This window comes from Perca flavescens, chromosome 8, assembly GCF_004354835.1.
Source record: "Perca flavescens isolate YP-PL-M2 chromosome 8, PFLA_1.0, whole genome shotgun sequence".
NCBI classification, from domain to species: Eukaryota; Metazoa; Chordata; class Actinopteri; order Perciformes; family Percidae; genus Perca; species Perca flavescens.
In genome coordinates this window covers 35,805,452-35,877,540 of record NC_041338.1, presented here as the reverse complement: position 1 = coordinate 35,877,540, position 72,089 = coordinate 35,805,452, and the positions used below count along the sequence as shown (strand labels likewise).

Genomic DNA, 72,089 nt, shown 5'->3' with positions numbered 1-72,089 from the left:
TTCCTTGGAGATGTATAGTCTCCTCCCAGTCTGCATTCAGAATATGCGTCTCAATCTGGGTGTTTAACCGCAGGCTTATGGTCAGCTCTGTGCGTTGCTATGGTTGCTGTACACAAATCAACAGGCCAACAGTTTGCAGGGCTGGAGACCCGATAAGAAGGAGAAACACAGCTACTTATAAACATTATCAGAGACTTGGATATCAACAGGGTTTTGGATATGCTCACACATCGCTACACCGACCTTTTCAAGAAGGTGGTTGAAAGGAATGAAAGAGAGACGCTGTGATCGCACGGTCCAACAAGTCCTCCACCGCTGGTAAACATGAAATGTTTTACACGGCTACATGTAAATGGGAATATTAGTGAAATACTTGCTTTCATTAGCCCCGTAAACAGCTTAGTCGGAATATCATCTTTTTCAGAATTAGGGCAAAAAACTGGAATATTACGTGCATGTAAACGTACTGATTGACATTGTGGGACTTTGGGTTCAGCGTTCTCAACCTGGCAACCCTGTAAACTTTGAGTCTGGAGAGGAGGGGCCAGCTCTCTCCAGTATTCTGAATTTGGACTGAAGTAACCATTTTAAACGCTGGCTGTCAGTATTACTAGGGCTTGGCGATAAAACGATAACGATATGTATCGTGATAGACACATAATCAATATCAATAGAAAATGCCGTCGATAAAACGTTCGATAACTTGTTTTTCTTCATCAGAAGAAACCAGAGGTTGTGAATCAAGTTTGGTTGCATGAACAAAGGCCCTCACTCTCTGGTAACCTAGCAACGTGGGGAGTGACACTCTAACAGCCAATCATGTATCAGTATCATGTTTGGTTGCGCCACATCGCCGTCTCGTGTTCTTCAATAACAGAACCGGCGTGGAGTGGAAAGTGAGTGCCGCAGCGAGCGAGGAAATCGTTGATAAAACAGGAAAAGTCAGTATGGCAATTTTGGGGATTTTATAAGTCTGACCGTAGTCAGACCAACACTGGTAATACCACAAACTTGTTTTACCACTTTAGCCGCGCTCACACTTTTGAGCACAGCCGTATTTGCCATCAACGTCCAACAACATCTGCAGCTGCAACACGGCACAAGCAGCAGACCACCATGGAGAGGTACTCTGCATCAGCGCCTTACTAAACACTACAAGCAGGAGACCACCATGGAGAGGTACTCTGCATCAGCGCCTTACTAAACACTACAAGCAGGAGACCACCATGGAGAGGTACTCTGCATCAGCGCCTTACTAAACACTACAAGCAGGAGACCACCATGGAGAGGTACTCTGCATCAGCGCCTTACTAAACACTACAAGCAGCAGACCACCATGGAGAGGTACTCTGCATCAGCGCCTTACTAAACACTACAAACAGCAGAGCACCATGGAGAGGTACTCTGCATCAGCGCCTTACTAAACACTACAAGCAGGAGACCACCATGGAGAGGTACTCTGCATCAGCGCCTTACTAAACACTACAAACAGCAGACCACCATGGAGAGGTACTCTACATCAGCACCTTACTAAACACTACAAACAGCAGACCACCATGGAGAGGTACTCTGCATCAGCGCCTTACTAAACACTACAAGCAGCAGACCACCATGGAGAGGTACTCTGCATCAGCGCCTTACTAAACACTACAAACAGCAGACCACCATGGAGAGGTACTCTGCATCAGCGCCTTACTAAACACTACAAGCAGGAGACCACCATGGAGAGGTACTCTGCATCAGCGCCTTACTAAACACTACAAACAGCAGACCACCATGGAGAGGTACTCTGCATCAGCGCCTTACTAAACACTACAAGCAGGAGACCACCATGGAGAGGTACTCTGCATCAGCGCCTTACTAAACACTACAAGCAGCAGACCACCATGGAGAGGTACTCTGCATCAGCGCCTTACTAAACACTACAAACAGCAGACCACCATGGAGAGGTACTCTGCATCAGCGCCTTACTAAACACTACAAACAGCAGAGCACCATGGAGAGGTACTCTGCATCAGCGCCTTACTAAACACAACAAGCAGCAGACCACCATGGAGAGGTACTCTGCATCAGCGCCTTACTAAACGCTACAAAGAAATAACGAAGGCAGACATGCTGAGCATTTAATTATTTGTGTGTTTTCCATGGTTGTGTTGACATTTCTGCTTTTATAACTGAGGGGATTATAATCAGAGCAGGGTTAAGTTTAAAATAAAAATGTTTAAATTTAATATATTTTTCTCCTGGTCCTTATTTTAAATAGGTCATAAAAAATATAAATAATTATCGATATCGACCGATATGAAAAACTTATATCGTGATACAGTTTTCAACCATATTGCCCAGCCCTAAGTATTACAGATTGTACCTTTAACAAATAATTATTTCTCCCCCATGTGGACAGCCATGTGTTGTTTCAGAGTTTCAGATCTTGCAAATCTTTTACTACAAACTGAACAACTAAAAGATTTCTCCCCCGTGTGGAGGACCAAGTGTCGTTTCAGATGTTGCTTGTGTGCAAATCTTTTACTACAAAACAAACAACCAAATGGTTTTTCCCCCGTGTGGATTCTCATGTGTCTAATCAATTCGCTACTGAAAGAGAAATGTGATTCACAAAATGAGCAGGTGAAACGTTTTTCTTCTGAGTGAAGTCTCATGTGATTCGTTAAGGTCTTATTCAGCGAGAAGCTTTTACTACAAACTGAGCAACAGAATGGTTTCCCTCCTGTTTGGACTCCAGAGTGGTTCTGCAGAGGTTTCTTGTGGCCAAAGCTTCCAGCACATTCAGAGGAGCTAACTGATGTGTTTCCAGTATTACATTCCAGATAACTTACAGCTACTTCATTGTTTTGCAGATAGTTTAAACCTGACTGAGGTTCCCTAGTCTCCTCCCAGTCTGCACTGGCATCAGTCTGAGATTCAGAGGAGTCTGAAGTCTTGTCATGAGTAGCTGGTTGTAAAGGATTATCTGGATCCGAGTTCCTGGCTGGTTCTGGTCCTCCACAGTCCTCTCCATCAGCTCCTGTTCTCTCTGCCTCTCTGTTCTCCTCAGTTTGGCTTTCATGAAGCTGTGAGGACTGAGCTTTCTCTTCATCATCTTCTTCACTCTTCACAGGGACAGAAGTGAACGGGAACTTGATATCAGCCTCCTCCAGGCCTTGAAACTGCTCTCCCTCCTGACTGGTCCAGAGTTCCTCCTGTTCCTCTTTAATGTGTGGGGGGGGCACTGGATCCTCCTGGTCCAGACTGGAGCTCCACTCCTGCTGCTCAGGGGGAACCCAATCTTTATCCACCGACAGCTGCTGGTCATCTGAGGAGAAGAATCAAATACATGCACAAGTATTAAAAAAACTAATTTACCGCCCGGCTTGTTTTCTCACTAAGGCTACGTTCAGACTGCAGGTTTTAATGCTTAATTTTGCAAATGAGTAATACAACATCACGCGTCACACGCAGCACAATGTTTAAATGCTTAGCAAAATAACCACTTAAATAACTTAAATAATAACCACTAGCTATTAGCTGATAGGCAGCAGTTTGGGAACGGAAACGTTTATAATGTTGCATACACGTTACAGGCTTTACAGCATACAGCCCTGGTTTTAATAACAATGAAGGTGTACCAACCTGCTCTAACATCTTGCGCCTGCGCAGAACGGATCGTGCAGGCAGCACGGATCGTGTCCCGGCAGACTTTACTGGTCTCCGTGGAAAACAACGGGGTCACATTGTTCATTTATTTTACTGTCTATTATCGTACTTTTACTTCAGTTATGGTTGTGAATACTTCCTGCTCCACTGGTTTCCCGGCAGATTAAATGTATATTAACAATGACGCTGTACCAACCTGCTCTGTGTAACCGGACTTCAGGGTTTAAAACAGAGTCCAGTAGTTGCTGTTGTCGGTGATTCTCTTTTGAACTGAACTCAAGTTCCTCCTCGTACTCTGCTATCGTTCTTTCAAACAGCCCAAATATCTCTTCAGCAGCCGCAGTTAGTCGCTGCTCCACAAAAGCTCTCAGCACTTGGACTTTAGACATTTTTACTAAATCACAGAAACTTTTCCTCCAGACAGACTCCGTTAAAACCTGTTCGCTCCCTCTGATACGTGCGCTGGGTTGCTAGGTTATGTTCGGGTCCATGAAACATACAGTTTGGCATCTATCCAATAGTCTCTCCGACTAGCTCTGTGTGGCCGAGTTCAGTCTCCGTCTATTTCCAGCTAGCATGTTACGCTAACTTCAGTTAGCATTCTTTGCTAACGGAGATGAGTCTGAGGTTATAACGTCCACTTGAACAAGTTTATCCAAACATCCGGGTTCTGGTGGTTCACCTTGGTTCACCTGGGTTCACCCCGGTTGTATCGGATGAGCTACGTGGCGGAAAGAGCAGGACTCACGCGGAGAAACGGGTTTACAACAACAAGGATGTGGTAACAAACTTCTTCAACCAGACTCCGCACTGCTCAAGTTAGACACGGTAAATAAAAGGGCTTCCGGTAGCACTTCTTCAAAATAAAAGTTGCGACAGTTAGCTAGCTAGATAGATAGATACTTAATTCATCCCAAAGGAAATTTTAGGCATCCAGTAGCGTAGACAACCATAACACAACGAACACATAGCTCCACATATATCACACATTGACCAACTATCACTTTGCTCTCTCTCATGGGTGGTCCAAATTATCTGGGCGGGCAAAGCAGAAAAAAGGGGAGGTAACCTTGCTCCTTATGACCTCATAAGGAGAAGATTCCTGATTGGTCCATCTGAGCTTTCATTTTCTCAAAGAAAGAGCAGGATACCCAGGGCTCGGTTTACACCTATCACCATTTCTAGCCACTGGGGGGACCATAGGCAGGCTAGTTACATTACTGTAACGTAACTACTTTTTACTTTAACACGTTACACACAACACTGTGTATAGGTTATTGTTTATTCTGATTTTACCATAAATTGTATTTTAACCGTCACGTTGGTTGTAGGTCAAGATTAAGAACTTTTATTTTGAAGGTTAACCACCAAGTTGCAGCAGAACCGGATGTTACTCTTTGAGCAATACGGTGTCTAACGTGAGTAGAAACAGCGGAGTCGGTTTGTTGTGCTGAGAAAGTGTGCGTGAGCTCCAACAGCACTGATCCATCAGAGCGCCTCTGTGTGTCCGGATAAAGCTGTCTGAATTTGAATGGACTTTGTGCTGCTCATCTTCTTCCTGAATGTTTTACCTCTGACTCATCTCCCGGTAGCTACAAAGCTATCGACGCTAGCTTAGCATGCTAGCTGGTTAGCAACACAGTTTGAAGGAGAGCAAACGGTGTTTTCTGACGCAGTTTGTTCGGAGGAAAAGTTTCTGTCGTTGTGTGAAAATGACTAAAGTCCAAATGCTGAGATCGTTGGTGGAGCAGCGACTAACTGCGGCTGCTGAAGAGATATTTGGGCTGTTTGAAAGGACGATAGCAGAGTACGAGGAGGAACTTTGTCGTTCAAAAGAGAAGAACGAGCGACAACAGAAACTACTGGACGCTGTTTTCAACCCTCAGCTTCGGTTACACAGAGCAGGTTTGTTACCTTTACTTCTCCTCTCTGTTCACACTCTGGTTATACTGACATCAGACCGATATGGAAGAAGCATTTTACTGTTGTATCTGGTTTAGGTGGAGCTCATTTTAAACTATTAACTAAATTAAGATTAAGGGTCTAAGCCTCCTTGTGTAATAATGCTTGCGTAACCTCAACCCTGTGATGCACAATCAAGTTAGACATCGATTTCAGGACAACCAGGTCTATCAGGTTATGTATGCTGCAGGAAAATATGAGCGAGTGTGTCAAGAGTTGAGCGCGCACAGAGTGAAGAGGTAAACAGAAATTGAATCTCACAGAAGTGTACTGAAATCACACAATAATAAAGACGACTTTTGGATTTTGAAAAGTTTTATTACAAGTCTTGACATTCAGGGGAAACGCAAATAAACAACTCTAACCTAACAACACGCACAATTTTTTTTTTTTTAATATATATTTTTTTTTTTCTCCAGAAAAGTCCATATGCTTTTATTTAAAAAGTTTGTCATCTTCAATGAATTTTCTTTCTATGAGACATCAGTAGGCCAAATTACACTCATTTCCACATCCAGGGCTTCATCTGGCCTGCCTGTGTCTGCCTACTTACATACATACACACACAGAGACATGCACACACACACACACACACACACACACACACACACACACACATACAAGGCCCTCCTGCTTGTATCAGGTTAGAGTTACTGAAAATACAAATTATAATTATAGTATGTTTCTCTCATTCAGACCACACTGTGATCCCGCCCCCTCCCGACAAAGTGGGCCCGCCCCCGCCGCTGCTCATCCAGGAGGAGATTCGTTCTGAGATCTGTCAATCAACGGAGCGGTTCACCCAACCGCTGGGCGGCCTCTCTGAAGTCCCGCCTCCATCACCCATCTACGCCAGCAGCTGCTGCCAGACCTCACCTGATGGTACAGATCTATTTGTCCGTGCAACGCTTCTGTCCACTCTATTCCTCTTGGTGACGTCAAGCGACTTCAACGCGCCTGCAAAGCATTCTGGGAAGGCGGCGCTGCATTGGAAAAAATGCTGCGCGTCAAGAAGCTGGCCGATGCCCATCTTTATGCAAATTAATCCGTTGAACGCGACGCGTCTATCTTGTAGATGTAGACGAAAATCTTTCAAACTGACCTTTGTCGATCTGAAATGAAGACGGATTCAGCAACTGCGCGGCCGACTTCTCGCTTAAAATGTTTTCAGAAACTCGTTTCGGGGGAACTATTTTTGTAAAATACGAGATCGTATTCTCAACGAGCCGCCATGACACTCTGTTGAAATTCTCGAGTAGCCAGACCCACGTCACGCGTTCGTCCAATCAGCTGCCGGTCAGGGGAGTGGAGCATCAGCCATGGCTGGATGACGTCGCGACACCACACTTCAGTCGTGTCGGACAAACGGATCTGTACCGTTTGTCCGCAGGTGAGCTACTGCACCTTTTTATTCACCTTTTTTATCGGTCCGGTGCAGACGGTGAACATTTTTGCGGCGCGACGGGTAAAAGTCAACAGCTGTCCGAGCCTCCCGGACTGGGACAGTTCTCTCAGGTCCAATCCAGTGGCTGGTTCAGATGAGTTTTATTCACTGCGCAGTGGAGACAGAAGTTCACAGGACACTGAACACAACAAGAAATAAATCCCTAAATTAACAGAAAAGAAAAGGTAATGGCTGCTCATTACCCAGACATCTTTTTTACCTACAACAAAACATTGGAAAAAGTGTCACAAAGATTTAAAAAAAAAAAAAAAAAAAACATTGACCAAAATGTTACCAGAAATTAGAGGAAAAAAAAAAAATTCTAAAATGACGTAAAAAGGGCTCGACATTAAGGCTTGTCCGGGACTTTTTTGTAGGGCAAGTGGAAGAGAAATGTTACATTTTTAATAAATCATTTAATTTTGCCTAACAAGCAGTTCTATAATGTCGTTTTTTTTTTTTTGCTCCTTTTTGAAAAAAATATGCAGATTAAATATCAGGTAATAATCAACTGTAAAGTAGCTACACCTTTTTAAAAGGATCCTTTCGGTAAATCAGCCTCTGCCGGGTTGAAATTGGTGAAATTGTATAAAAAAACACCAACATTTAGTGGCAAAATCCATTGTTATGTCTACAAAATTATTTTAGATATAGTAGAAGTTCAAGTCACCACTACCTCTGGTCAAAATATTGACTTAGTATCTCAGAATATAAACTAAGAATCTCAAAGTAATGAGAAAATGTCAAATATTGACTTAGAATCTCAATATATTGGCTTAGTATCTCAATATATTAATTTATCTCAAAATATTGACTTAGCATCTAAATATATTGACTTAATATCTCACTATATTGTTCAGTATCTCAATATATTGATTTAACTCAAAATATTGACCTAGTATCTAAATATATTGACTTATCTCAAAATATTGACTTATTATCTCAATATATTGACTTAATATCTCACTATATTGGTTTAGTATCTCAATATATTGATTTAACTCAAAATATTGACTTAGTATCTCAATATATTGACTAAGTAACTTAGAATATTGACTAGGAATCTGAAAGTAATGACAAACTTTAAAATACTGACTTAGAATCTCAATATATTAACTTCTGCACACCGGCGTGCAACATATTATTTTGTATTATGGAGTCTGGAGATCCTTTTTTCTTGTTGAAGGGGAAATCTATTGTTGGGACACGTTTGTTTCTACTGTTTCATAGGGGTGGGGGAAAAAATCGATACAGCATAGTATCGCAATATTTTTCGTGGCAATACTGTATCGATACACAGACGCCAAGTATCGATCTTTTATGATATGTGTGTTGGTCAGTTTGTCTGCTTGACAATCACATTTTGCACCAATAAAACTGAAGTGTGATGAACAAACAGAGAAATGTATATTTTTAGATACAACAGATGTTGACAAAATTGTCCTTTCGGGACATCATTTGAAATTGGGAAAAATCTGAAGTTGGAAAAAAGGTAATATATTGCAATATATCGCAAAATATTGCAATATCTTTAAAATCGCAATAATATCGTATCGTGACACAAGTATCGGGATGATATCGCCTCTGGTGATTCCCACCCCTACTGTTTCAACTGAATTGTATTAATGTTGATAGTGTTTGGATGCTTTCAACGGTTTGTTCAAATTCTGCATTAGCAAAACACAATTTTTTTTATAAAATGATGAATCTTTACCCAGACAAGTGACTTTTGAAACGTAAATGTAGTTGTCCGAAGGACAAGTGCCTCAAAAAGTTAATGTCAAGCCCTGGACTTTGAAAAAAGGTGACAACGTGGAAACCAACATCCGACAAAAATTCTCGCAGCACAAATAACGCAATTTGAAATGTAATAAACAACAATAAAACTTTGAAGCGCGTTCTATATGGACAGTTTCTGTTAAAATATACAGACATGCTTCTGTTATTACACCGATATTTCTTAGAGTGTAGGATTCTCTCCAGAATGAGTTTCTAGTCAAGGTTTTATACAAAGTTACCGGAAGCAACAGAATAAAGAAGCTGGGAAGATATTCAATCACAAGACTATCTGAGTAGATTTGCATAGACCAGGGGGTGTCAAACTCAACTTCCCAGAGGGCCACACTGATGCTCCGAAACAGACGTTAGAGGCAACAGAAGCATCGCTGAATGTCACGCTAGTTAACACTAACGTTACACTTGGCACCAGATAACGTTAGCCTGCCGTTAGCTAGTAACGTTAGCTGGATTAAACACAGTTTAAATGCTGACAGCTTAACGGTGTAAAAGTGTGACTGTATTTCACTGTAGAGGATTCCAACACCAGGACATCAAACAGTCTGCAGTTAAAGACGCAAACAAGCAACTGGCCACTGCTGTTGTCGGAAAAACAAGAGACGGAACTAAGTGGTGCGTTTACTTGAAACTGGTAAACCTCGTGGTGCATTCAAAGTGATCGTAAAATACTCTTTTCTCATCTGTTTTGTAATTTAACAGAAATTTACTGGTGAAATATTTCACCATTTTTTTGCTTCTAAACAAAAACTGTTCCTGCACTGTATTGATCTGGAAATATTAAATATGACATGAAACATGTAGTTTTGGCGTCGGTTAATGAATAAGTGTCAACATGACATTACAGTTTTCTAACCGCTTTCTCGGTGTGCATCTATTTCCTTATTCTCCTCAGATGTCCAGCAGCTGTCGGTGGTGAAAGCAGAGGTTCCCCCTGAGCAGCGGGAGTGGAGCTCCAGTCTGGACCAGAAGGACCCAAAGCCCCCCCCACACATTAAAGAGGAACAGGAGGAACTCAGGACCAGTCAGGAGGGAGAGCAGCTTCAAGGGCTGGAGGAGGCTGATGTCAAGTTCCTGTTCACTTCTGTCCCTGTGAAGAGTGAAGATGATGATAAAGAGAAAGTTCAGTCCTCACAGCTTCATGAAAGCAAAACTGAGGAGAACAGAGAGACAGAGAGAACAGGAGCTGATGGAGAGGACTGTGGAGGACCAGAACCAGCCAGGAACTCAGATCCAGATAATCCTTTACAACCAGCTACTCATGACAAGACTTCAGACTCCTCTGAATCTCAGATTGATGCCAGCGGTGTTTTGGAGGAGACTAGGGAACCTCAGTCAGGTTTAAACTCTCTGCAAAACAATGAAGAACCTGTAAGTGGTGTGGAATGTAATACTGGAAACACATCAGTTAGCTCCTCTGAATGTGCTGGAAGCTTTGGCCACAAGAAACCTCTGCAGAAACACTCTGGAGTCCAAACAGCAGGGAAAGGAGGGAAAACACATTGTTGCTCACATTGTGGTAAAGGATTTGCACACCCTTGTACTCTGAGACAACACTTAACTGTCCACACTGGGGAGAAATCATTTAGTTGCTCAGTTTGTGATAGAAAATTTGCACTAAAGCAACATCTGACACGACACCTGGCTTCCCACACCGGGGAGAAATCATTTAGTTGTTCAGTATGTGATAAAAGATTTGCACAAAAGCATTATCTTAATCGACACTTGGCTTCCCACACCGGGGAGAAATCATTCAGTTGCTCAGTTTGTGATAAAAGATTTGCACAAAGTAAAAATCTGAAACGACACTTGGCTGTCCACACAAGGAAGAAACCAATAAGTTGTTCAGTTTGTGGTAAAGGATTCCTTCTTAAGAAGGGCTTAACGAACCACATGAAACTTCATTCAAAAGGGAAAATGTTTAACTGCTCAGTTTGTAAAACAGGTTTCAGTAGCAAAAGCAATTTGACGAGACACATGAGAATCCACACGGGGGAGAAACCATTTAGTTGTTCAGTTTGTGATAGAAGATTCTCTCAGCTCAGTCATGTCAAAAGTCACAAGTGTGTTGGTGAGAGCAGCAGAAAGAAATGAAGCTGCAGAGATGCTCGCTGAGACAACTTCTTCTCCGGCAGGATTGTGAAGTTCGGAAAGCAAGACTTGGTTCAACACTGATCAGCTAAAAACTGGTCAGATTTAAGGCAGAAACAGACTCTAAACAAAGCTTTTTCAGTTCTAATGAAGCTACACAATCATTGTAATTCTCTTTCTCTTTGTCTCTATTTTGATTTCTAGCCAGTGTGCCTTTTTTGGTGTTCCATTAATTCATTGATTAAACTTGTTTTAAGTTGTGTAAACGTGTCATAGTATTTTATGTTCCCTATACAGCATTATTCATTTAAATAAGTCTTTGTTTGCAGCCCAAAGAAATACTCAAATGTTTCAACAAAAATTAGAGAGAAGTAAAAAAGAAAATACAAATTTGTGTAGCAGAAGTACAGGATTCAAGGATTAAGCTAACATCAAAATGTTGCTTACATGTTAATGTATCAGTAATAATAATACACTAATATACTAAACTGTATGAAATAATAACCTTCAAAGGGCCATTCTGCTGCAGAAACAGACACGATAATAGTTTGGTTACTTTATTTTGAAGGAACTGGATATGCAATATGTTGCCAAATAGTGGGCATGTAAAGAAGAGCAGCCAGCAAAAGCCATTCTGAAGGAGGAGTGTTTTCTTGTTTAACATCAGAAAAAGGTGGAGAATCTGGGAGTAGAAGAGGTGGGGAGAGGAGAGAGATGTAGACCTCATTATATTGGAAAACATCATGCAAGTAGTGTACATCCAGGTATAGGTATGGTGAAGCAAAGGCTGGAAAATCACATGGGAGACAGATTTACACAGATGGATCTCAAGATCCACAAACTAGTGGACAAAAGTCGGGTTTTGCTTTTCTTTAGTCCACAACTTGACAACGACTGCCAGACGTACCTGTTTCATACATGGATTTTATATCTGCGACAGGATTACCCTTCTGAAAGTAACGATACCTGGAAATATTACCTAAACTGACCTTGTGAGATCCAGCAATGTGCCACAAGGCATCTATGGCGCGTTCTTTTTGTCTTGTAATCGCGACGAGTAGCTCGAGTGTGACGTCACATCCGTGTCGGAAAACGAATAACCGCGGGGTTGCTGCGTTCTTTTTGTCACACGATACTACGAGTTGGAGAAAAGATGGATTTTTGTAACATTTTTAGTAACATTTAGGATTCTATTCACCCAGTTATTGACATATTACACACATATATTTCACAGCTTGATACATGAAAATTACGTTTTGATTAACGTTAACGTTAGACTACTGCTCTGCTTTCTGCTCCAGACTCGGCTTAAAGACATTGTTGTCATAGCAACCGAGCGTCTCTAGCCAATTTCAGCTGCACAAGCTCCAAAATAACTAATCAGGAGGTATTTAACTCCTAATAAGACTGTAGAGACATGCCTATAGGTAGCAGTATACAGCACTATGTTTAACTCCTAATAAGACTGTAGAGACATGTCTATAGGTAGCAGTATACAGCACTATGTTTAACTCCTAATAAGACTGTAGAGACATGTCTATAGGTAGTAGTATACAGCACTATGTTTAACTCCTAATAAGACTGTAGAGACATGTCTATAGGTAGCAGTATACAGCACTATGTTTAACTCCTAATAAGACTGTAGAGACATGTCTATAGGTAGCAGTATACAGCACTATGTTTAACTCCTAATAAGACTGTAGAGACATGTCTATAGGTAGTAGTATACAGCACTATGTTTAACTCCTAATAAGACTGTAGAGACATGTCTATAGGTAGCAGTATACAGCACTATGTTTAACTCCTAATAAGACTGTAGAGACATGTCTATAGGTAGCAGTATACAGCGCTATGTTTAACTCCTAATAAGACTGTAGAGACATGTCTATAGGTAGCAGTATACAGCACTATGTTTAACTCCTAATAAGACTGTAGAGACATGCCTATAGGTAGCAGTATACAGCACTATGTTTAACTCCTAATAAGACTATAGAGACATGTCTATAGGTAGCAGTATACAGCACTATGTTTAACTCCTAATAAGACTGTAGAGACATGTCTATAGGTAGCAGTATACAGCACTATGTGTACCACTTCTTCATTTGGTTACAACAAAGACAAAAGTGCTTAAAATTGTAGAAAACCACAATGTTTACTACGTGTGATGCACGACGTAGCCATCTTTGAAAGTGAACTTGGGGTCCTCTGAGTTCAGACGACTTGACGAGTCGTATATATACGACCTCGGAGGCGTTCTTTTTGCAACTTCCGGTTCGTAACTCCGGAAAACAACTCGTAAATCGACTTCGGTGGACAAAAAGAACACACCACTTGTCTGCCAGAAAACCAAAAGAAGAATATTAACTTTTATTTTGAAGAAGCGATACCGAAAGCAGTTGTACTTACCGTGGCTGACTCGCTCAGCCACACAGCGCTAGTAGGAGAGACTATTGGATGGATACCAAACTGTATGTTTCATGGACCCACAATATCCAGATAGACCTGTCTGAATGGACTCTGTGCTGTTCCCTTTATTTAAAAACGTCTGAATTATCTCCTGGTGTCCTGCGTAGCTAATGAAGTTAGCTTGCTAGGTAACCTAGCAACCCAGCGCACTTCAGAGTGAGCTAACGGTTTTTAACGGAGTATGTCTGATGGAAAAGTTTCTGTGATTTAGTAGAAATGTCTAAAGTCCAAATGCTGAGATCGTTGGTGGAGCAGCGACTAACTGCGGCTGCTGAAGAGATATTTGGGCTGTTTGAAAGGACGATAGCAGAGTACGAGGAGGAACTTTGTCGTTCAAAAGAGAAGAACGAGCGACAACAGAAACTACTGGACGCTGTTTTCAACCATGAAGTCCGGTTACACAGACCAGGTTGGTACAGCTTCATTGTTAATATCACTTCCCTCTCATCCCTCTTTCTCTCTTCCCCGTATTTAAACTTCTGTGAAACCAGTGGAGGGAGTGAGAGCTATTCACAACCTTCACTAAAGTAAAAGTACTATAAGACACTGTGAGAATACTCAGTTAAGTAAGGTGACCAGATTTATCAGACAAAATCTCCAAAACAGGTAATGTTTATCTTTGTAAACTTAAAGGTACCATGACATGGTGCTCTTTGGATGCTTTTATATAGACTTTAGTGGTCCCCTAATACTGTATCTGAAGTCTCTTTTATATAGACCTTAGTGGTCCCCTAATACTGTATCTGAAGTCTCTTTTATATAGACCTTAGTGGTCCCCTAATACTGTATCTGAAGTCTCTTTTATATAGACCTTAGTGGTCCCCTAATACTGTATCTGAAGTCTCTTTTATATAGACCTTAGTTTAATACTGTATCTGAAGTCTCTTTTATATAGACCTTAGTGGTCCCCTAATACTGTATCTGAAGTCTCTTTTATATAGACCTTAGTGGTCCCCTAATACTGTATCTGAAGTATCTTTTATATAGACCTTAGTGGTCCCCTAATACTGTATCTGAAGTCTCTTTTATATAGACCTTAGTGGTCCCCTAATACTGTATCTGAAGTCTCTTTTATTTAGACCTTAGTGGTCCCCTAATACTGTATCTGAAAGGGGTGATAGAATTATTATATAGGGTATTTTACACTGTTCCTTAAGGTTTCCTAATGGGGTATGTAACATTGGTTGGGCTGAAAATTGCCCAAATGCTATTTTATTAGGACCTTAACTACCCTGTGAATATGGCTCTATTTGGAACAAGAGCTTTTCTTCCAAATATGGTATGCTCATGAATATTCAGAATGAACTACGCGCTGATTGGTTTGAGCAAACTACATAGAAACACATGGGAGACTCAACAGCAGGTCTCTGCCTGCTATGAGGTACTTAGAGCTCCGTCACGGCTGGCAGCAGTGGTTTGTATCTCAGTAATGATCAGTGGTGGAATGTAACTAAGTACATGTACTCTAGTACTGTACTTGAGTCCAAATGTTGAGGTACTTGAGTCTTTTCTTTTCATGCCACTTTCTACTTCTACTCCGCTACATTTCAGAGAGAAATATTGTACTTTTTACTCCACTACATTCATCTGTTACAGCTTTAGTTACTAGTTACTTTAGTTACTCCACTACATTGATCTGGTACAGCTTTAGTTACTAGTTACTTTAGTTACTCCGCTACATTCATCTGTTACAGCTTTAGTTACTAGTTACTTTAGTTACTCCACTACATCCATCTGTTACAGCTTTAGTTACTAGTTACTTTAGTTACTCCACTACATCCATCTGTTACAGCTTTAGTTACTAGTTACTTTAGTTACTCCGCTACATTCATCTGTTACAGCTTTAGTTACACATTAAGATTTCTGCACACAAAACACATGTCATTTATAAAATCTGATGTTTGATTCTAAACTAAACTAGCCGACAATATAACGGCTACAAGTCAGCTGAGATGAATAGACCATTAAACACTAGTTGATTGACAGTACTGTTTGGTTTGTTTAAAAAATATGAGGATTTTTCGACGTTCAGTACTCTCACTTTTAATATTTCAAGTACATTTTCCTGATGATACTTACATACTTTTACTTAAGTAACATTTTCAATGCAGGACAGTATGGTATTAGTACTTTTACTGAAGTAAATGATCTGAATACTTCTTCCACCACTGGTGGTGAAGTTGTGATTTTGCCTCAGTAAAACCAGGTGTTCTGCACTGCTGCAGATGCTGTAGCCTACCTGTTGGTTTAGAAAGCTAGAAGTGATTACCAGCTTGCTGTTGAACTGTGAATCCAGGAAATTCTCCTGCTTTGCTGTTTAGTTACATTTTCATTGTAATTGTTTTGGTGCTGTTGTGGCAGAGGATAATATCTGGTATTCTTTCCACTTACATCTCTGTTGATGATAGTTTTATGATGTAGTTTTCTCATTTTACCTATGTGGTGTGGTGGTAGTTGGTGTGTGTGTGTGTGTGTCAGTTAAAATTATTGTTATTATTATTTGCATGTGGACCATGTGTGGCACTAAATACATTTTTCCAGTAAAGCACAATAATTAAGGGGGGGCCTCACACAAATGGCAGCCTAGGGGCCCCTGGCCACCTTAATCCGCCCCTGCCGATAGGGTATCTTGTTTACTATGCGCACATGACGACCATGAACGTAGCATGAGCGCCAGCAACTTAAACTTCCAACATGTCGGCCGTGTGGAGGTATTTCGAAATATGTAAAACAGATAACAAACTTGCTACTTGCCACACTACAAATATGATTACGCATCTCAAGAGCCGTCATCCTGAGCACTACCGAGACTTTGAAAAGTAAGAAGAAAAAACGCCGGTACAAACCCATCAGCAGCCTCTACTACAGTCACATTAGCTTTACCACGGACAGCGGACATTTGGACATCAAGCGTGAGTCCTGTTTCTCGCATAAAAAAGTTTCAGAAGTGAATTTTGTAATGGAATAGCAGAGATCTGCGTGACCTAGCTAGAGTCAGAAGACTACCTGATCTCAGGTCAGTTGTGTAGCCTATGTAAATGTACTACCTGATCTCAGGTCAGTTGTGTAGCCTATGTAAATGTACTACCTGATCTCAGGTCAGTTGTGAGCCTATGTAAATGTACTACCTGATCTCAGGTCAGTTGTGTAGCCTATGTAAATGTACTACCTGATCTCAGGTCAGTTGTGTAGCCTATGTAAATGTACTACCTGATCTCAGGTCAGTTGTGTAGCCTATGTAAATGTACTACCTGATCTCAGGTCAGTTGTGTAGCCTATGTAAATGTACTACCTGATCTCAGGTCAGTTGTGTAGCCCAGTGGTTCCCAACCTTTTTTCCTTGGCGCCCCCCCTACTCATGTCTAAGAAAAGCTGAGCCCCCCCCCCGCCCGAAACCGAAGTTGAGGTAACTCTCGAGATAGAGCCTTACTTTCTTTTTTGATACAGAGCAGTTATCAGCACTGTTACGTTTCTCCGCCAGTGTTAGGGTTGTAGAAGGGAGGAGTAGGGAATGGCGGACCCAAAATGCAGAGAGCAGGCAGGCAAGCAGGGGAACGTTTGAAGTGGAGGATTTATTAAGGAAACACAAACAAACCAAGGGAGTCCTGTTAGCTGCAGCTGGCAAAAACCGATTCCAAAAATGAAGACAAAAGGTATCAACAAAAACCAAGGGAATCCAAGAAAACAGGAATAACCGGGAGCACAGAAATAGACGAGGACTGACACTTGGGGACACAAAACACACAAAATGATCTGATACTGGACAAGGGGAACACAAAGACTAAATGCACAGACTAATGAGATAACACAAGACAGGTGACACAAGGGCTGGGAAACAGGTGAAACACATTACGCTGGGCAAAGCAATCGAAAAAGGAGGGAAACACAAGACAGGAAGTAAATTGGACAAGACAGAAAACCAGAGACTTTAAAATAAAACAGGAAACTGAGCAAAAGACAACACAGAAAACAGACTACCAAACTAAGACAACACCAAAACCATAACAGCCATGTTTCATTCATAAAATAGTGATGCTGTGGCGGCAGGAAAAATGAGGATACAACAAAATATATAGTTTTCATACAGACTTTTGTATACATTAGATATTCTAGTGTATTATCATAATTTGTTTAACATGTGCAAAACAATTTTTTTTACCTCAACCTCAAACCAGATAAAGACTTGCGCCCCCCCTGTGATCTTTGCCGCCCCCCCTGGGGGTGCCCGGACCCCAGGTTGGGAACCACTGGTGTAGCCTATGTAAATGTTCTACCTGATCTCAGGTCAGTTGTGTAGCCTATGTAAATGTTGGGGCGTGACCGATCTCTTAATACACCCATGGGCTGACAAAGGTTCCGGTTTTTGGGAGGTTGACGTCAACTTCCAGCTTTGTTGAGATTCGCCCGTTTTCAGCGGCAGTTTCAAAATATGAGATTTTCATAGTAAAGGGGTGTCAGCGGGACTTTGAGCTTCTATGTATGTCCTATTTACCCACCGAACTGTCGTTATACAACTATGACAGGGTAAAATCAGTTTCACCCCTTTAAAGGTTGTACTTCAATATTTGCCACAGTTTTGGTAACTAAGCACTGTGTTGCTTAGGAATTGTAACACTTTTTGTATACATTTATTTGAATAAATCAAAGTTAAACTTGAATTGTTGTACATCTGTTTCCCTAAAGAAAGTGCTGGTTAGTAATGAGTCACATGTCTATCATCTCAGTTATAATAACTTTGTATTCTCCAAGTTAATATCAGATCTTTGAACGAGGTGATGTCACTTAAAAAGAAACAAACAAACCAACAGTTTATCTAAATCACTTGATGTGAACTGAAGGATGAGGAGAAGGTCATCCCATATTACTTTTCTCTTAAAGGTTTTTTGTTTAGTCTGATTTAAGGTCCTGGAGAGACGGCAGATTGCAGCCAATCACCTTCTCTGCAGAGTGGATAGTACACTGCACTCTGTCCTTGTCCTTGGGGTGGCAGCAGCGTACCAGATGGTGATGAAGCAGCTGAGGATGGACTCAACGGGTACGTCCCAAAGCCCTTAAATTGCATCCCGACTCGCCTCGGAGAGACGCAAGGAAATCATCGGAGGAGAGAGGCAACGAGCAAATGTATTTTAGAGGGATGAGACATCCTTATCCTCTGAAGCGTGTCATGAATACCTCAGCTGTTTGGGTGGAGTTAACAACTCCTTCAGCTGCACGGCTCCCGGGAAGGCTGCTCTCGTGTTTCCTCGGCTATAGCTCCTCGGGGATCCCTCCTCGATGCTCTCTCCTCAAGGACGAAATAAGAGCTCTGAGACGGCCTTCACCGAGGAGGGACAGAACAACTTCCTGTTCAGCCGAGCAGCCGGCGGTGAGACAGCAGTAAGACGAGTGCTTAGGGACCGTCTACAACACCGAAAATATATTTATTAATTTAATGATTAAATAAGGTAGTGTCTCCAAACATACCTCAATTATAACGTGTCTCCTGCTAGTTGTACTACAGCAAAATAGGCATATGCATAATTTTGGGGAATATGTTTTGCCAAAAAAGTGTAATATATGTCATAATTACAGAGTCATGTCGCCAAAGCTACTGTACAGATAGATGGCCCCCTGCTGGTTGTACTACAACACATAGTTTTAGGGAAGTGTTGGGGATTACCTCCTCTGTGTCCCCCCTTTTTTGGGACAATGTGTCTGACTCCAATAAAAGACCTATATATCCCCGCACATTCATTAAATTGGAATTACATTGATCCTAAGCAACAGCCAAATAAGACGATAAGATAAAATCAAATACATTCGTTTAATCAGTCAAGCATCGGAGTTACAATACACAGATCTGTGGGATAACAAAACACGCAAAAGTTTCCCTAGCAACAGACAAAAAGCCGGAACCGGTCCACGTATCTCTAGACTGTCGGACCTCGTGAGGCCCGATCTATTCTTCCCTTCATCTCTTAAACTTTATTTCTTGGGCCCCCTCTTCTTCTCCAGCACAAGAACAGTTATCTTCACACAACACACGCCAGGGTGGGGTCCACTGTGTTATGTCTCGTCCTCATTTGTTCTCACGCAAAGCGGTACATTCTGCTTCTGTTTCACTTGTTATTATTACTCAATGTACTTCACTCCAGACTCATGACCTTTAACTACTCTATAGTTATGGCTTAAGCTAAACCTTCTGTGCGTCAGAGTTTTCTTTGTTAAAGGTCCAATATGTAATATTTGTACTGTAATAAATCCAAAAATGACACCAATGCCTCATCAGATATTAAGGAAACATGTTAAACTGAAATACTATCTTTTCTGACAACAATGCTAATTTCAGTATTTTTTCTTTTTGAAATTTACATTCCGTGACGGAGTTTATGTTTATGTTTTGATGTGTGTGTGTGTGTGTGTGTGTGTGTGTGTGTGTGTGTGTGTGTGTGTGTTGTTATCAACGGCCCAGTTTGACAGGCAGGCCGGGTTGCCAGATATATACCTGTAAAAACGTAAACCCAGCGCGCTACAGCTGTAACGGTAGTACAGCCATGAAAGCAGCAAACAAACCAACAGGATCAACGGAGATAGATTCTACATGACATAAAAAAAAGAAAACCGCATGTTTCTAACAGTTGCGTGACCAGAGACCTAACAACCCCCTGGTAAATATTGGAGATGTATTTGAAAGATGGAGACAGCTTGGATCCCAAAAGGACGCAGAGTTGGCTTATTTTCTCCTGAACAGGTAAACATTAGCTTCAGGCTAATTTATCACAGCTACTAGGGATGGGCACTTTTTGTCATTTCAACATTTGTGTACTCACATTGAATTATATAGCTAGAGTACCCGAGTTGGTTACTCGCAAAAACAATTGAGACATAGCCAGTAAAGTGATCCCGACTGGTCCTGGCTAACGTCGCCATGCTAACCCTGCTAACGTTACCGGGAGGACCAGGCAAGCAGCCCATGGCTGTTTACAACGTGTAGTTTAGCGGCTGGAGCCGACAACGGTGAGTTATTTTAAGCCACGAGAGGGGGGCTGTAAATCGGAAAGAGAGGACTGTGAGTTTGCAGTGTGTTTAGTGATTGTTGCCGTAATTCTAAGCCAATGAAGTGTGTTCCGTCGGCAAGGTAGCTAGTGGTATTTTTAGCGTTTCGTACAGTAATTCTAAGCTGAGGAAGTGTGCCTGACTGGCGTGTGGAGAGGACAGTGAGGTTGTTGTGTTTTTAGCGGTTCATAGTGTAATTTTAAGCCAAAAAAGTGTGTCTGTCAGTTGGTTACAGAGCTCCGCGTGAGCACGGGCTTTTATGACTGTCAATATAGCCATCATCTACCGTTAGCTACTCCGCTGTGCTGTGGAGTAATGTCTGGCTATGTGAGACTAGCATCTACCGTTAGCTACTCCGCTGTGCTGTGGAGTAATGTCAGATGTAAAAATCTTCCATTTTGATTTTATTTAAGTAAATGTATATAAAACAAGTTTTACGATTCCTAAGCAACACAGTGCTTAGTTGCCGAAACTGTGGCAAATATTGAAGTGCAACCTTAAACTGCAGTTGGCTGAGCTTTACAACTGTTTGTTATTCTTTGTTTAAAGCACCCATATTATGCTCATTTTCAGGTTCATAACTGTATTTTAAGGTTGTACCAGAATAGGTTTACATGGTTTCATTTTCAAAAAACACCATATTTTTGTTGTACTGCACAGCTCTCTCTCACTGCTGCAGATCCTCTTTTCACCTGGTTTCTGTTTTAGCTAAGGAGTGAGACCTCTTTTCTTCTTCTGTACTATCTTTGATTGCACTCACACATGCGCAGTAGCTCAGCTGTAGATCATGTCAGCTAGCTAGCTCCATAGACAGTAATTTCACACTTAACCACACTTCTTTTTCAGATGCAGTCATACTTCAGTTATGGCACAAAAACACAGTTTCTACAGTAAGGCAAAAACAAGGAAGTACTGGGGTTGGGTATGGTTTGGGTTTTGTCTGGCACCGTTGTAAACTTATTGTTTTAGCCTAGAAAGGGCTTTAAACTGGAGAGAAACTTTGCTGAAAGAAGGATAAATATTTTGCTCCAGTTTCACAACTACTGATAATTTGGCTCAAACCATAGAGCTGTATAGGCCAGGGCTCAACTCTAAGTTTTTAAAGTGGTTGCCGGCTTGGCAACCAGGCATCAGCTTTTGGTTGCTGAAATTGACAATATGGTTGCCATGTTTTAAACTGCCTATATTTGGAGCAATTCCTTTCTTATGTAACTTTACCACACATTTTAATAATAAAACAATGAGAGAATGGCTTGCAATATAATTTCCCATCACTCTCAAATAGGGGTGCAACGGATCACGAAACTCACGGATCGGATCCCGGTTTTGAGTCACAGATCGGATACATTTTCAGATCAGCCCAAAAAAGTTTAAATGATTATTAAAAAAGTATAGTATAATAACTTTTAACAATAATTACTTCTTACACCAGTAAATTTCTGTTAAATGCCCAAAACAGCTGAGAAAAAAATGGTATTTTACAATAACTTTGAATGCACCACGAGGTTCACCAGTTTTAAGTAAACGCAACCTTTAGTCCCGTCTGTGTTGTTTCTCCGACAACAGCAGTGACCATAGTAGGGCTGCCACCTCTTAGTCGATTAATCGGTCGTTTTGGTCTTAGTCGACTAAGATTTCGTTAGTCAATTAGTCATTTTTTATGCTTATTCATGCTTAATTATTTATTTCAGGAAACTTCTGAGCACATTTATGGTAAACACAAGATTTAAAGTGGTGGCTTGCAGGATTAATTGTGGAGAAACTCAGTTTTACAGATGGTTAATTAACTACATTTATATTGTGCTTTTCTAGTCTTAACCACCTCTCAAAGCGCACAGCTCTGTCAATTAAATCAACTAATCGATTAGTCGACAAAATCCTATAAGTTTTAGTCGACTAAGAATTTCTTTAGTCGAGGACAGCCCTAGACCATAGTGCTAGTTTGTGTTTTTTAGCTCATAGCTTTAGCTGCAGACTGTTGTACGTCCCGCTGTTGGAATCCTCTACAGTGAAATACATACACACTTATAACCGTTTAGCTGTCAGCATTTTAACTTTGTTTAATCCAGTTACTATTGTAGCTAATGGTAGGCTGACCGGGGATTTCCACTGGATGCGTAACAGCTGCGGACCGGCTCCGCTGCGTGCTCCGCCGTCCGCCAACACCCACCGGGTCCGGATTTGTTGCGGAACGGCTGCGGCCGTGACTGACAGCTGTAGTCACGAGGACCCACAAGCGAATTCATGTAGAATAGAACCACAAAACCAAACAAAAGTTTGTTTCCATTCAGAGGACTAGAGGGGAAACGACTCTGTGCTGGGTTTTCAAGGTGTAGTGCAGGGAAATATGATCCGCCGTGAGCACGGTGTATTTTCTTTTGAAAATTAACCGGATATTTATTTTGTTTCTGTGCTCCACTTCCTGTCCTGCACTATCTGCCGTGTGCTGAATTGCTGCGGAGCTCTCCGTCGTCCGTCAAAAATAGAAGCTCTGCGTATCTGCTGCGGACTGACGGAACTGGGACGGAGTAAAGACGCAGACGTTCCGCATCCAGTGGAAATACACAGATTGACTTTAATGGAAACCTAATGACTCCGTCGACGTTCCAGAGACGTTCCGGAGACGTTCCGCATCCAGTGGAAATTGCCGGTAACGTTACCTGCTGCCAAGTGTAATGTATTATTAGTTATTTACTATCGTGACATGCAGCGATGTTTCTGTTGCCTCCAACGTCTGTCTTGGAGCATCAGAGAGCAGCGCAGACATTTAAGAGGCACCATAATGAGACACCGAAACCAGATTTTAACATGCGCCTTTAACGTGAACAGCAAACACTGCAAAAGTGTATGGAAAGCGGTAGCACAACAGCTGAAATGTTGTGTTGCGCACGAATGTGGTGTTTAAACTTTACGGAGACAATCAAATAGAATATTGGCGTCTTTTGAAATAAGATTTTCCAGTTTTGATTTTATATATTAAAAATATATATTTTAACCGGCTGGTTGCCAAAGGGGGCAACCAAAGGCCCATTTTGGTTGCCAATTGACTCAATCGGATTGCCAAGGACAACAGTTACTGTCGAGCCCTGATAGGGGACCTTTAATACTTAAACACAATTTAAAACATTAAATATTTTAATTAATAATATCAAAAAGGCACAGTGTGAGACACACAGTCCTTTATTTACGATCCTATCTTGCACTACATCGTTAGTAAAGACAAGTTAAACCAACTCTGAGCTTCCTGAATGATAGCCGTCAATCAAGGTAGACTAATGAGCTCCCTGAGGGTGAGATCTGCTTGGAAGTGACCAATCAAAAGAGAGCCAGTCCCCCAAAATGTGAAAAGGCAGTTTCATTGGGGCGAGCAGAAATCAACTTGGAGAGCCGAGTTTAACTGTGAGAGCGTGTATGCCCTCCGGCGCTCGCAGAGCAGACACTCTGTGGCGCGTGATGGCAGCTATGTGCTCGTGCGGCTTAGTTTTATAAACGAAGGTGCCATTCTTTCCCTCTCCCTGTATTTGTGTCAAGCTCGCAGCTGCCTGTACAACTCTCCATTATTGATAGATAGATAGATAGATAGATAGATAGACAGATACTTTATTGATCCCCAAGGGGAAATTCAAGGTCCCAGTAGCTTAGAGACATCACAAACAACATACATGATAAACAGGATGATTAAATAACAAATCCACATGATTAATATGGAAAATAAAATAAAAGATTAAAAGTAAAATTTCCACATTAATGTTCTAAAGGATGCATAAGCATGAGACGCTTGCAGTGACAGGGCAGGGACTGACCCTGTGAGTCAGTTGCTCTATGAGAGGGGGTGTGTCATGTTGGTAGTGCAAATAAGTCCAATAGTGCAAGGATAAAGTCACCACATTTAAGAGTAAACTTAAAACTCTCCTCTTCGATAAAGCTTATAGTTAGGGAGTGAGGAGATGCAGCCTCCGCCTAACCCGGCCCACCTGCTTTCTTCATAGTCCTCAGACTCATTTACCATATAATCAATAATATAATAAAAATAGAGGGAGGCAGGCTACGACTACCATTTCTAGTCACTGTTCCACTATCTTTATTGGGACTATTATTGCCACTGTTCATCACACCCCCCAACCGGCACCGTCAGACACGGCCTACCAAGAGCCTGGGTCTGTCCGAGGTTTCTTCCTAAAAGGGAGTTTTTCCTCGCCACTGTCACACTAAATGCTTGCTCTTATTGGGTCTTTGTAAATTATAGAGTGTGGTCTAGACCTACTCAATCTGTAAAGTGTGTTGAGGTAACTCTTGTCTAGAGAACAGCATTAAATATGGACAATATAAGGGAATAAAGTAGAGAGTGGGATAGACACAAATCAACAGTCAATATTACATTGATTGCGTAGCTCCAGTTTGGCTGGAAAAGCTTATCTATGAGTCTGTATCAGCCTGAAGTCTGACAGGTTTTAGCTGATCGGTGTTGAACCAAGTCCTGCCCTCAGAACGTTAATCCTGCTGCAAAAGAAATTGGCTCAGCAAGTACCTCTGCAGCTTAATTTATTTCTACTGCTCTCAATAACACACAGCTGTGTGAATTTTGAACTACAAACTTAAATTTAATGTTTTTTTCTCATGTGTGGATTCTCATGTGTCTAATCAAATCGCTACTGGTTCTGAATATTGTTTGAGCAGGTTAAACCTTTTTTTTCTTCTGAATGAAGTCTCATGAGAGTTGTTAAGGTCTTCTTCAGAAAGAATCTTTTTCCTACCAACTGAGCAACAACAGTCCTCGGTCCTTTGTTGAACTGGAATTGTTCTGGCTCTCCTTCATGAAGGCCGTCTCAAAGCGGTTATTCCTGCCCCGAGGAGCTAGGATGGAGGAGGGACCTCTGAGGAGCTATGAGCGAGGATACACAAGAGCAGCCTTCCCGGAAGCCGTGCAGCTGAAAGCCGTCGCTAACTCCTCCCACACAGCAGACAAAGTTATGCTTCAGAGGAAAGGATGCTTCCTTGGTGGGACGGACTAAACCGGGAGGAAGGGATGAAAGTGGATGAAAACAGGGATGCAATTCAAGGGAACTCAGATTCAGCACTTGTGTGGAGGGGCAAGTGTCGTTTCAGATGTTGCTTTCGTGCAAATCTTCTATCACAAACTGAACAACTAAATGGTTTCTCCCCCGTGTGGACAGCCAAGTGTTCTCTCAGAGTTTGCTTTAGTGTAAACATTTTACTACAAACGGAACAACTAAATGGTTTTTCCCCTGTGTGGATTCTCAGGTGTCTTACCAAATCACTACTGAAAGAAAAATTTGCTTTGCAAACTGAGCAGGTGAAACGTTTTTCTTCTGAATGAACTCTCATGTGACTCATTAAGGTCTTCTTCCAAAGGTATCTTTTACTACAAACTGAGCAACTAAATGGTTTGACTCCTGTTTGGACTCCAGAGTGGTTCTGCAGAGGTTTCTTGTGGCCAAAGCTTCCAGCACATTCAGAGGAGCTAACTGATGTGTTTCCAGTATTACATTCCACATCACTTACAGCTACTTCATTGTTTTGCAGAGAGTTTAAACCTGACTGAGGTTCCCTAGTCTCCTCCCAGTCTGCACTGGCATCAGTCTGAGATTCAGAGGAGTCTGAAGTCTTGTCATGAGTAGCTGGTTGTAAAGGACTATCTGGATCTGAGTTCCTGGCTGGTTCTGGTCCTCCACAGTCCTCTCCATCAGCTCCTGTTCTCTCTGCCTCTCTGTTCTCCTCAGTTTGGCTTTCATGAAGCTGTGAGGACTGAGGTTTCTCTTCATCATCTTCTTCACTCTTCACAGGGATAGAAGTTAACGGGAACTTGATATCAGCCTCCTCCAGGCCTTGAAGCTGCTCTCCCTCCTGACTGGTCCAGAGTTCCTCCTGTTCCTCTTTAATGTGTGGGGGGGGCTCTGGGTCCTCCTGGTCCAGACTGGAGCTCCACTCCTGCTGCTCAGGGGGAACCTCTGCTTTATCCACCAACAGCTGCTGGACATCTGAGGAGAAGAATAAAATACATGCACACAGAGAAAACTGTTAGAAAACTGTAATTTCACTTTTTACATAATTTGTAGTATGTTTTATATATTAATTATGTTTTATGTTCATTTCTGGGTTATGCATTTAACCCTAGCCCCTAACCATATTTACCTAAGGGAAATTAAGTTAAACTTTAAGATAAAGATTACTTATTTGTCCCGAGGGAAATTTGTCTTGGACATACAGGCTGCAACATAAAACTACATACAATCATAGTTAGGCCTGTAGCAATTATTACATAAGTCTTAACCATTATAATTTTTTTACGTTAACTGCAATAAAGTAGTAGTCCACTGGCTCCAAACATTTAAGTCTGATCTATAAGAGCGTAAGAGAAAATGACCCTACTTCTAATTTACAACCTTTTCATAATGAGTTTATGGTCTTAATCGCTAGTTTCAAGTCTTCTTCAATACAGCAGCATGATGATCACTTTGTAAATTATAGTCCCATTTATTTTAAAATAGACCATAACCCATACATGCTGATGATCGGTAGCTAACGGATGTCTGTGTTTACACACATGAAACAAACCAGAGACGAAGGACATTTAGAAGATGTATGGCTTTCCTAGATATATTAACATTATACAGGGGGTTTCTAGACAATTACCAGAACAGAAGGGTGTAGAGAAGTGTATAGCACAGAATATATCAAAGTATAAAAGTTCTTGTAAATGTACAGCTTCTCACCTGTGTGAGTTCTCAATTGAACTAACAAGCCACTATTTTTGCTAAAATCTTTGACGTGTTTTGCAAGAATAACCCTTCTCAGGTGTCTCTGCAATGCAGATTTATACTTTAAGTCTTTCCCACATGTGTCACATATGAAAGACTTTTTACCTGTTTGAGTAGTAGGGTGAATCTCTGACATGTTAGTGTTGTCTACGTTGTTACTGTGACTTCTGCTCTTTAGTCGTCTCTTCTTTGGTTCTGGCTCTGCATTTGTAGTTGATCCTGAGTCTCCATGCTTGCCTCCTTTCTGATCGTGGCTCTCAGCTTCATGAGAGTTGTGAAAGACGAGCTGGTGGTCACTGTTTGCTTCTGATACCACAGAGGTTATAACTGGCATGTTGAGCTGCTGGTCAGAGAGAACCTCCTCCTCCTTACAGACATGTTTCTGTAGGAGCTCTGGAGGGACAGACAACAACAAAATAGGATACTACTGTTATTGTAGAAAAGACCAGAACACTTGCTATCTTTTTCCTGCGACCATAGACTGTAAAAAAAAAAAATTATCATTTCCGGGTCAGAAAAGTGGAGCCAATGCTGAAGCTCATTAAAGTGGCATTCTATCTAATTTTCAGCAGGCTCCAAAAAGAAGTCTGTTTTATAGAAGTCTATGAGAAAATGATCCTACTTCTCACTTATTTTATTACTCCGTAAACATTATCATAATAACTTTATGGTTTCAATTGTTAGTTTGGTCCCATTTATTTTTATGTAAAATAAAAGTTTAAGCAGGGGATGTTTCAGGACCTGTCAAACAGGACAGAGGCTTTAATTATTGTAAAATCAAAAATATAAATCTGATTTGTTTAACAGATTTGTCCCACACAGTACATGGATAAACTGAATAGTCCAGGTGATATGTTCACTTTTTCATAAAAGCATTGAATTGGTACACTTTTTGGAGCCCTGAAGATTTTCAGAAATGGAGCAATCGCAAAAATGTTTTGTGGAGGCCATTTATCTTTCCACTGTAACCAAATTATGTATTTTACATCACATCTCCTGAACCAAACATGAAAACACACAATAGGTTCTGTCTACCCCGATGTTTTTACGGTCAACGATTAGTTGGACCTAAGACCTATAACTGAATAAATATGTATTTATTAAATATAAGGACCAGTTGTTGATGTGTTATAACTTGGGGCCCTCCAGTTTGGGAACCACTGTCGTCAGGGTTAATGAACAAAAGGATTACGTGTTTAAAACTCTTCACCACTGGTTCACAACCTTTTTGGTCTGAGGTCCCCCCACAGTCCTGTCAGATGAGCTCACATACCCCTTCATCAATTCCCAAGGTATGCACTGAGGATGCTGTTAACAATAATAATATAATAATAATCTATCTATCTATCTATTAATTAAATAAAAGTGAATATTGTTATTTTTTCATACTGCCTTGTCTGGCCATAAGCAAATGGCATGTTGGCACAGTTGCTGATCAATTATAAAACTATTAACATCATCAAAACAAATAGTGCTTGTGTCAATTTAAAGGTGTGTGTCCCTAAATCTTTCCCTTCCAAAAAATTTCAGTTAGTGGCTGTAGTGCTCCTAAATTCTCCCCAATTCCAGGTTGCATTCCTGCTGAAACATGTCCGACTGGGTAGTGTTTGGTTCAGAAGCCTTTATCTGCGATGACTGACGTACAAAGGGCTGCTTCGTTCCGCTACAATCTAATGTTAGCATACTGCATAATAGCATAAGTAGCTGCATGCTAACGCGAGATAGCTGTAATCTTGGCCAATGTTGGTTATTTCTCCCCAAATTCTGAACACTTTACTGCTGGGACATGTCCGGTTGTGTAATATTTGGTTTATAAGCCTTTATTGGTGATTTTTGACGGCACAATGTCCTGCTATATACTCTGTTGCAGTAGCTCCAGCTTCAACTAGTGAAACACGGAGCGGAGGCTGCAGAGTTTCCAGTAGAGCCCACTGGCCGGGCTTTTTCGGAAGGGGGGGGGATTAAAGAGAGAGGCAGAGCGTGCCCCCAGGATCCCCCAACTTAAATTCAAGGCTTTTTAAGACCTTTTTAATACTATTTCAAATTAAATTCAACACTGAGAGTGTCTCATACAGAGGGTGAATGCAGGGGGCAGCAGCATGTATGAGAAAAATAAAGTGTTTTTTAACATTAAAGCAGGTCAACGTGTTCTAGTACTAACACAAAATGCAAGTATAATCCTGAAAATGCTATATAATAGATCCGCTTTAAGCAAGAAACAAGCTGAAGTTGGCTGCGGCAAAACAAGCTGCAATGTAAGTTAATAGGGCAACTGTGCAGCTTGTATTTATGTTCACATAAACACATGTTGCTCGTTTTTCTGCTGACAGTCTCTGATTAATAGTGTAATAGTAAAAAGTGTCTGACAACATTATGGAAAGGATTTCTAAGGAGGTTGACCTTTCTGTTAAAGAGTAAGATCCTTTTTTTTTATTCATAACAACATCAACGAAATTGTGTTCACTAAACCCACCAGACTCCATGTGAATAAACATCGTAAAATACACTTCATTCAAGGTCGACAGAAACTAAATAAAACTATGAAAAGTCGTTTTGGGTCGTCTTTCCACTTTTCCAACCTTCACAACTCTAGTTTTGGTTGAAATAAACACAGTTTACCAATTTACATGTGAAAATATGCTGGCTCTATACACGCTAAAAGTATTGTTTTTTAAATGGATTCTGGTGGGTTAAGTGATAGCGACCTCAGATCTTTTTCTGTTTAAACATAAAGGTCTTGAAAAATGTTTTTAAAAAGGTCTATCGCTGTAGGGATCCTTTCCATAATGTTGTCAGACACCTACAATAATAATCTGAGCATGTCAGCAGCAAAACCTTTGCCCCATAGGGTTACATTGCAGCACGGTCTGTGTGCACACTTATTACTGGACCAATTTCATAGACTTTGGTGCCCATCAGTCAGTTACACAAAAACATAAGAAAATACGGTCCAGGTTGAAATAAACAAAATTACCCTTTAATTGCCTGTGAATTTGCTCCCTCACTTGGGTGAGACAGCTAGAGGTGTGACTGCTCCTTCTATAAAAATATAAAATACATATAGGCTGCTTTGTCTGGCCATAAGCGTAGGGCACGTTGGCACAGTTGCTGATCAAAATATAACTATTTACCTCATCAAAACAAGTAGTGCTTGTGTCAATTAAGGTGTGCGTCCCTAAATTGTCTGCACCTGAAATGTTCAGTTAGTGGCTGTAGTGCTCCTAGTAAAACAAAGTTAGTCTGGAGCCCTGAACTGGCTTTTGTCTGACCTGTCTGCACTTTAGTTTTACGTAGGCTACTAACTTTGTAGTTTGAGAACATGGTTTGAATAACCAGAATGACAGGGGCCCTGGAAGTTGACCCATATCGGTCTGATGTCAGTATAACCAGAGTGTGAACAGAGAGGAGAAGTAAAGGTAACAAACCTGCTCTGTGTAACCGAAGCTGAGGGTTGAAAACAGCGTCCAGTAGTTTCTGTTGTCGCTCGTTCTTCTCTTTTGAACGACAAAGTTCCTCCTCGTACTCTGCTATCGTCCTTTCAAACAGCCCAAATATCTCTTCAGCAGCCGCAGTTAGTCGCTGCTCCACCAACGATCTCAGCATTTGGACTTTAGTCATTTTCACAAACTCCGTCAGAAAACACCGTTTGCTCTCCTTCAAACTGTGTTGCTAACCAGCTAGCATGCTAAGCTAGCGTCGATAGCTTTGTAGCTACCGGGAGATGAGTCAGAGGTAAAACATTCAGGAAGAAGGTGAGCAGCACAAAGTCCGTTCAGATTCAGACAGCTTTATCCGGACACACAGAGGCGCTCTGATGGATCAGTGCTGTTGGAGCTCACGCACACTTTCTCAGCACAACAAACCGACTCCGCTGTTTCTACTCACGTTAGACACCGTATTGCTCAAAGAGTAACATCCGGTTCTGCTGCAACTTGGTGGTTAACCTTCAAAATAAAAGTTCTAATGCTTAAAAAAGGGAAGTACAAGTAGGTTATTTTATAGTATTACTTTGTGAATTTTTGGAAAAACGTCTTGCTGTGTCTTCAATGGACAGTTTAAGTTGACCCTGTCATAAGCAGACTAATATCATTTATGGCTGAAGACAGTGGAGGTGGCAGATTTTAGGAAGCATGCAGCCCCACCTGCCCCCATCTGTCGCTTTCTGGGCTCCATCATTGATCTCCAGCCGAATGATGGTGCACTTCTACAGTGACATCATTGGCTGAATCTCATCCCCCTTATTTGATAGCTCCTCGACTCCTCTGTCCTCAGCTGAACCGTTGTGAAGGATGATGTTAGTCACACACACACATGCTATTTTAAATTTAATTTAAATGTTGTGATTTTAAAAAAACACAACATTTCTTTCCATTGTTTTGCAGATGATGTACAAATCTATTTGCCTGTAAGAAACAATGAGAAGGACACTATCCAGCCGTTGTTAAACTGCTTGAGTGATCTCAAAATATGGTTGGATCAGAATTTTCTCTGTCTTAATGACAATAAGACCGAAGTGTTTGGATGTGCTGAACATTTCAGTGCCTGTGTAGATACTCTCGGTAGATTCGTCCTTTTACCAGGAATCTGGGAGTGATTTTTGACAGTGCTTTTAAATTTGACAAACAGATTAGTTCTGTTGTTAAAACTAGCTTCTTCCAGCTGAGACTTTTGGCTAAGGTCAAGCATTACCTGCTACGCAAAGACTTTGAAAGAGTCATTCATGCATTTATTATGTCCCGTTTAGACTACTGTTACTCACTGTATGTTGGATTGGATCAGTCATCCCTTCGTCGGTTACAGTTAGTCCAGAACGCAGCAGCTCGACTTTTAACCGGGGCTAAAAAGCGTGACCACATTACACCGGTTTTGGCCACGCTCCACTGGCTTCCTGTTTGTTTCAGGATTGAATATAAAATTGTATTAATTGTTTTTAAGACCTTAAATGGGTTGTCGCCTTCTTACTTATCGGAGCTCTTACATGTCCACACGCCTGTCAGAGCACTGAGGTCGTCCAATCAGATGCTCCTCGATGTGCCCAGATCCAGGTTAAGAACCAAAGGTGACCGAGCCTTTTCAGTGGCTGCTCCAAACCTCTGGAATAGTTTACCTAGTCATGTAAGAACAGCTCGGACCATTGAAATGTTCAAGTCCATGCTAAAGACCCACTATTATTCATTGGCTTTCAATTCAAGTTGAGCTTTGATATCTTGACATTATTGACCTTATTCTTTTTCTACTGTCAGTTATTTTGTATTGTACATTGTGCTTTGTTTGTGTTTGTCTCGTTGCTTTTGGAGCACGTTAAGCACTTTGGTCAACGGAGGTTGTTTTTAAATGTGCTATATAAATAAAATTGAACTGAACACAAGGAGATATTGTTAATGTAATTCAAACAACACAACGGTATTGTGATTAACCCAACTATTAAATAGGTCCCATGGCATGAAAATTTCACTTTGAGGTTTTTCTTAACATTAATGTGTTCCCCCAGCCTGCCTATGGTCCCCCAGTGGCTAGAAATGGTGATAGGTGTAAACCGAGCCCTGGGTATCCTGCTCTGCCTTTGAGAAAATGAAAGCTGAGATGGGCCGATCTGGAATATTCTCCTTATGGGGTCATAAGGGGAAAGATTACCTCCCATTTCTCTGCTTTGCCCACCCAGAGAATTTGGCCCACCCATGAGAGAGAGACATCATGGCTTTCAAACGAGCAAAGTGGCAGTTGATTAAGGCCACTAAAATAAACCTTTTAAGAGAAAAGTAATACGGGATGACCATCTCCTCATCCTTCAGTTCACATCAAGTGATTTAGATAACAGTTTGTTTGTTTCTCTTTAAGTGACATCATCTTGTTCAAAGTTCTCAGACATTAACTTGGAGAATACAAAGTTATTATAACTGAGATGACAGACAAATGTAACTCATTACTAACCAGCACTTTCTTTAGGGAAACCGATGTAAAAGAAAACGTAAAGTTTAACTTTGATTTATTCAAATACATTTATACAAAAAAAATGTGTTAAAATTCCTAAGCAACACAGTGCTTAGTTACTAAAACTGTGGCAAATTTTGAAATACAACCTTTAACTGCAGTTGGCTGAGCTTTACGATTGTTATCCTTTATCAGAAATTAAACAGATTACTTGAGCAGTTGTTACAATATTTGTTCTAGTAAATATAGATTAAACAGAGAAACTCTGTAAACAAAAACAGGAAAACATTAACATCCTAAAAACAAAGTTCCTGCACATCAGAACAAACTGGAAACTGGAACTGAAATCTTTGCTGAAATGAGTGAATGTGCCACATTCTCCTTCCATGGAGGTGCACATAGAAACAGAATCACTCTGCTATATCAAAGAGATGAGATCAGTTGTGGGCCATGTTAAAGAGCAAACAAAGATGAACACACTTAACCACACTTGTTTTCCAGATACGATGGCACAAAACAGTTTCTACAGTAAAGCAAAAACAAGGATGTAAGGACTTTAAAGCTATAGTGCGTAGTTTCTTTTGCTTCCATGAGGAATATTAAGTAATGACTCACTTGGCAATGGCTTGAATGTAATAGACGTTAATATCAAAAAGCTACGCACTAAAGCTTTAAACTATTGAGAAAACATTGCTAAATAGTAACAAGGTTGAATACTAGAGTTTCCTCACTGCTGATAACAGAGGTGAATGCTAGAAAACCAAATAAAAACAGAATTATAATGATTGTGTATTCATTTTAGCTGAAAAAAAAAAAAAGAAGCTTATTTTGAGGTCTGTAGCTGCCTTAAGTCTGACAGTTTATAGCTTATTAGTGTTGAACAAAGACTTGAACTCAGTACTTGACTAATTGTCTCAGCGAGCATCTCTGCATCTTTTAATTCTGCTCCGCTCACCAACACACTTGTGACTTGACATGACTGAGCCGAGAGAATCTTCCATCACAAAATGAACAACTAAATGGTTTCTCCCTTGTGGATTGTCATGTGTCTATCCAAATTGCTACTGAAAGAGAAACTTCCTTCACAAAATGAGCAGGTGAAACCTTTTCCATGTGAATTAAGTCTCATGTGAGCCGTTAAGGCCTCCTTCAGAAGGAACCTTCTACTACAAACTGAACAACTTAATGGTTTCTCCCCCGTGTGGATTCTCATGTGTCTAACCAAATCACTAGGCCTACAGAAACTTGCTTTACAAACTGAGCAGTTGGAACATTTTTCTTCTGAGTGAAGTCTCATGTGAGTTGTTAAGGATGACTTCAGAAGGTATCTTTTACCACAAACTGAGCAACTCAACATTTTCCCTGCTGTTTGGACTCCAGAGTGGTTCTGCAGAGGTTTCTTGGGGCCAAAGCTTCCAGCACATTCAGAGGAGCTAACTGATGTGTTTCCAGTATTACATTCCACACCACTTACAGGTTCTTCATTGTTTTGCAGAGAGTTTAAACCTGACTGAGGTTCCCTAGTCTCCTCCCAGTCTGCACTGTCATCAGTCTCACATTCAGAGGAGTCTGAAGTCTTGTCATGAGTAGCTGGTTGTAAAGGACTATCTGGATCTGAGTTCCTGGCTGGTTCTGGTCCTCCACAGTCCTCTCCATCAGCTCCTGTTCTCTCTGCCTCTCTGTTCTCCTCAGTTTGGCTTTCATGAAGCTGTGAGGACTGAGCTTTCTCTTCATCATCTTCTTCACTCTTCACAGGGACAGAAGTGAACAGGAACTTGATATCAGCCTCCTCCAGCCCTTGAAGCTGCTCTCCCTCCTGACTGGTCCAGAGTTCCTCCTGTTCCTCTTTAATGTGTGGGGGGGGCTCTGGGTCCTCCTGGTCCAGACTGGAGCTCCACTCCTGCTGCTCAGGGGGAACCTCTGCTTTATCCACCGACAGCTGCTGGACATCTGAGGAGAAGAATCAAATACATGCACACCGAGAAAGCGGTTTAAAAACTGTAATTTAACATTGACAAGATCTTTTTACATAATCTCTAGTATGTTTTATATAGTGGATTTATGTTAATTTCTGTGTTATGCATTTACCTAAGGAAAATAAAGTTTAATTTTAAAAAGGTGCTGTAGGTAGGATTGTGAAGATCCAGGACTTAGCCAAATAATTTGAAACATCGATAACTTCTCAGTCCCTCCCCCCTGCTAAAGCCCAAAACGGTCTCCTAAGCTCCTCCCCCCACAAGGGAGAATGAATACGTGTGCATGAGCAGTGATTGACATGCAGTTAGACACCCCCCTGGCCCTGATTGGAGGATCTGGACAGGGAGCAGTGGATTTTTACAAATCACTACAGGCTTTACAGTACCCCCAGATGGCCAAATGATTCCCCGTTGAAATGGAAACCTGAGTCACATTACACAGATCTTCACCGTCCATTGATGCCCAGCATGTCCATATATACCCTGGAATTATGGAGAAGACCCAGCTCCAGAGAATTCAAGGTATGGACCATTATATTGCTACAGTTTTTTTTAAATTACTTGCTTCATGTACATATACTCAAACATAGTCAGTTTCAGCAAATATGACAGAAAGTTAGTTTTATAAAGGCTTACCTACTGCACCTTTAAGGGACTGTTTGTTTAACATTACAAGAAAGCCCATGTGTTTTTGGGGTGAGGAGAGGATATTTGACAGTTAGTCTCAAAGAAAACCCAAACTGTGTGGATATCAAGCATAAATAAAGTAGTGAGCTGAAAAAGACGAGGCAAAGTGTAAACAACTAATCAAAGAGTTATGACCAAAGATATTAAACGGTCTGCTATGACTTAGTCTAGCTTTGCCAGACCCTCCTCCGAAGCGCGCTGGAGGAGAGTCTGACTAGCCCACATAGTATTTGGGGATGGGAGGAAGACTTGCTCTGGTTTATTGGCATTTCTTCAAACCAATCACAATCGTCTTGGGCGGTGCTAAGCGCCGGAGTAACGCCGCGGTGCCTCCGTCGAGAAGGAACTGGTTTTGGTGGAACGTGTACGTTCAAAAGTAGTTTTAGTCGTGCAACAGAAAACTCAGACTGGACAGATAGTCTAGCTAGCTGTCTGGATTTACCCTGCAGAGATCTGAGGAGCAATTAACCATAGTCCTCCACATAGAATGCCAACACAAAAAGCGTAAAGTAATGAATATCCGGCATAAATGAGTGAAATCTGGCGGATTTTCTGGCGGCAACGGAGCAATCCCGGAAGTTGAATGTCAAGGATAGGAGGAGATTCACTGATAGAGGGATGAGCTGAAACCAAAGAATGTTTGTCACAGGGGGCATATTTATACCTTTAACAGCTTAACTACATTTTCCTGAACATACATAGGCCTACATACCTTTACTGAAGTAACATTTTAAACAGAACCTTTACCTGTAACAATTTCATTTGTACATTTACTTCAGTATCGGTTGTGAATACTTCCTTCCTGGTTTCCCAGCAGATTAAATGTATATTAACAATGAAGCTGCACCAACCTGCTCTGTGTAACCGGACTTCAGGGTTTAAAACAGCGTCCAGTAGTTGCTGTTGTCGGTGATTCTCTTTTGAACTTAACTCAAGTTCCTCCTCGTACTCTGCTATCGTCCTTTCAAACAGCCCAAATATCTCTTCAGCAGCCGCAGTTAGTCGCTGCTCCACAAAAGCTCTCAGCACTTGGACTTTAGACATTTCTACTAAATCACAGAAACCTTTCCTTCAGACAGAAGTTAAAAACGATTTTCTCACTGTAGAATAGAGCAATACTATTCAGTGGTCTACTTTCATGGCATGGACTCAACCATTCTCAGCTGACTTCATTCATTCCCAATCATGGTCCAAACTCACCTGACTTCACTCACAACTAATCATGGCCTACTCTGTAAGTCCCACCCATTTCCTTTGTCCTGGCTGGCAGCAACGTGAGGCAGCATGTGAGGGCCCTCTGTCCTCACGATTCAGATGCAAACCCTATGGTTGTGTGTGAAAAAGTGAGTTTACTAGTGGTGGGCAGATCAAGGCTTCGTGAAACAATGAAACAGTTGAAGCAAATGTGCCATATTGTCTCGAGGCTTCGAAACTGTTGATCTGAAACAATCTTGACAACGAGCCATTAAAAAAAAAATTATTATTGTATTTTTGTAATATGTGAAGCTTGTAAGGCTTGTTATTTTGGTCATGAAAAATGAATATTAATAAAAAATCAAGCCACAATGTCTCACTTTTTTATAGATTTTTATTCCAAAATATGAATTTCTCTCCTGTGGAAGGACTTCTTTTTTTACCCATAATTTCTCCAGCCTTTGAAAAAATCCTCTCACAAAGGGACACTTGTTGCTGGCATGCAAAGATATTTTTTAGCAAGGACATAAAAATGAGGAAAGATTACTGCTCTCTCTTTCCAGTAAGTTAGGGGATCATGAGTTCTGGGCAAAAACGCAGAGTGGAGGTATTTTTTCACTTCCACTGTGGCATCAGCTGTAGCATTGTGTGTCATCTTGGTTTCACGGATACTATCAACAAAACTTTCCCATAAACTGTCCTGTGGTTCTACTGGTGTTGATGTTGATTATAATGGGCCTGATGTTGACATTTGTGGCTCTGAATGAAAATGAAAACGGAGCTTCCATTTTTATCTATCTATCTATCTATCTATCTATCTATCTATCTATCTATATATCTATCTATCTATCTGTCTATCTATCTATCTATCTATTAATGTGTCACTGTATGTATACTCTGTCTGTCTCTAGCCTATCAGTCAATGTGTAAATTTAAATGTAAGCCTAAATATAACTAAACAAATCAAAACATTTACTTATAAAACAAGTAAATAGGATAAAAAACACAAATCCAGCATATAGACAAAGGACTAGATTGGGCACGGAGTATTAAAGTGCAGTGGAGAGTAGCAGCTTGTGCAGAATAGCAGCACAGTATGTAAAGTGCAGGTGCAATGCAGTCATGTGTTTAGTCCAAATAAAGTGCAGTTCAGTCATGTAGCTGCACGGTAGGGAAGCATGGCAGTGGGAGGGGGCACAGTCCTAAAATCCTCACAGCCTGAGGAAATCCTACCAACAGCACCTTTTTAATGTTTCTGTTATATAGTACTTACAATTTAAGCAGGTGTAAGCCTACCCCTCACCCCGGGCAGGTATCTAATCGTTAAGTTTGTTGATGTTATGTTTAACTGTATTGTAATTTGTGTCTTTTCTGTTTATCATTTATAGAAAAAAAAACATTAACTGTCAAGCCTCCTCTGCTTTCGCCCTGAATGTGTGCAGCGTACATAAATGGCTTCAATGGAAACACCTGTTTTCCTTCATACATTCTTGCCGATGTACCATGGCGGTGCTCCCCTCCTAAAACCAAACCCAAAGAGACCCTTCAGAATCCCTCTGATATATCAAAGAGATAATGTGAGATCAGTTGTGGGCCATGTTGAAGAAGAAACAAGGATGTACACACTTAACCACACTTCTTTCAAAACAAAAGAAATTGGCTCAGCAAGCATCTCTACAGTTTACTTTATCTCTGCTGCTCTCACAAACGCACTTGTGACTTTGGACATGAAATAGCAAAGTGAATCTTATCAAAAACCATTGCAGCTTCAAGGTTATGATATGTTGGCCAGAAAGATGATTCCCACCTTGTTACAAACTGACATGTAACCATGATGTGTAACGTGTATACAAGCTTTTAGTACATTATTTTGTAAAGCATGCAACAACAAACCTTTTATTCATCTACATATAAACTTGGTCAAAGTTATAATCATATGGTAGAAAGGCTAGAATAATGTTTTAGTTTTTATATACCGTAGCGAGCTACGTGGAAGAAGTCAAAGAGTCAGAAATATTGAAATCTACGGAAGTTTATTTATCTTCTACACACTTGATACCCAGAGTTTATCAATCTACCCCATCACTCAGTCATGGTAACCCAACAAATGTTAAACATGAACACTAAATCAAGACTAAAACCTAGGTAACAAAAACACTAACAGAACATCATTCACACACTTAAACTAGGACAGGAACAGTTAATAACATAGTCCCATGATCCTTTGCACTGCCGTGCAGAACAGTCAACACAACGGCATCCTACCGGCCGTTAAAATATTAAGGATGTTGTGTAGTTTTGATATTTAATTTATTTTTATTCATATTTTATCCATGCAGTGGTCATGTTCTCCTTAGTTTCTTATCAATGTGCTCTGAAATGGACTTTATACCTTTAAATATGTGTATTTATGTATATAAAAAAATTGTGTTTTCAAAGGCTATTTTTGAAAAATAAATGTGCTTGATTTGAATTCTATTAAAAGTGGGTTGCGACTTAATGACAACTGGAAAATGTGGGTCACAGGGTGAGACTAATTGAAAACCTCTGGCAGTACTGACGGCAGTATATTGGTACTTATTAAAGAAACCACATACAGCGGGGAAAATAAGTATCGAAAGGGTCTACATTTTTCTCAGTAAAGATATTTCTGATGGGGCTATCGGCATTACATTTTCACCAGATGTGGGTAACAACCCAAGTAATCCACACACAGAAAGATATCGAAACAAATAAGGTCAAGTCAACAGCATATACTGGTTGGATATTCAAAATAAGGCTTTTTCCGAATATAGCATTTTCCGATTAGCGTCACTGTGTCCATGTTTGGACACTTATTGGCTAACGTTCAATCAAAATGTAGTAGTAGTAGATAACTTTATTGTACACGTGGGGCAGTTGGGTTTGTGGCACAGTCGCAAGGCACTTCATGACTGAACATCGGACATATGATACAAACAAATAGTCCATACATCAGACACCGATGGACATGAAGAACATACATCACAAACTACAATACACTACACCCTTGGGTATGACCAGGCCAGCTGGAGCATTTAGCTGACATAAAAAAAAGCAGTTTCTTTATAAAGTACATTCTTTGCTGTTCAAATACGAATATAAATGATCTATTAATGTTTTCAGTTAATCTAATGGTATAAAACTTCAGTGTAACTTCTTACCTTTTCTATCACTATATCGTTTATGCGCACACATCGCTACACCGACCTTTTCAAGAAGCTGGTTAAAAGGATGAAAGAGGGATGCTGTGTTCGCACGGTCCAAAAAGTCCTCCACCACTGGTAGTAAGTGAAGTTTATTTGTATAGCACCGTTCACAGATAAAAATCGCAAAGTGATTCACAAAAAAATTTAATAATATACAATCCGACAAATTAAAATACAAGAACATTTAAATACAAATAGGAAAGAAAAAAAAACGTAAAAAAAATCCCCTTGACTAACTAAAAGCCTGCTTGAATAGCAGAGTCTTCAATTGCTTCCCTTGTGTTGACTTTGGGTCACATTGACCCGTTTTTGTTTTATATCAGAAAATATGGGATGTAGAAATAGGCGCTAAAAATGTGTAGAGGAAATATTTAACAATTTATAACTTTTTTTTCCAAGGTTGACGGGAAGACAACACAAGGGGTTAAAAGATTTGACAGAATAGGGAGGCAAGACATTCCACAGCCTAGGAGCCACTGCTTGGAATGATCGATCCCCTCTAGTTTTAACATGAGTTTAGGGAACCACTGATAGCCTCAGATCTAATGACCTCAGACTACGGGTTGGAGTATGAAGCTGTATCAAGTCAGAGATGTAGGGAGGAATTTGACCGTGCAAAGGTAAACTTTGGAATGTTTTGCACGGCTACATGGAAATGGGAATATTAGTGGAATACTCACTTTCATTTGCCCCGTAAACAGCTTAGTCGGAATATCGTCTTTTTCGGAATTAAGGCAAAAAACTGAATATTACGTGCACGTAAACATACTGATTGACATTGTGGGACATTGGGTTCAGCGTTCTCAACCTGGCAACCCTATAAACTTTGAGTCTGAGGAGGAGGGGCCAGCTCTCTCCAGTATTCTGAATTTGGACTGCAGTAACCATTTTAAACCTTGGCTGTCAGTATTATATATTGCACCTTTAACAAATAATTATTTCTCTCCCATGTGGACGCTCAAATGTTTTTTCAGATATTGCTTTAGTGCAAATCGTTTACTACAAACTGAGCAACTGAATGTTTTCTCCTCCATGTGGACAGCCAAGTGTGGTTTCAGATTTTGCTTTTGAGTGAATCTTTTACCACAAATTGAACAACTAAATGGTTTCTCCCCTGTGTGGATTCTCATGTGTTTAACCAAATTGCCAGACTTACAGAAACTTGCTTTACAAACTGAGCAGGTGTAACATTTTTCTTCTGAATGAAGTTTCATGTGAGTTGTTAAGGTCTTCTTCATAAGGTATCTTTTACCACAAACTGAGCAACAAAATGGTTTCACTCTTGTTTGGACTCCAGAGTGGTTCTGCAGAGGTTTCTTGTGGCCAAAGCTTCCAGCACATTCAGAGGAGCTAACTGATGTGTTTCCAGTATTACATTTCACATCACTTACAACTAGTTTATTGTTTTGCAGAGGGTTTAAACCTGACTGAGGTTCCCTAGTCTCCTCCCAGTCATTAGTCTCACACTCCTGCTGCTCAGGGGAAACCTCTGCTTTAACCACCAACAGCTGCTGGACGTCTGAGGAGAAGAATCAAATACATGCACACGGAGACAACTGTTAGAATACTGTAATTTCACATTGACAAGATCTTTTTACAAAATCTTTAGTATGTTTTATATATTAATTATGTTTTATGTTCATTTCTGGGTTATGCATTTACCTAAGGGAAATGAAGTTTAACTTTTAGATAAAGATTACTTTATTTGTCCCGAGGGAAATTTGTCTTGGACATACAGGCTGCAACATAAAACTACAAAACAATCATAGTTAGGCCTGTAGCAATTATTACATAAGTCTAACCATATTTTTGTTTTACGTTTAACTGCATTAAAGTAGTCCACTGGCTCCAAAAATAAGTCTTAATAGATAACTTATTTTTGAGTATAAGAGAAAATGACCCTACATCTCACTTAATTTTCTCTGTTCTTCAATACAGCATGATGTTCATTTTGTAAATTATGGTCCCATTTATTTTAAACTAGACCATAAGCCGTACATGCTGATGAACGGTAGCTATCGGATGTCTGCGTTTACACACAGGTAAAACAAACCAGAGACCTAGGGCATTTAGGAGATGTATGGCTTTGCTAGATATATTAACAATATACAGGGAGTTTCTAAACAATTACCAGAACAAAAGGGTGTAGAGGACAGAATATATCAAAATATAAATGTTCTTGCAAATGTACAGCTTCTCACCTGTGTGAGTTCTCCATTGAACCAACAAGCCACTATTTTGTCAGAATTTTTTTCCATGTTTTGCAAGAATATGACTTCTCACCTGTGTGGATTCTCAGGTGTTTCTTCAAACCTGAATTATATTTAAACTCTTTCCCACGTGTCACATAAAATAGCTTACCTGTTTGAGTATTGATGTGAATCTCTGACATGTTGGTGTTGTTTACATTATTACTGTGACGAAAGGTATCCATCTCCTGCTTCAGTACAAGCTGCTCTTCCTCCTGACTGGTGCACAGTTCCTCCTGTTCCTCTTTAATCTGTGGAGGCTCTGGGTCCAGACAAGAGTTCCTCTCCTGAATACAGAGCTGCTGGTCAGAGAGAACCTCCCCCTCGTTACAGACATGTTGCTGTGGGAGCTCTGGAGGGACAGACAACAAAGGAAATAGGATACCACTATTACTGGAGAAAAGAACAGAACATTTGTTCTCTTTTTCTTGAGAACATAGACTGTAAAAGTAATGGAGCTTCAGGGGGCTAAAAAGTGAAGCCAATGTTGAAGCTCATTAAAGCTGCATTCTATATAATTTTCAGCAGGGGGAGACTCCATTAGCTCCAAAAATAAGTCTGATCTATAGGAGTATAAGAGAAAATGACCCTACTACTCACTTAATTTACAACCTTTTCATAATGAGTTTATGATCTCAATTGCTAGTTTCAAGTCTTCTTCAATACAGCAGCATGATGTTAATTTAGTAAATTATGGTCTATTTATTTAGAAACAGACGATAAAGCAGGGGATGATTTAGGGCCTGGCTACACAGCCACCTGTCAATCAGGATATAGGCTTAGGCTGTGTTTAGACTAGACCGCGCAATGCAGCTTCATTTCACAGAGAAAGAAAGAGAAGGACGGGCTGTGCTTCGTTGTTTGGCAAACAGTCAGCTAGGGCTGGACCCGAATATTCGAATATTCGTTCGGTGGGTTGGTATTTGATTTGAAAATTTGACATTTGAATATTTTTTATTATTTTGGTTTATTTATTTTCTGCATTTATCTCTCGTTCACACTCCAGTCGGTGGCGGTAATGCACATTTAAGTTGGTTTGCCAACCGCCAATAAACTACAAAGAAGAAGAAGATACTGTCTGTAACTTATATACTGTCTATGGTCGGTACACGATGACACCCACTTCGAGCATTTAGCAAGCTGGGCAGAGAAGCTAGCGGCGATAACAAGTGCGGAAATGGAAATCTGTTTCGGGTTTTTCCTTGTGATTCGGCCAGAAACTTCACCATTGTGAGGGGAAGAGATCGTTTTGGAATATAAAGCTTGGATATTACATTTCCTTGGACTCTTGGGGATTTATGAAAATCAAGTTTTGGTCAAAATACCACTTTGTTGCTGAAAGGACAACGAAAACAGGTATGCGTGCACTCTCAGCTGCGCAGATTACGGCTGAATTGTTTTATTTTCTGTTACTTTGTAACAGTTGTGTACATGGATGTATATCTTAAAGATTTAATGATTTAAAATAATAAAAACGCTCATGAGTGGAAGTTTTATCGAGGTTACAGCGACGCCCCAGTCACAAAGTGTCACGTTGACGGGACGGTGATCCTTGAGAGGTTATAAGTTTATTATTCTTCGAATATTCGATGCTCATTAACTCCTCTGCAGTTCAGTGCTTTTTTACCCTCAGTGTTTCAAAACTTTCTTGTGGCAGCGATAGAGGCAGTGATATTTCCTGTTCTCACACTGCCTCAAAACAGACTGACAAGTCTGATCTATGCTTACATGATAGGCTACAGCAGCGTTTTTTTTCTTTCCGTCTTCCCCCACTGCGGCCCCTGCCGCACCTTTAAAAAAATTATTGGAAAGACCTGTCTTTTGGCTGCACCATCTGACAGCGGACACAGGAATTGTGAATGCACGCTTAGCGAGCCAGTTATTTCATGGATCCAGGATACTATGCATCCTGATAAAGTTCCTTGGCCTTTGGAATTAAATAGCCTCCACATCATCACATACTGTTCACCATACCTAGAGATTGGCATGGGGTACTTTCCATTAAATCATCTCGGAATGCAAATCAAACCAGCTATTAGGCTAACTGAAATAAAGCCATGCCAATCTCTAGGTATGGTGAAGGGTATGTGATGATGTGGGGCTATTTTAATTTTAAAAAGGCCAATGGAACTTTATCAGGATGCATATTACCATGGATACTATGCAGCCTGATAAATAGATGATAGAGATATGATTTAGGGGTGTACTTACTTATGCCCCCTGTATTTTAAGGACGAACATTTATTTATTTACGATACATTATTCATTCACAAAGAAAATTGGTGTCCTTAAAGGTTGGATTTTTCCTAATTTTTTTAATTCTTTTAAAATCTTTTCGACATGTTTTGCAAGAATAACCCTTCTCACCTGTATGGACTATCAGGTGTCTCTGCAATGCTGATTTATACTTTAAGTCTTTCCAACATGTGTAACATATGAAATACTTTTTACCTGTTTGAGTATTAGGGTGAATCTCTGACATGTTAGTGTTGTCTACGTTGTTACTGTGACTTCTGCTCTTGCGTCGTCTCTTCTTCGGTTCTGGCTCTGCTAGGGCTGGGCGATATGGTTGAAAACTGTATCACGATATAAGTTTTTCATATCGGTTGATATCGATAATTATTGATATTTTTTATGACCTATTTAAAATAAGGAACAGGAGAAAAATATATCAAATTTAAACATTTTTATTTTAAACTTAACCCTGCTCTGATTATAATCCCCTCAGTTATAAAAGCAGAAATGTCAACACAACCATGGAAAACACTCAAATAATTAAAATGTAAACAGGTCTAAAATCCCAATGAACACTTATTCAATTATCTCTTAACATTAAGGTGCAAAATTAAAGAATAAGTAAGAAATGCTTAATAAAGTATCATAAAATAGTGCAAAGTTTTAGCTAAATATAAGAAACCTGAGAAGGAACTATTTTCTGCAGGTTTAGTGCTAGGTTGGTAACCTGGCTTCTGGACGGTGCTCAGCATGTCTGCCTCCGTTATTTCTTTGTAGTGTTTAGTAAGGTGCTGATGCAGAGTACCTCTCCATGGTGGTCTGCTGCTTGTGCCGTGTTGCAGTTGCAGATGTTGTTGGATATTGATGGCGAATACGGCTGTGCTCGAAAGTGTGAGCGCGGCTAAAGTGGTAAAACAAATTTGTGGTAGTACCAGTGTTGGTGGGGACGACGGTCAGACGACATTGGTCTGACTACGGTCAGACTTATAAAATCCCCAAAACTGCCATACCGACTCTTTTCCTGTTTTATCAACGATTTCCTCGCTTGCTGCGACACTCACTTTCCACTCCACGCCGGTTCTGTTATTGAAGAACATGAGACAGCGATGTGGCGCAACCAAACATGATACTGTTACATGATTGGCTGTTAGAGTGTCACTCCCCACATTGCTAGGTTGCCAGAGAGTGAGGGCCTTTGTTCATGCAACCAAACTTGATTCACAACCTCTGGTTTCTTCTGATGAAGAAAAACAAGTTATCGAACGTTTTATCAACCGCATTTTCTATTGATATTGATTATGTGTCTATCGCGATACATATCGTTATCGTTTTATCGCCCAGCCCTATTACGGTATGAACTTAATCATAGGAAAGGCAACCTTTGTAACGAAATCCAACACTTTATAAATGCAAGGCTTTATTAATAATATAAATAAATAATATTTCTCCAAAGTTGACAGGTAGGCTACGTAAATTAATTAATTTCACCTTTCTACATCAAATCCGTTTACCTTTGCAAGCACAGTCCTCCCTTGGGGAAACCCATAGATATATGGGGGAAACCAACCAAACTAAATGGGAATGAGGGAGGAATGAACATTGACATATATAAAAGGGAATGAATAATCCTATCAGTAGCTGATATTCCCGCTTGACATTAGAGGAAGGGACCCGACGGTGTGATTGGTCGAACTCTTCTTCTTTAGTTTTTTTTTCCAGCATGCTCGTGCCTGCTACGCTGTTTTTAGCCATAAGTTTTGCTGCCTACTATCATCAAGAGTTAGACTGAGACGGCTACTGCACGTCAACGAGTGAACTCAAAGCAGTCACCTGATTTTTGCATAGTCTAAAGTGACAAATCGTATCACCGTATTTTGATGTCAAAATGCGTATATACTACGCAAAATGCGTACAGGTTGGCAGGTCTGCATTCCACAGCCTAGGAGCCACTGCTTGGAATGATCAATCCCCTCTAGTTTCAAAATGAGTGTAGGGAACCACTGATAGCCTCAGATCTAATGACCTCAGACTACGGGTGGGAGTATGAAGCTGTTTCAAGTCAGAGATGTAGGGAGGAATTTGACCGTGCAAAGGTAAACTTTAAAAATGTTTTACATGGCTACATGGAAACGGGAATATTAGTGGAATACTCTCTTTTATTAGCCCCGTAAACCGCTTAGTTGGAATATTGACTTTTTCGGAATTAGGGCAAAAACTGGAATATTACGTGCACGTAAACATACTGATTGACATTAAAGGACATTGGGTTCAGCGTTCTCAACCTGCAGTAACCATTTTAAACGCTGTCTGTCAGTATTATATATTGCACCTTTAACAAATAATTATTTCTCCCCTGTGTGGATGCTCAAGTGTCTTTTCAGATATTGCTTTAGCGCAAATCGTTTACTACAAACTGAGCAACAAAATGGTTTCTCCCCTGTGTGGACGGGCAAGTGTGTTTTCAGATGTTGCTTGTGTGCAAATCTTTTATCACATACTGAACAACTAAATAATTTCTCCCCAGTGTGGGAAGTCAAGTGTCGTTTCAGATGTTGCTTTAGTGCAAATCTTTTACTACAAACTGAACAACTAAATGTTTTTTCCCCCGTGTGGACAGCTAAGTGTTGTTTCAGATGTTGCTTTTGTATGAATCTTTTACTACAAACTGAGCAACTAAATGTTTTTTCCCCCGTGTGGACAGCCAAGTGTGGTTTCAGATGTTGCTTTTGAGTGAATCTTTTACCACAAATTGAACAACTAAATGGTTTCTCCCCTGTGTGGATTCTCATGTGTTTAACCAAATTGCCAGGCTGACAGAAACTTGCTTTACAAACTGAGCAGGTGTAACATTTTTCTTCTGAATGAACTTTCATGTGAGTTGTTAAGGTCTTCTTCAGAAGGTATCTTTTACCACAAACTGAGCAACAAAATGGTTTCACTCCTGTTTGGACTCCAGAGGGTTTCTGCAGATGTTTCTTGCGGCCAAAGCTTCCAGCACATTCAGAGGAGCTAACTGATGTGTTTCCAGTATTACATTCCACATCACTTACAGCTACTTCATTGTTTTGCAGAGAGTTTAAACCTGACTGAGGTTCCCTAGTCTCCTCCAAAACACCGCTGGCATCAGTCTGAGATTCAGAGGAGTCTGAAGTCTTGTCATGAGTAGCTGGTTGTAAAGGATTATCTGGATCTGAGTTCCTGGCTGGTTCTGGTCCTCCACAGTCCTCTCCATCAGCTCCTGTTCTCTCTGCCTCTCTGTTCTCTTCAGTTTGGCTTTCATGAAGTTGTGAGGACTGAGCTTTCTCTTCATCATCTTCACTCTTCACAGGGACAGAAGTGAACGGCAACTTGATATCAGCCTCCTCCAGCCCTTGAAGCTGTTCTCCCTCCTGACTGGTCCAGAGTTCCTCCTGTTCCTCTTTAATGTGTGGGGGGGGCTTTGGGTCCTCCTGGGCCAGACTGGAGCTCCACTCCTGCTGCTCAAGGGGAACCTCTGCTTTAACCACTGACAGCTGCTGGACATCTGAGGAGAATCACATACATGCACACAGAAAAAACTGTAATTTCACATTGACAAGATCTTTTTACATAATATTTAGTATGTTTATATATTAATTATGTTCTATGTTCATTTCTGGGTTATGCATTTACCTAAGTGAAATTAAGTTTAACTTTTAGATAAAGATTACTTTATTTGTCCCAAGGGAAACTTGTCTTGGACATACAGGCTGCAACATAAAACTGCATACAATCATAGTTAGGCCTGTAGCAATTATTACATAAGTCTAACCATATATATTTTTTTTTTTTTACGTTTATGTTAACTGCATTAAAGTAGTCCACTGGCTCCAAAAATAAGTCTTAATAGATAAGAGTTGTTTTTGAGTATAAGAGAAAATGACCCTACTTCTCACTTAATTTACAACCTTTTTATAATGAGTTTATGGTCTGTTCTTCAATACAGCATGATGTTCATTTTGTAAATTATGGTCCCATTTATTTTAAACTAGACCATAAGCCGTACATGCTGATGAACGGTAGCTATCAGATGTCTGCGTTTACACACAGGTAAAACAAACCAGAGACCTAGGGCATTTAGGAGATGTATGGCTTTCCTAGATATATTAACATTATATAGAGGGTTTCGAAACAATTACCAGAACAGAAGGGTGTAGAGAAGTGTATAGGACAGAATATATCAAAGTATAAAAGTTCTTGTAAATGTACAGCTTCTCACCTGTGTGAGTTCTCAATTGAACCAACAAGCCACTATTTTGTCAGAATTTTTTTCCATGTTTTGCAAGAATATGACTTCTCACTTGTGTGGATTCTCAGGTGTTTCTTCAAACCTGAATTATATTTAAACTCTTTCCCACATGTCACATAAAATAGCTTACCTGTTTGAGTATTGATGTGAATCTCTGACATGTTGGTGTTGTTTACGATGTTACTGTGACGAAAGTTATCCATCTCCTGCTTCAGTACAAGCTGCTCTTCCTCCTGACTGGTGAACAGTTCGTCCTGTTCCTCTTTAATCTGTGGAGGCTCTGGGTCCTCTTGGTCCAGACTGGAGTTCCTCTCTTGAATACAGAGCTGCTGGTCAGAGAGAACCTCCTCCTCCTTACAGACATGTTGCTGTGGGAGCTCTGGAGGGACAGACAACAAAAGAAATAGGATACCACTATTACTGGAGAAAAGAACAGAACATTTCTTCTCTTTTTCTTGAGAACATAGACTGTAAAAATAATGAATGGAGCTTCAGGGGGCTAAAAAGTGAAGCCAATGCTAAAGCTCATTAAAGCTGCATTCTATCAAATTTTCAGCAGGGGGCGACTCCACTGGCTCCAAAAATAAGTCTGATCAATAAGAGTATAAAAGAAAATGACCCTACTTCTCACTTAATTTACAACCTTTTCATAATGAGTTTATGATCTCAATTGCTAGTTTCAAGTCTTCTTCAATACAGCAGCATGATGTTAATTTAGTAAATTATGGTCCTGTTTATTTAGAAATAGACGATAAAGCAGGGAAAGAAAGAGAAGGACGGGCTGTGCTTCGTTGTTTGGCAAACAGTCAGCCTCATAGTGTTTCAAAATGTTCTTGTGGCAGCGATAGAGGCAGTGATGTTTCCCGTTCTCACACTGCCTCAAAATGGACTGACAAGTCTGATCTACGCTGAGATGATAGGCAACCGCAGCTTTTTTTTCTTTCCGTCTTCCCCCACTGCAGCCCCTGACGCACCTTTGTAAAAAATTATTGGAAAGACCTGTGTTTTGGCTGCACCGTCTGACGGCGGACACAGGAAATGTGAATGCACACTTAGTGATGCTAACCAGGGCACTGGGTACATTAAAATAGACCTGACCTTGTTTTTGGGTGCTGTACATGTTTTCAACTTAAACTTTGACCGTCTCACTGGGTTTTCACTTCATCAAAGTTAATAGGAACCATTTCTGTCTCCGAAAAAGTACAGTGGCACTCATAAGTTTATGAACCCATGCTAAAGACGACTAAAAAGAGCAAAAAAAAAAAATAATCTTTTGGAAGTTGATCTTAATTCCTTAATTTAAAAAAAAATTGTAAAAATCCAACATTTAAGTACACCAATTTTCTTTGTGAATGAATAATGTATCCTAAATAAATAAATGTTCTTCCTTAAAATACAAGGGGCATAAGTAAGTACACCCCTATGTTAAATTCCCATATAGGCAGGCAGATTTTTATTTTTCAAGGCCAGTTATTTCATGGATCCAGGATCACATACCCTTCACCATACCTAGAGACTGGCATGGGGTACTTTCCATTAAATCATCTCTGAATGCAAATCAAACCAACTATTAAGCTAACTGAAATTAAAAAAAAGGCGGGATTTTTCCTCATTTTTTTAATTAAGGCATTAAGATAAATTTCCAAAAGATAATTTCTTATTCCTCTTTTTAGTCAACTTTAGCATGGCTTCATAAACTTATGAGTGCCACTGTATGTCTCAGAATTTGGTAGCACCTTGTCAACCAAAAAGTTTGCAGATTTTCTATTTACTTTCGTACATGCTGATGAACAGCAGTTCCCGGAGGTCTGCATTTACCCACAGGTAAAAGAAACTAGAGACCTAGGGTATTTAGAAGATTTAGAAGGCTTTCCTAGATATATTTACAATATTCAGAGGGTTTCTGAGCAATTACCAGAACAGAAGTGTATAGAACAGAATATATCAAGGTATAAAAGTTCTTGTAAATGTACAGCTTCTCACCTGTGCGAGTTCTCAATTGGACTAACAAGCCACTATTTTGGCTAAAATCTTTTCAACATGTTTTGCAAGAATAACCCTTCTCACCTGTGTGGACTATCAGGTGTCTCTGCAATGCAGATTTATACTTTAAGTCTTTCCCACATGTGTCACATATGAAAGACCTTTTACTTGTTTGAGTATTAGGGTGAATCTCTGATATGTTAGTGTTGTCTACGTTGTTACTGTGACTTCTGCTCTTGCGTCGTCTCTTCTTTGGTTCTGGCTCTGCATTTGTAGTTGATCCTGAGTCTCCATGCTTGCTTCCTTTCTGATCGTGGCTCTCAGCTTCATGAGAGTTGTGAGAGAGGAGCTGGTGGTCACTGTTTGCTTCTGATACCACAGAGGTTATAACTGGCATGTTGAGCTCCTGGTCAGAGAGAACCTCCTCCTCCTTACAGACATGTTGCTGTGGGAGCTCTGGAAGGACAGACAACAAAAAATAGGATACTACTGTTATTATTGTTATGTACTGTTATTGTAGAATAGACCAGAACACTTGCTCTCTTTTTCCTGAGACCAAAAAATAATGGTTTCCGGGTCAGAAAAGTGGAGCCAATGCTGAAGCTCATTAAAGCTGCATTCTCTCTCATTTTCAGCAGGCTCCAAAAAGAAGTCCGTTTTATAGAAGTCTGAGAAAATGACCCTGATTACTCAGTAAACACTATCATAATGACTTTATGGTCTCAATCACTAGTTTGGTCCCATTTATTTTATGTAAAATAAAAGATTAAGCAGGGACAGAGGCTTTAATTATTGTAAAATCAAAAATTTACATCTGATGTGTTAAACAGATTTGTCCCACACGGTACAGGGATAAACTGAATAGTCCAGGTGATATGTTCACTTTTTCCATGAAAGCATTGAATTGGTACACTTGTACAGTTCGGAGCCCTGAACATTTTCAGAAATGGACCCATCGCAAAAATGCTTTGTGGCGGCCATTTATCCTTCCACTGTAACCAAATTATGTATTTTGGTATCACATCTCCTGAACCAAACATGAAAACACACAATAGGTTCTGTCTACCCCGATGTTTTTGCAGTCAACGATTAGTTGGACCTAAGACCTATAACCGAATAGATATTAATTTATTAAATATAAGGACCAGTTGTTGATGTGTTATAACTTGGGGCCCTCCAGTTTGGGAACCACTGTCATCAGGGTTAATGAACAAAAGGATTACGTGTTTAAAACTCTTCACCAGCTATTTATTTATACTATTTATTCATCACTTTTAGCTAAACTTCTGTGCTTGCTTGCTTTCTAGTCTTCATACACTCCTACATAACTGCAACCTCTATTGTTTACATGTTACAGCTGGAATATTCTATCAAATCATAATTTAAATGTTTTAAATCAAATTAGTTAACCTTCTCTATGATCTTTCCACAAACCCCTGGCAACAGCGTAACTAACCCTTTGTTGGGATTCAGTGTTCTACACAACAAAGGCTTGTAGCCAGGAGGGCATTATATTTTCATGTTTCTCAACATCATTAAATCAGCTCATTGTGAGACAGGACAACCTTTCAAACACAAGGTGACAGCACCGCTCCCTCACTTGGGTGAGAGAGGTAGAGATGTGACTGCTACTTCTATAAAGTAAAATACATATAGGTTGCCTTATCTGGTCAAAAGCAAATGGCACGTTGGCACAGTTGCTGATCAAATATAAAACTATTTACATCATCAAAACAAATAGTGCTTGTGTCAATTTAAGGTGTGCATCCTTACACTTTTCCCTTCCAAAAAAGTTCAGTTAGTGGCTGTAGTGCTCCTAGTAAAACAAAGTTAGTCTGGAGCCCTGAACTGGCTTTTGTCTGACCTGTCTACACTTTAGTTTTACGTAGGCTACTTACTTTGTAGTTTGAGAACATGGTTTGATTAACCAGAATGACAGGGGCCCTAGAAGTTGACCCATATCGGTCTGATGTCAGTATAACCAGAGTGTGAACAGAGAGGAGAAGTAAAGGTAACAAACCTGCTCTGTGTAACCGAAGCTGAGGGTTGAAAACAGCGTCCAGTAGTTTCTGTTGTCGCTCGTTCTTCTCTTTTGAACGACAAAGTTCCTCCTCGTACTCTGCTATCGTCCTTTCAAACAGCCCAAATATCTCTTCAGCAGCCGCAGTTAGTCGCTGCTCCACCAACGATCTCAGCATTTGGACTTTAGTCATTTTGACAAACTCCGTCAAAAACACCGTTTGCTCTCCTTCAAACTGTGTTGCTAACCAGCTAGCATGCTAAGCTAGCGTCGATAGCTTTGTAGCTACCGGGAGATGAGTCAGAGGTAAAACATTCAGGAAGAAGGTGAGCAGCACAAAGTCCATTCAGATTCAGACAGCTTTATCCGGACACACAGAGGCGCTCTGATGGATCAGTGCTGTTGGAGCTCACGCACACTTTCTCAGCACAACAAACCGACTCCGCTCGTTAGACACCGTATTGCTCAAAGAGTAACATCCGGGTCTGCTGTAACTTGGTGGTTAACCTTCAAATTAAAATGTCTTAAGCTTGACCTACAACCAACTTAACCTAAATTTAGCAACGGTTAAAATATAATTTATGGTAAAATCAGACTAAACAATAAACCTATACGTTACATAAAAGTTATTTTTAAATATAGATCTGTGTAGCAGAACGGAATGTACAGGATTCAAGGATTAAACTAACATGAAAATACTGCCTACATGTTAAGGTATCAGTAATAATAATCAAATAATATACTAAACCGTTTGAAATAACATTGAAATGCGATATTCTGCTGCAGAAGCATCATAACTTTCGTTTTTTCTTTTATTGTGAAGAATCAGTACCGGAAGCACTTTTACTTACCGTGGCTAACTTGAGCAGTTAGCGTAGCGTGCTAGCTGGAAATTGACGAGACTGATCAGCCACTAGTGATGTGCGATACCACTTAATTCCTATTCGATCCGATACCAAGTAATACCCAGGCTGGTATTGCCGATACCGAGGCTGTAGGCTTACCAATTCCAAATTAGCTGCATAATGACAAGACAATAACCTACTCTCATATTATTTAATTATAAAGAAAATCTCAGAACAAACTGCTTTCTGTTAGCTTGTTGTAAGAATGCTGGGATTCCGGGGAACTCTTGAACATTAAAAAACTAAAGCCTTAACAGCGTGAATAACTTTCCCACAGTCAGTGAGCCTATCACACTATCTCCCTGTACCTGGGCTGCTGCCAAATGACTCACTGATTGAAGTATGTCTTGCCATAGCACCTTGCGTCTTCTCGCCCTGGACCTCTTCCTCAGACTGACGCTATATTCCCAGTAAGCACACATACGTCGCGCCGACGTATTGGCGATGTAATCAGAATGCATCAGGGATACGTAGTATTTTGGTAGTTTGCTCATTGGCACGACGTCCCCGCGACGTCGCTCCGCTACGTTTCAGCGACATATAGCCGCTCTCTTCGCGACGTATACATATATACATCGTTCTAACGTATGCCATACGTCGTAGAGAGGCAGGCAATATACATCGTTCTAACGTATGCACTACATCGTAGAGATGTAGGCTTATATTCGTCGTTCTAACGTATGCACTACATCGTAGAGATGTAGGCTTATATACGTCGTTCTAACGTATGCAATACATCGTAGAGATGTAGGCTTATATACGTCGTTCTAACGTATGCAATACATCGTAGAGATGTAGGCTTATATGCGTCGTTCTAACGTATGCAATACATCGTAGAGATGTAGGCTTATATACGTCGTTCTAACGTATGCAATACATCGTAGAGATGTAGGCTTATATACGTCGTTCTAACGTATGCACTACATCGTAGAGATGTAGGCTTATATGCGTCGTTCTAACGTATGCACTACATCGTAGAGATGTAGGCTTATATACGTCGTTCTAACGTATGCACTACATCGTAGAGATGTAGGCTTATATACGTCGTTCTAACGTATGCACTACATCGTAGAGATGTAGGCTTATATACGTCGTTCTAACATCTGCTATACATCTTACAGATGCAGTCTCAGGTACATCGTTCCTGACATCTGTTATACGTAGTACAGATGTCAGGAAGATGTGCAGATCAATTGATCCTGCATTAATACATTTAACAAAACTGGTCAGTATAGGTCACACACAATTACTTTAAATATCTTTACTAAATTGAATTGCTAAAGTAAGATAGATAAACCATACACAATTACTTATAATAATACATTTTATTTATAAAGTGCTTTTCAGGGTACTCAAAGACAATTTACACAAGTTCAAATCATTATAGAAAATAGCACACTGTAACACATTAAAATATATTCTTGTATGTAGCTAGATTTGGGGATAATTATCCTACTGTGGTCTATACTAAGGGCTAATGTACAAAAACACTACCTTGTGTTGTCTTCCCGTCAATCTTGAAAAATAAATTATTACATTTTTCTTCTACACATTTTCAGCGCTTATTTCTACGTCCCATATTTTCTGATATAAAACAAAAGTTGAAAACGGGTCAATTTGACCCGAAGTCAACACAAGGGTTAAAAGCTTAAACCAGGGTTTTTTTAAGTCTGAGACTGTGGGCTTCCCCTCAGGCAAAGAGCTGGGGCACGCACGTTTCCTGGGAACGGTGTGCAACGGCTTGAGTTATGTTTTCTCTCGTTTGGTGGGTGTGTCTCTCGATTATTGGCTGTGTTCCAGGTGATACCCAATTATTAGAGACTGTCTGTAAACCCGTGGTAATAAAAAGGGCTTGCACACACACACACAACAGGATGTCCAACACCTTGTTTCAGTTTTAAAAAACGTCACTTTCTCAATTTTTGGATGCCTATGGGATCATGGTAATGTTATTTGAACCTAAACACTTAACAATTGAGCCAAGAATAACATTTATTTATTAACAAAATTAATTATTTTTCTTAATCTGTAGGAGTCGCTGAAATATACAGTATTTCTCTATTTTGACTACACACTCGTGAGCTGTATATCACTGCTTCACAACAGCAGTGTGTACATGTTGGAGAACAAAAACTAATTGTCACACTATATTGTCCACTTTCTATCAAAATGTAAATTATTTCAGTAGCAAAAAAAAATGCTGTCCCTGCTACAGCGTCTGCTCCAGTCTGTTGCCAGTCGGGGAAGTCCTTGATGGCCGGCTTCGTACTCAGGAAAGTAGGATCCCTCGGTGGTGCTGCTGTAGTGACAAGAACAAAAGATTTGAGTTTTGTGCGTTATTCAAAAAAGTACATTTTTAATACATTTTTTGTTTCATCTCCCTTTGTTTTTAAGACGTGGTTGAGTAATATTTTTTTTTTGCAGATGTGAATAGAAGACCGGTTTCATCAAGTAGAATATGGCAAGCCAAATGTCATTAACGTAGTTAAATTCTCTGCTAAATTTTCCTCAGAAGCTCCAATTCAGCCTTTAAATATAATTGAACAGTAAGGACATTTGGTCAGTAGGGGGCGCTGCAGTCTGTGCAGTTTCATTTTGGATGAAGTTCAAGGTGGGCTGTTTACGGTAGAAGGGATACAGCTACGGCCAAAAGTTACGCAAAAATCCCGCAAAATCTAGACTAATATAATAATATATTTGTTATACTTTCACCCAGGTAAACGTGTTTCGTTCCTCTAGAGTTTTTTATTCAAACCACGATCTGTTTCATGAACTTAACAAGTTGTTTTGGTGCCTAAACTTAACTGTCGTCACCGTAGCTGTATCCCATCTAGCCTCAACCGCTGTTAAAGTGCCATTCTAACAATATGTATTTAGATCACTTTGTAAATTAAAGCTTTAAATAGCATGTTATAAATCATCCCATAAAAAATACCATAACTTTCTCTCTGAAAGGGCTAACATCAAGGTTTCATAGTAATCACAATTATTTAAAAGGTATTTACTTTTGAAACCAAAGGTGTCATTTTATGCTGCCCTCTCTTTACTTCCTACTCCCATTTTCAATTACGATTTTGTAAACTTACCACAGATGATTTGGCAAAGTAATGACTGGCAGCTTTCCACATTTCCCCGTTGAATATCTTGGTCATCATGGCAATTGAGAGATCTGAAAAATACAGTACAGGCCAAAGGTTTGGACACACCTTCTCATTCAATGCGTTTCCTTTTTATTTTCATGACTATTTACATTGTAGATTCTCACTGAAGGCATCAAAACTATGAATGAACACATGTGGAATTATGTACTTAACAAAAAAGTGTGAAATAACTGAAAACATGTCTTATATTTTAGATTCTTCAAAGTAGCCACCCTTTGCTTTTTTGGATAACTCTGCAAACCCTTGGTGTTCTCTCAATGAGCTTCATGAGGTAGTCACCTGAAATGGTTTTACCTTCACAGGTGTGCCTTGTCAGGGTTAATTAGTGGAATTATTTCCCTTATTAATAAAAAAGTAGTAGTGATTCTGTTTCTATGTGCACCTCCAGGTAACAAGAATCTGGCACGTTCACTCTAGTTTAATCTATATTTACTAGAACAAATATTGTAACAATTGCTCAAGTAATCAAGTAATGTTCAATTTCTGTTAAATGCACGATAACAAACAGTTGTAAAGTTAAGCAAATGTTTTCACCACAATAACTGCAGTTCAAGGCTGTACTTCTACAATATTTGCCACTGTTTCGGTAACTGTGTTGCTTAGGAAAAACTGTTTTTGTTTTGTATACATGTAATTCAATGAAATTAAACTTTGTAGATCTTGTAAAAAGAAAGATTTTTTTCATATTTATTCCACTTATCCATCCATCCATCTTCGTCCGCTTATCCGGTGTCGGGTCGCGGGGGGAGCAGCTCCAGCAGGGGACCCCAAACTTCCCTTTCCCGAGCAACATTAACCAGCTCCGACTGGGGGATCCCGAGGCGTTCCCAGGCCAGGTTGGAGATATAATCCCTCCACCTAGTCCTGGGTCTTCCCGAGGCCTCCTCCCAGCTGGACGTGCCTGGAACACCTCCCTAGGGAGGGCGCCCAGGGGCATCCTTACCAGATGCCCGAACCACCTCAACTGGCTCCTTTCGACGTGAAGGAGCAGCGGCTCTACTCCGAGCTCCTCACGGATGACAGAGCTTCTCACCCTATCTCTAAGGGAGACGCCAGCCACCCTCCTGAGGAAACCCATTTCAGCCGCTTGTACCCTGGATCTCGTTCTTTCGGTCATGACCCAGCCTTCATGACCATAGGTGAGGGTAGGAACGAAAACTGACCGGTAGATCGAGAGCTTTGCCTTCTGGCTCAGCTCTCTTTTCGTCACAACGGTGCAATAGATTGAATGCAATACCGCACCCGCTGCGCCGATTCTCCGACCAATCTCCCGCTCCATTGTCCCCTCACTCGCGAACAAAACCCCAAGGTACTTGAACTCCTTCACTTGGGGTAAGGACTCATTCCCTACCTTCCATTTATTCCACTTAGTCTTTTCTTAAATAATTTTTCATGTCTGTCAGTTTTAATAACTTTGTTCTCTCCAAGTTAATATCTGAGATCTGGGAACAAGGTTTTAAAATAAAATTAAAATAGCTACACATCATCACATACCCTTCACCATACCTAGAGATTGGCATGGGGTACTTTCCATAAAATCATCTCTCAACGCAAATCAAACCAGCTATTAGGCTAACTGACCTAAAACCATGCCAATCTCTAGGTATGGTGAAGGGTATGTGATGATGGGGGGGTATGGTGAAGGGTATGTGATGATGGGGGGGGTATGGTGAAGGGTATGTGATGATGTGGGGGGGGGGGGTATTTTAATTCCAAAGGCCAAGGGAACTTTATCAGGATGCATAGTATCCTGGATCCATGAAATAAATGGCCTTTAAAAATAATAATCTGCCTGCCTCTATGGGCATTTAACATAGGGGTGACTGCCGTGGGCGTGGCTGATGAGCATGTAGAGCAGTGTTTCTCAACGGGGGCGGTACCGCCCCCCAGGGGGCGTTCAGAAGATGATGGGGAGAGTTGGAAGCAATATTTTGTAAAGGGGGGCGTTGAGATGCCCTTGGGGGGCGTTTGTTTGAAAGCTAGTTTAAACCAAAGATTCACAACAATACATGTTTACACTTCAACTACTAAAAAAATAAGTGGTCTGCAACATTAAAAGCTGCCAGTTTGCAGCACTGCGACTGGACCAGACGGGTATCCTAACTTCTCTGTGCTTCTGGCAGCTTTGTTTGGCGCAGCTCCGTGCTGCCTTCATGGAAACGGGACGTAAGAGCATCATCTTAAATGAGCTCTGTAGCTCCTAGTGAAGCTGCGTTCAGATAAGAAAAGAAAAAAAGCAATCGCCGCGACGTCCTGTTGTATTCTTTAAACCCCCCCTTCCCCCCCCCAGTGTAGCACAAGTAGACTATATTTCACAGTAACAGTTTATCGTCAGATGGTTTATAGAACACAATGTTCTCATGGAAGCGATAGAGGCAGCGATGTTACCGTTTACTGAACGGGACTCTCACACACCTCCACCAAACACAGCGCGATGTGGGGTTTGCATTTTCTCCAAACGTTTTTTCTGCTATTTACTCGCAAGACAGGCGATAGCAAACCTAGACTCTTCTAACCCTAAAAACCGGCTCTCACTAACAACACTCAAGGTTGTAAACTTATTTCCATTCTTCAAGTCGTTTGTCATCACCAAAATACTTTTCTGTGTGCGTGTGTGCGTGCGTCTTCTGCTTTTACCCTTTGATAAGTGTTTTCCGTTGGAACAATTTGATTATAGATTTGAATGAAAACTAGATTTGAATGTTAAATTGCTAGCTGTTTCTGATTGGCTACTGTTAGTGTTTGTAATAATAATAATAATTATAATAACAATAATAATACATTTTATTTAAAGCGCATTTCATGACACCCAAGGTCACGTCACAAACAAAAAAGGACATTCAAATTAGGTGCTGAGGTTCACAGCATGCAGTAGGCCTTTTGATAATACCTAATTATAGTTTGAATGTTATCTAGTCTTGGCTAGATTGGCTGCTGTTATTTAATTTGAATGTCAAATGGTTGCATTTTTTTTAAAAACCTGTAAATATATAATTTCTATTCACATGGCTTTTTTGATACCTGGGAAACTAATACATGTGTTGTTTTGTCATTCAATTTGATTATTTTTGATAACAATAGTAACAACAATAATAGGCCTATATTAGGGCATAATCATTAATATTCGGGGCAATTAACACACATAATATTTGATGGGGGGGCGTTAGGGACCTGGATAATGGATATGGGGGCGCTGGCACAAAAAAGGTTGAGAACCACTGATGTAGAGCATTTAGACAGCTACTCTGTCATAATAAAACAACTGGAGACCGTGTAGGAGCTGATATATGGGTCTGATAACATTTTATTAAATCGCAATCGGACCACAGTGTTTCTGTCACTTCCTGTTCAGCCTGCTGGAAACCGGCTGGAAACTGTCCGACCTGACAGCGGACTTTAGTCACCGCCCACCGGCTGCTCTCGTCCACCTTACAGGTGGCGCAGTTCATCTCAAACGAGCCTGGCTGTGTCCGGATAAACCTGTCTGAACCTGAATGGACTTTGTGCTGCTCACCTTTGCTCTCAATGTTTTACCTCTGACTCATCTCCAGGTAGCTACAAAACTATCGACCTATTGCTGGTTAGCAACACAGTTTGATGCAGAGCAAATAGTGTTTTCTGACGGAGTTTGTTCGGAGGAAAAGTTTCTGTCGTTGTGTGAAAATGACTAAAGTCCAAATGCTGAGATCGTTGGTGGAGCAGCGACTAACTGCGGCTGCTGAAGAGATATTTGGGCTGTTTGAAAGGACGATAGCAGAGTACGAGGAGGAACTTTGTCGTTCAAAAGAGAAGAACGAGCGACAACAGAAACTACTGGACGCTGTTTTCAACCCTCAGCTTCGGTTACACAGAGCAGGTTTGTTACCTTTACTTCTCCTCTCTGTTCACACTCTGGTTATACTGACATCAGACCGATATGGGTCAACTTCCAGGGCCCCTGTCATTCAATAGCGCCGAGATAGAAAAGGTGACACAGCGGCATTGACCGCTCCCAACACCGACAGGTCTGTGCCAGGTTGGGAAGCCTACCATTTAACAGCATGAGGAAGTGGTAACGTTAGGCAACAGTCAGTGACAGTTTAGTAATTTCACATCCTTGCGGATGTGCCTGAAGCATTAGAGCTAACATGGCTATTGTTGGCCTCACGATCTGTACATCTACGAAAAAAAAAAATATTTATTAAGTTTTGCCATAGGTGTTAATATACAAATAATTACAAAAAACCTACAAACCTTACACCCAAATGAGTGTAAGAGACATGTAACATACAGTATTACTGATGGCTGCATTCCACTTAGGAGAGGTCCTGGTATTAAACCATTACTGATGGCTACATTCCACTTAGGAGAGGCCCTGGTATTAAACCATTACTGATGGCTGCATTCCACTTAGGAGAGGTCCTGGTATTAAACCATTACTGATGGCTACATTCCACTTAGGAGAGGCCCTGGTATTAAACCATTACTGATGGCTGCATTCCACTTAGGAGAGACCCTGGTATTAAACCATTACTGATGGCTGCATTCCACTAAGGAGAGGTCCTGGTATTGTGCATGCTGACTCACTGAAATATCTTACTGGGACACTTGATGGAACTGAGCCATCGTTAAAGGTTATCAATTTCAGCTGTACTTTTCCTACTATGACAAGGCAAGGCAGCTTTATTTGTATAGCAAATTTCAGGAACAGGGCAATTCAAAGTGCTTTACATAAAAACAGATAAAAACAACATAAAAAGAGATAAAATACGAGAATACAAGTTACAGTGCAGTATAAGAAATTAAACATTAAACAGCAGTTAAAACAGTTAAACATATAAAAGCAGATAAAATAGGAATTTCTCTTTATGCTTATATAGATTGTCATACAGTTTCAACAATGTAACTTCAGTATAACAAATAAACAGTTATATAAAGAAATGCAACATCAAGTCAAAATGTCTGCGGTGAAAAAAGGTCCATTTGACATACATAAACAGAGCTTGTGAACACAAAGAACATAAAACATATAAAGACAGTATGTGACTAAGCTTGTGTGTGTGTGTGTGTGTGTGTGTGTGTGTGTGTGTGTGTGTGTGTGTGTGTGTGTGTGTGTGTGTGCGCCCATGAATAGGTGTGTCTGTGTGTGTAAGTGTGCGTATGATGAGTGTTTTTGTGATTATAGTATGAAATGTTGTGAGTCATGGTACATGGTTGTTATAGATATGAGAGGGAGTGGGTATGAAGCTTTGAGTATGTTTGATTAGGTGAGGCTCACCAGAAGGGAGGGAGAAAAGGAAAAAAAGGTGGGAGGGAGGAGTGGGGTGGAGCTTGGTAGGAGGGGTATTTATCTATGGGAATTGAGGAGCAAGGTGAAAGAACCAGTTATTTCACCATCACTTGCTCCAACCAGTTCAAGAGCCTTGGTGTCATACTTTACATTACATTACATGTCATTTAGCTGACGCTTTTATCCAAAGCAACTTACAATTAAGTGCTTTCAACTTTGAAGGTTCAAACTCCAGACAACAAGTAGTAAGTGCAAGTACATTAGCTTTAAATAAGCAAAGCAAAGCTACATACTGGACAAAATACTCTCATTTAAGTGCGCACATAAACAGTATGTCTCAAAGTGCCTTTTTCCATCTAAGGAACATTACACGGCCAGCGCTCACCCAGCAGAGTGCAGAAGGCCTTGTCAATGCGTATGTGACATCCCGCCTTGACTACTGCAATTCTATCTTGTCTGGACTCCCTAATAATCTACTCCACTGGCTCAAACTCATTCAGAATTCTGCAGCGAGGATTACAACATGCTCCAAATCCACCAGCCATGTAACACCATTGCTTATGCAACTGCACTGGCTTCCAGTTGCCTACAGAATACGTTTATAATACGTAATAAGTCCTGGGGCCTCATGTATAAATGTTGCATACGCACGAAAAGCTTGCTACGCTGGTTTTTACGGACACTTTTGTCACGCAAACTGTTGAGCAGTCGTGAGAATGTGCGGGCCTTCTGCAAAGTCTTGTCTGGCTATGTAACGTGGCGAATTCTAAGTGGAAAGTGCCGAAACTCAACAACGTTACAAAATAAAGTTTCCACTTCACTTACTGGCATACGTCTGTGACGTTGTCTATGAGAAAAACATAATTATATGCGTGGATACTCCATAAAAGTTTGATCATTTATGTGGATAATGTTTCACATCTTTCACACTATTAACTGTTTAATTTGCAGGCTACTTAACCTCTGTTACACACGAGGACGGGAAATTTATGATAAATACACAGAACATACTTTCGGTCATCCTCTGTATTTCCCATAGATGAAATGTCGTATTCATTGTTAGAGAAAAATCGATATATCTATCATGATATGAGACTAGATATTGTCTTAGATTTTGGATATCATAATATCGTAATATGGCATAAGTGTCTTTTCCAGGTTTTAAAGGCTGTGTTACAGTAAAGTGATGTCATTTCTGAACTTACCAGACTGTTGTAGCTGTTCTATTATTTGCCTTTACCCACTTAGTCTTTATATCCACATTACTGATGATTATTTATCAAACATCTCATTGTGTAAATATTTTGTGAAAGCACCAATAGTCAAAATTACAATATCGTTGCGATAGAGGTATTTAGTCAAAAATATCGTGATATCTGATTTTCTCCATATCGCCCAGCCCTACTCACTGTGCAACAAAAAGATCGGCACGGAAAAATGCAATAGTGTCTGTGAGTCTGTAGTTGGTGAGGCTCGTACAGCCATGGCGCACAGTAAGGTTGGATACCTTTCGCATCTGAACCAATACCACTACCGATACCGGCACCTGGAATTCGGTTCCGGTACTCAACGGTACTTTTTTCGGTACTTTCCCTCTGTAATTAGAAAAAAATAATATTTCAGTTGTAAAAATAAGTCCAAACCTATTTACTTAGAACATTAGGTTATTTATTTAGAATATTTTATACTGACAGAAATTAAACACAAACAAAAATAAAACCCCTCCCTCTCTCCTCCCAAACCCGTCCTTACAACCTATTAAATTGAATAATTATTCTACTTTTATTCTTGTATTTGTATATTATTCTATTTCAGCCTGTTTTATTTTCATCATGACAGTTTTTAATTGCTCTTTAATGTTTCATGTAAAGCACTTTGAATTGCCTTGTAGCTGAAAGGTGCTGTAGAAGTAAAGTTGCCTTGCCTTACAACCTCAGCCTGTCAGTCAGTCACCAGGGCATAGAAACCACCGTTGTGCCTGCTCGCGTCAGATTTCGCCTCGCCGTTAATATCCTATCGCAGCAAACGCTGTCTTGTAATGGAAGTTTCCTTTGCAGCAGGGGAAGAGTTTTCAAAGTTTAGTAAAGTGAAACAAATAAGACAGTTGGAGACTAAAACCAAGTTGGGTTTTTGTATTTTATTAAAAATATATATTTGCAAATAGAAGCAACATGATTTCACAAAAGGCCTCAGCCCAGTGTGGAGTCAGTTTCTCAAATGAGTGAACAAGAACACCAGGCTTAATGCATCTTCAGAGTGACAACACACACGCACTTGGCTTAGTATGACGCTACAATTTTTACAGGCAATCTGATACACATAAAGACAATCAGGAAAAACACAGGAGCCATCTCACCTCCTCCTCCCTGTACGACTTTCAGTTAAGTTACATCTTAACTGGCATGGGAAAACATGAGATAGCTTTAGGGTGATCTTGTACCTTTATCGGTTCAGGCTAACAGAGCTCACATAATGTTCCAGACTGGATGTCTCACAAAGTTAGAATCAAAATCTACATGTGGAAAATGAGACTCTTTCAGCATTTGTGAGAGAATTAAAGTAGTGTGTGTGTGTGTGTGTGTGTGTGTGTGTGTGTGTGTGTGTGTGTGTGTGTGTGTGCTCCAGGAACAAACGCTGTGTCGAGTGGGCAAACTCATGATGCGGAATTGATCCCGTGATCACATATTTCTGTAACTGTATTTTCTATTTCATCCATGCGTGGCACAGCGGTAGGGCTGGGGGTAAACGATTATTTTATCCATTAGTTGACTAATCTAATGACTAATTGGACGATTATTTTTCTGTTGCTCGATTAATAAAAACCATAATGTATCTCAAATAAATACCAAAAAAATCTTAATATACTTTATTAAACAACAGTTTTGCACAGCAAAAAATCTTCTGCTTGACACATTCAAATAAATAAAATAATTTTATTGTTATACAAAATGAAACGCCAGCCGGTTTACTCTTTTACAGTACCAACATAAGTCTCTTGTTAAAATTTTTTTTTAAAGTTGTAGTGCAAAAAAACACTGTGCAGTGCACAGTATAGACATTTCTGAGTGTTTAATACAATTCCTGTTTTCAGTTTTACAGTCCCAACATAAATCTCTCCTGTACAAAGCTACTGCAATCTGCTTGCTAGCGTTAGCTAGAGCTAGCAGCTGTGCACTTTGGTGGTGCTAGGGTGCGCTGTCTCCTGCCGTGGAGACGCTGGCCTCACTAACCTCTCCTCCTCTGAGTCAGATCTCCCTCGCGCTGGTCCCAGTTTCACTGAGCCTAAATAAAATAAATGGCATTACATCAGTGGGTTCAAACTGCTTATTGTGCATAATTTGGACTGATACTGAGATGCATGTTCTGTAACTGGTGTGGCGCTGCCACTATTCTCTTGATTTCCACTTCGACATTAGAGATATTTTTTTAAATTTCTGCCTGTGGAATTGTTTTGGTGCCTTCACCGCCCGTTCACCATTTGCCACTCTGGGCATTTTCTTTTATTGCTTATCCAAGATGACAAACCTCCAAACAGAATTTTTTTTTTCTTGCCTCCACCTCAGTCAGTGAAGTTTTTTTTTTTTTTTTTTTCTCGTCTGCAGCGGGATAACCCGTTGTGATTGGACAAAGAATGGGGTCGGGTTCACATAATAATTTCCATGTTCGTTTTATGGGAGGAGGCAAGGCAGGGTTGGTCACTCGTTCATGTGTGCTCAATTTCACGTAGATTGTGATGTATAAAGGAAATATGCGCAGGACCTGCCGTACGCCCGGTTTTATACATGTGAATATTTCTGTGCGTTCAATTATACCCCCACCTTACCTCACTGACCTCTTGGAAGTTTACACCCCTGCCCGCTCCCTGAGATCCTCCTCAGCGGGCTTACCTCATGTCCCTATGTGAACCTCAGCACCCTGGGAGAGAGGGCTTTCAGCTACACCGGCCCCCAAGCTGTGGAATTCACTGCCAGATTACATCAGACACTGTGACTCAATTACGGACATTAAAAACAGACTTAAAACATATCTCTTCCGGGCTTCCGAGGGGGGAGGAGTGAGGGCGTCCAAGGGCGCATGATGCCAGAATAGGGTGACCAGTTTTCCCGGAACTAAAACCGGGACACCGTAGTGCTCGTGCACGTACACGCTTTTTAACGTGAACATGTGCCAGCCCAGGTCAGACATAGACACAATTTTGCCAACAGCACAGGTAGGCCTACTGATCACAACATAATGGGGTATCTCCGTTAATATTCATGAATTTTCTTGGTACGTAGCCTATCTAAGAAATAATATTAAAAGACATTGCGTGAGTTTCGTGTAGGACCAACTTTAATTTTCAGAATTAAAGCATTCTTTTGGAAAATGCATCCACTGAACTTGTGAAAAGGTATTTTTCATTGCATGGCACTAAACAAATTATTTGGAACTGCTGCCACAGGCTTGAACTAAAGTTATGGTAACACTTTATTGGAAGGGTACATTAATTATGAATTAATGCATGAATTAATTCATGATTTGTGCATTACTTCATTCCTTTATATCTTATGAATCCTCAGGAATTGAATTGACACAGTTCAATAACCTGTTTTGCCTTACATCACTTTGATTATTTAGAATGGTTTTGTATAGGGGTGCAACCCAAACTCGAATCACGGGTATGAGTCACAAATCGGATCAATTTTCAGATCAGCACAAAAAGGGGGGGAATTTAAATGATTTTATTAAAAATGTAATAACAATAATCCGACCCGATACCGGATAAGCAGACAAAGATGGATGGATGGATGGATGGATGGATAACAATAACAATTCTGTGATGTTGACGTGGAAATGGCAGTGTGATATTTTAAGTGATAAGCCAGGTGTGCTCAAATGGCTCTGGGTGTGCTGTCATGCTGATTTGAGCACGTTCTACATGTCTATTTGACCAATCAGATTGCTTTTTTGAAGCTACTTGAATACTTTTTGATTTTGAGGATGCACAAGGACTAAAAGGATATTAATACGCTATTAAGTTAGTTAATAATCCAATTAATGACTCAATATTTTTTCCAACATTTTGGAGTCTTAAACTCTTTTTGTGGTGGTCTTAAAAAGGTCTTTAAAAACATTAAATTTGACTTAATATATACATTTGTCTGTACTATGAACTTTACATACTCTTACTGCTTTATAATTGTATCTAGTATGTGGCAGCCTGTATGTCCAAGACATATTCCCTTGAGACAAATAAAGTCATCTTGAACTTGAAGTTATTTCTCTCAGGTAAAATGCATAGCACAGCTATGAACAAAAAAACATAAAACCTGTGCATCTATTTCCTTATTCTCCTCAGATGTCCAGCAGCTGTCGGTGGTGAAAGCAGAGGTTCCCCCTGAGCAGCAGGAGTGGAGCCCCAGTCTGGACCAGGAGGACCCAAAGCCCCCCCCACACATTAAAGAGGAACAGGAGGAACTCTGGACCAGTCAGGAGGGAGAGCAGCTTCAAGGGCTGGAGGAGGCTGATATCAAGTTCCCGTTCACTTCTGTCCCTGTGAAGAGTGAAGAAGATGATGAAGAGAAACCTCAGTCCTCACAGCTTCATGAAAGCAAAACTGAGGAGAACAGAGAGGCAGAGAGAACAGGAGCTGATGGAGAGGACTGTGGAGGACCAGAACCAGCCAGGAACTCAGATCCAGATAGTCCTTTACAACCAGCTACTCATGACAAGACTTCAGACTCCTCTGAATCTCAGACTGATGATAGTGGTGACTGGGAGGAGACTAGGGAACCTCAGTCAGGTTTAAACTCTCTGCAAAACAATGAAGAACCTGTAAGTGGTGTGGAATGTAATACTGGAAACACATCAGTTAGCTCCTCTGAATGTGCTGGACGCGTTGGCCACAAGAAACCTCTGCAGAAACACTCTGGAGTCCAAACAGCAGGGAAAGGAGGGAAAACACATTGTTGCTCACATTGTGGTAAAGGATTTGCACACCCTTGTACTCTGAGACAACACTTAACTGTCCACACTGGGGAGAAATCATTTAGTTGCTCAGTTTGTGATAGAAAATTTGCACTAAAGCAACATCTGACACGACACCTGGCTTCCCACACTGGGGAGAAATCATTTAGTTGTTCAGTATGTGATAAAAGATTTGCACAAAAGCATTATCTTAATCGACACTTGGCTTCCCACACCGGGGAGAAATCATTCAGTTGCTCAGTTTGTGATAAAAGATTTGCACAAAGTAAAAATCTGAAACGACACTTGGCTGTCCACACAAGGAAGAAACCAATAAGTTGTTCAGTTTGTGGTAAAGGATTCTCTCTTAAGAAGGCCTTAACAAACCACATGAAACTTCATTCAGAAGGGAAAATGTTTAACTGCTCAGTTTGTAAAACAGGTTTCAGTAGCAAAAGCAATTTGACGAGACACATGAGAATCCACACGGGGGAGAAACCATTTAGTTGTTCAGTTTGCGATAGAAGATTCTCTCAGCTCAGTCATGTCCAAAGTCACAAGTGTGTTGGTGAGAGCAGCAGAAAGAAATGAAGCTGCAGAGATGCTCGCTGAGACAACTTCTTCTCCGGCAGGATTGTGAAGTTCGGAAAGCAAGACTTTGTTCAACACTGATCAGCTAAAAACTGGTCAGATTTAAGGCAGAAACAGACTCTAAACAAAGCTTTTTCAGCTCTAATGAAGGTACAAACCATTATCTGGGTCCTCTGCAATTTGGATTTAGGCACAATCATTCAATAGAATCCGTTACTTGTTTATTAACCGAAAATATCAAACAATCACTTGATAAGGGAAATGTAGTTGGTGCAGTATTTTTAGATCTAAAAAAGGCATTTGATACAGTAAATCGTAACTTAATTTCAAAATTAGCCAAGTTCATTTTATCCAAACAGTCATTGTCCTGATTTGAATCATATTTAAAAGGCAGTGAACAGTGTTATAATTAATAATGTGAGATCCACCTTTCTCCAAATTGAAACTGGGATCCCTCAGGGCACTGTTTTGGGACCCATACTCTTCAGCCTTTACATTAATGATTTGTCAGATGTATGTCCAGATATAGGTCTATGGATGTATGCAGATGACACAGTGGTGTTTGCATCTGGTAATACCTGTACTTCTGTGGCTGACAAACTAAATGTCAACTTAGATAAAATATCATCTTGGCTGGCTTAATCTTGTTTAACTTTAAACACTAAAAAAAAAAAACTGTCTGCTTTTCCATTAAAAAAAAAACTACCTCTAACACCGCTCTTGAATGTACAAATTAATGGAGAGCTTATTGAACAAGTACCTGAAGTGAAGTATCTAGGAATAATTATAGACTATCAGTTGAATTTCAAAAGTCCTATCAAGAAAATCTGTAAAACCGTTAAGGCCAACTTAGGCTGCTTTAGGATGATAAGAAACGGCCTGACTCTTGACCGTGCTTTTATTTTTTTTAATTCTATGATTCTCTCACACATATCGAATGGCTTGACCACATGGTCCAAAGCTCAACAGACCATAGTTGAGATCATCAGTTAAGACCATACAGTGTCTTTATAACCGAGCCTTGAAAGTCCTGGACAAGAAGAGAATAAGGTATCATCACTGCCAAATTCTAAGCAAACATAAGATTTGAAGTTTAGCTAATTTTATCTCCCTGCATGTTGTTAAATTGGTCTTCAAATGCCTAAATAACGCTGCTCCCCTTCCACTTTGCAGAACAATAATAAAACAGCAAAGTGGTACCAGAACCAACACCCGAGCAGCATTAAAAGGCAATTGTAGCATCCCTTTCCATAGAACATAATTTGCCCAAACAGCATTATCAGTAAAAGGGGCAAAATTATGGAACTCTCTGCCAGACCACTTGAAATGTATCCCAACATTTCATGGTACTTTTTAAAAAATAATACCAAATTGTGGCTAAATCAGGAACAATCTCGCGCTCATATTTAGTTTTTACACTGTGCTCTCATTGTATACTTTCCTTCCTTTTTCATTTAATTTCTTTTTATTTCATCTTTATTGTATTTTTAATAATAGTGTTAATTTTTATTTGTAACCAAAAGCCCTACTAGGGACAAGTGTCGAGAATTAGCTTCGGCTAAAAACACTGATACATACATCAGATGACTGATTACCTATGTTTTTTTGTATCTGTCCCTATCTAAATAAACATAAAATAATATATATAATAATAACACAATCATTGTAATTCTGTTTCTCTCTGTCTCTATTTAGATTTCTAGCCATTCTGCCTTTTTTGGTATTCCATTTATTCATTGATTAAACTTTTATGGTTTTAATAGGGGTGGGAATCAATTCGCACCTCTCGATTCCGATTCATAGGCCAATGATTCGATTCTAAACTCATTATTGATGCATCTCGATGCAACAGTTGTTTAATGTAAATTTCCATGCGTGATTTTCAAAAATATACATATAAATCTGAGTTGGCTACTCAGAATTTGCTTCCCAGACAAAGCAGCTAGACAAAGCTTAGATTTGGATATATTTGTCACACAAGTTTTAATGAAATGTTTTGTCTACTGAGGTTTTTATTTTGTAGTCATTACATGCTTAAGCTTTAAAGATGCTTGTGAAAGTCACCTTCTCTCACAGTAATCTTCCATGTCAGAGGCTCAGTCATGTTTAAAGGTCCCATGACATGGTGCTCTTTGGATCAAGGTCAAGGTCAAGGTAAACTTTATTATCCCACAAGGGGAAATTCATGTGGTCATTCATTTTGCACTCTTGTCACAACATATTCTCTAAACATATAGACACCCCAGACAAACCAATAAACATGTATATAACAAAAAAGTTACAATGGGAATGACAATAACAGAAGTCAACAATCATAATACAAAAAATAAACAATACTACAGAAATGACAAAGTTAAAGTGCCAGTGCGGGATCAAAGTACTTGCGATGTGCATGGTCATTATACAGTCTGATCGCTGTAGGCACAAATGATTTATTGTACCTTTCCGTTTTAATTTTCTGTTGTAAAATTCTACAAGTTGACCTATTACTTCTCATGAATTTATGATGAAGAGGGTGAGTGGGGTCAATAAGGACTTGGATGCCTTAGTGGTCCCCTAATACTGTATCTGAAGTCTCTTTTATATAGACCTTAGTGGTCCCCTAATACTGTATCTGAAGTCTCTTTTATATAGACCTTAGTGGTCCCCTAATACTGTATCTGAAGTCTCTTTTATATAGACCTTAGTGGTCCCCTAATACTGTATCTGAAGTCTCTTTTATATAGACCTTAGTGGTCCCCTAATACAGTATCTGAAGTCTCTTTTATATAGACCTTAGTGGTCCCCTAATACTGTATCTGAAGTCTCTTTGATATAGACCTTAGTGGTCCCCTAATACTGTATCTGAAGTCTCTTTTATATAGACCTTAGTGGTCCCCTAATACAGTATCTGAAGTCTCTTTTATATAGACCTTAGTGGTCCCCTAATACTGTATCTGAAGTCTCTTTTATATAGACCTTAGTGGTCCCCTAATACTGTATCTGAAGTCTCTTTTATATAGACCTTAGTGGTCCCCTAATACTGTATCTGAAGTCTCTTTTATATAGACCTTAGTGGTCCCCTAATACAGTATCTGAAGTCTCTTTTATATAGACCTTAGTGGTCCCCTAATACTGTATCTGAAGTCTCTTTGATATAGACCTTAGTGGTCCCCTAATACTGTATCTGAAGTCTCTTTTATATAGACCTTAGTGGTCCCCTAATACTGTATCTGAAGTCTCT

General features: G+C 40.2%; 3 protein-coding genes across 4 annotated transcripts in view; 2 read left to right on the top strand and 1 right to left on the bottom strand.

The window, feature by feature from the left end:
- The window catches only part of LOC114559614 (zinc finger protein 260-like), a 33,023-nt gene extending 21,856 nt beyond the window's left edge, over positions 1 to 11,167 (top strand). For both annotated transcript variants that reach the window (XM_028584364.1, XM_028584365.1), the window contains exon 4: positions 9,750 to 11,167. In XM_028584364.1, the coding sequence (XP_028440165.1) occupies positions 9,750 to 10,948 (1,199 nt within the window). In that variant the 3' untranslated portion in view covers positions 10,949 to 11,167. The remainder of the gene's footprint in view (positions 1 to 9,749) is intronic.
- Positions 11,168 to 40,418: 29,251 nt separating this feature from the next.
- On the bottom strand, positions 40,419 to 55,038 carry LOC114560115 (zinc finger protein 2 homolog). The gene is made up of 8 exons (XM_028585266.1): positions 55,019 to 55,038; positions 52,995 to 53,104; positions 51,197 to 51,430; positions 49,122 to 49,370; positions 48,185 to 48,247; positions 47,636 to 48,094; positions 42,602 to 42,841; positions 40,419 to 41,759 (listed from the first exon to the last, which is right to left on the bottom strand). Exons 1-8 carry the CDS (start codon positions 55,036 to 55,038, stop codon positions 41,176 to 41,178), a joined length of 1,959 nt encoding a protein of 652 aa, XP_028441067.1. The 3' UTR covers positions 40,419 to 41,175.
- Positions 55,039 to 60,423: 5,385 nt separating this feature from the next.
- LOC114559623 (oocyte zinc finger protein XlCOF7.1-like) lies at positions 60,424 to 70,475 on the top strand. The gene is made up of 2 exons (XM_028584382.1): positions 60,424 to 60,916; positions 67,668 to 70,475. The coding sequence occupies exons 1-2, from the start codon at positions 60,724 to 60,726 to the stop codon at positions 68,864 to 68,866; spliced, it is 1,392 nt and encodes a 463-aa protein (XP_028440183.1). The 5' UTR covers positions 60,424 to 60,723; the 3' UTR covers positions 68,867 to 70,475.
- The last annotated feature ends 1,614 nt before the right edge of the window (positions 70,476 to 72,089 follow it).

What these genes read in the sequence shown, in the direction of transcription:
- LOC114560115 (XM_028585266.1), bottom strand. Translation starts at nt 55,038, where the DNA reads ATGTACCTGAGACTGCATCT. An exon ending in ACGCAAGAGCAGAAGTCACA is followed by an intron (nt 49,371 to 51,196) that starts GTAACAACGTAG and finishes CTGTCCCTCCAG; the next exon opens with AGCTCCCACAGCAACATGTC. An exon ending in GCAGCAGGAGTGGAGCTCCA is followed by an intron (nt 48,095 to 48,184) that starts GTCTGGCCCAGG and finishes AACAGCTTCAAG; the next exon opens with GGCTGGAGGAGGCTGATATC.
- LOC114559623 (XM_028584382.1), top strand. Translation starts at nt 60,724, where the DNA reads ATGACTAAAGTCCAAATGCTGAGATCGTTGGTGGAGCAGCGACTAACT. An exon ending in GCTTCGGTTACACAGAGCAG is followed by an intron (nt 60,917 to 67,667) that starts GTTTGTTACCTT and finishes TATTCTCCTCAG; the next exon opens with ATGTCCAGCAGCTGTCGGTG.